Raw genomic sequence first — 60,948 nt, 5'->3', positions numbered from 1 at the left:
GCAGCAGTTACTAAACGTGCTTAGGCAGCATGAAGTTGATGTTGGTGCAGTGCAAGAGGCAAAGATATCGTCTGCTGGTGATGTCAACCTTGCGTTGCAAACTTTTCAACCTGATTACGAGGTGTGTATTAGCCAAGCGTGTGGTGCTTCCGCTGGATGTTAGTCAGAAAGCAGTTAAATCATTCTTCATTGTCGCTACGTGTTGATGGGGAAGGCCGCCTTATATGCTGTGACCTCTCTTTTCATGGCCGTAATTGGCGGTTTATTTGCGTTTATGCTCCCTCAAAAGTGAGTGACAGGAGGGCTTTCTTCCTCTCACTTGCTCCGCTCCTAGATACTGACAAGAGATTTGGTACTGTTGGGAGACTTAACTGTGTTTGTGATTCCAGAGATCACTCATACCTAACTGATCGTTATGATGCAAGTGCTACTTTACTACATAAGTTAACGGAAGATCACAATCTAATAGACGTGGGACCCTACACATCTTCTTGGGTGCGGTTCACGCACTTTCAAGGCGTCTCCCATGCTCGACTTGATCGTGTGTATGTTTCGACGAATCTCTGGTCTCACATTCACAACTACGCCGTGAAGCCTGTATTTTTCACATACCACTGTTTAGTAGCTGTTTCATGGGGTCCCCGAAAATTTCGCAAGTTTGCTCCAGACTGGGAACTGTGGAAACTTAATACAAAACTTTTACGAGAGGAAAGTTTCGTAAAGAAAGTGAAAGAATTATGGCCAAAAATAACACAATGTCAACAGCTTCCATTGTTTGCTCAATGGGAAATGTTCAAATATAGAGTAAAAAATGAGGCGATTGCCATTTCATGTGAGCTGTCTCAAAGAAAGAAAGCTGAAAAGCATTACCTTCATGATCTACTGCACAAGCTGTGCGCATTCGAAAGCCAGGAACCAGGCTTGTTTAGTGATGAAATAAATACAGTTCGCGCACAAATACAAAAATATGAGACGGAAGTGTACAAGGGGCAATGGTGCGTTCACGCACAACTCGCTTCACAGAAGAGCAGCCCACAAAAATGGCTCTCGGTGATGAAAAGCGATACGCGCTTTCCAAGCAAATATTGAAAATTGAGTCTGGTGGTTCTATGTACACAGAAACGTCCCAAATAATAAGCCTATTTTAAGCTCATTATAAAGATCTCTTCCCTGCAGTTAAGCCTCAGAGTGGATACGAAGAAAACGCTGATCAGTTTATTTCGCTTATGCCACACTTAGAAGAAGACGATCGCCTCAGCATTAATGGGCCAATCACTCGAGAAGAAATTAATTTGGCCGTCGAAACGCTGCAGAAGAACAAGACGCCTCGCCCTAATGGCCTTAGTGCTGAATTTTATATAAAATTTCAGGAATTCCTGTGTCCTTTTCTTGAGCAGCTATTCGAGGAAGCCTATCAATATGGTGAGCTTCCTCCATCTTTCTATCAGGGCCACACAACCTTAATACCAGAGAGCACTGATGATGAAATAATAAAGAGGGTAAACGGATAACGTGGATAATGTAACGTTGATTACAAAATATTTGCAAAAGTACTGACAAATAGATTGCAGACAGTCATTACTAAATTAGTAGGTGATCATCAAACATGCGGAATTCGAGGCCGCTCTATACAGACAAATGTTCATATCGCACGTTCAGTCCTTGAGTGCATAGAGGGTAGTACGGATCAAGTAGCTCTTCTCCAGATTGACCTCGCCAAAGCTTTTGATAAGGTTCAACACAAATTTTTGTTCCAACTACTGCGACATCTTCAGTTAGGGGATGTATTATACAATGGTATAAAAGTTTGTTATAAACATTGCACTACAAAGTTAATTGTGAACCATACCCTCTCAGACATAATACAGGTACAGTCATCCGTTCGTCAGGGTTGTCCGCTCTCGCCTTTATTCTTCACCATATACTTAGAACCGCTTTGCTTAAGCGTGCTTTGCGACTCGAGCATACAGGTATGCCGATGAGGAAATTAAAGTGCTAGCTTATGCAGATGACATTGCCTTCTTTTCCGTCGATAAGCCAAGCATTGCCAAGGCAATAAACGCTACCCTGCTTTTCTGTGAGACTGCAGGAGCTACTGTAAATTTTGACAAAAGTACAGGCTTTTGGCTAGGCATGTGGGCGCTCACTCCCTCTGTATTCGCTAATATTCATTGGAATCAGTCTCCGTTGCGATATCTTAGAGTACCTCTCGATAACTTCCGTAATAGCGGACCCCATTGGACGTCCACGATAACCACTATCCGCCGAAAGGTGACAACCTGGCAGGGACGTGATCTCTCCATTTTTGCGAGAGCTAAGACATGCAATACATTTCTCGCTTCTAAGCTTCTTTATGTTCTGCAGGTCTTGCACTGCTCACGTGTCCATGTCCAGGCATTTCATAGAATATTTGCATGTTTTATTTGGCATTCATCATGAGAAGCCATCAGAAGGGACAACCTTTTTCTCCCGCTTGAAAAGGGAGGCCTGGGTCTTGTGCATTTGTTTGTGCGACAGTTGGTCATGCACTTATTTTACCTTAAAAATGTCCGTCATCCATTTCTTCTCGCAGTTAATCGAGCACATCTTGCGTCACACCTCCCTTTTCTTTTTGTCACGACAAACTTTGCTCAAAAACTACCGTTATGGGGCTTCCTAAATGAACTTGTCGGCACTATTTCATTCTTAAAAGCCAGATTCGCCCTTGAATATTTGTTTGCCGTTAATTGCACGTCGCTAAATGTAGCACTTATAGATAACCTTTTCCCTGAACCTCTGTACCGAAAGCCTTATCTGTCTCTATTTGGTCAAGATGTGTTCTTTGCCGTGTCCGTAGAATGTGCATTGCGCCAGCAGCGAAAACGTTTTTCTTTAAGCTGCATACCTCCACACTGCCAGTTAAAACGTGGCTTCAGGAAAAAGGACTGTATGTACCCTGGAATACAAATTGTAGACTTTGCAATCAACCCGAGACAACAGAACATTGCTTCATACTTTGTCGTGACGCATTTCATTTTTGGGCCATTTTACATTTAAGTCTCAAAAAAGACTTTCCTCTCACATAGTAGGGTATCCGGTTCCTTCCTTTCAAAAAGACAGCCAGTAATACACCATACGATTTGTTTATGTTATTAGGACTTTATTCATTATGGAGAAGTCGAATGATCGACAGACATGCCGAGCCACCTCGCTCGACAAGGTCTATCTTCCGAGAAGAGACTGCTCAAGTCCGTAGTGTGGTGGCTACATATGATCCCGTACCTGAATGGACTTCGCTTTTGGACGCTTGTGTTTGTTTGCCAGAATTTTGAACTGTCATTGGACTGCATACTGTGTGTGAACTTGCTTCTCATGTATGTTCATATGTAATGTAACTGCATTGGTTTGACACTACCGATATTTCCATGTAATAAAGAAAAAAAAAACACATGGCTAAGTGGCAGCGTCCCCGTCTCACACTCTGGAGACACTGGTTCGATTCCCACCCAGCCCATCTTCCAATTTGTTTTTATTTATGAATTGCCTTCCAGGAATTTTTCCTCATAGCCAATGCCGCCGACACCGACTTTTCTGCGACACGAGGTCCTTAACGCTCTCGCGTTAAAATGTGATATTTGCGACATGTACTGAAAAGAAGCCAATCATTAAAAAGTTTTCATGCACAGAAAAAAGTGAATGTATTATCATATATAGCAGTCCCCAAATTGCCTTATCGCAAGTAAAATATTTATTAAAGGTAAAGAAATATTTTGTGTGCAATTTTTGATCGGGGATCCGAAAGCGCACTGAAGTGCCGTGCGAATTCCGCGGCCGCTCACGTGCTTCTCCCAACCTATTTTGCCCCCTGCAGTATTGCTGCAAGTGGCTTTACTCGTTTCCTTAGGCGACCGCAGCGGCTGCCACTCCAGAAGTATTCGCATTATAAGCTCCTTGCGCGCAACTCTGCTCCCGTACGGAGCATGTACAGTAACTCTAGAGCGCGGGGCAAAGTAACGCCACCTAGAGGAAATTGAAGACAACGGTGAGCGAAGGGGAAGGACAAACGAGGCGAAACGTTGCGGAGTACGAAGGAGGCGCGCCGGCATAGAGTTAGTATAACCAACTCTAGAGGAAAAGCTGGTCCGAAAAGGTGGGAACCGCTAGGGCGCCGCCCTGTTGCTACTGGTCAATGTGGCTAGCGCAGTTACTATTGAAAGAGCTGAAAACAAGTACAGGTCGCCTTATGCTTTCTCATTTAAAACGCATGCCTGATGGCTTTATGAAGGTGATGCGTTCATCTTAAGTTTACAGAAAGCGCTTGCTATGTGTGTGACTTATGTAAATCACGATGTACGCATTCATGAAATAAAGGATGACGCAAATTTCGGTTCGGGAACTGTTTTTTGGATGCGTAGTTGTTTCGTACAGATTAGGTTCGACATGCGATCGCGCGTCAACATCGGACGCTATGGCACATTCGTGCCTTTTGTGCCACCCAAGCCCCGAAATGTTCTGCATATAGCTTCACATGTAAGTAAACGAACGTATCTTGTTCAGAACATCACGCGAGTAGACAGCTCTTGTGATGCATCACCATCGTTTGAGAAACGTCACAGTAGAGTATTTTTTTTACATGTGGAGCGGTGTCTTTATTTGCAGGTTTCCCTCCAGTAGGAAATTGCTTGACAGGCGGACCAGCGTACCGAAATTGTACTGGTGAATCCACAAGCAATTCATAGAATATGTTTAGTTGTTGCACTTTGAACAGTCATGCTATTACAAAGGCCACAGTAGAAAAACAGCCTGATGCCGAATTTCTCCGCCATGAAGCAATCAAAAGGCGAGTGCCTAACACGCATGAAATCGAGTGCATGATCCCACATATTAGTACCGTAGGCGTTTTATTAACCGTGCAGTATTTTCAACACTTTCTTGCATGCCATTTTATTGTGGCATATCGTTTCTCGTCACAAATGTGTGCAGCGAATCTATTTGCATGATCGACTCCGGGCCTGTGGGACCGTTCACTTTCACTTGATGCTGAGTCTTTTACATTATCCATAAACTGCAGATATGCATATCAGATCCCTACGAGCACTTTCAAAATTCAGTAATTTCAGACAACACACACACACACATATGCAATACTTTGCAGGGCCAGATATTTGTTCAGTATACTCGCAGGTAAAATAAGCAGATCATGTGGACAGCTCCAGCTTATTTTCCTTAAATCAGTGTGTGCAAGAGGTACGCAAAAATAATTTTTTTCTTGCGCACCAGTTATTTTGCTCTATAAGCAAGGGAACCCACGACGTTACTGTAAGATATGTTGTACATCACACTAGTATGTGCGTTAATTTACCAAGTGAGATGAATTAATCGGTAGTTCAGTCAAATCACACTGCAAGCTCCATTCATCAATATTCTATTGGATTTTGCAAATGTTCAATGAAACATGTTTCCGTCTTATGCAAACATACAATGGCAAGCATTTGTGTGTTCTAAATGTAAATTTTAAGCTCTATATTAATGAAGACATTTCTAGTGAGAAACAACAAGCAGAAATGGTGAATGCAGAATATCAGAAGCCCAAGGTGCAAAAATTATGAGAAGTGTCGAATGATTTTAAGGAAAGAATGGTATTTGAAAATGCAAGACTCTTTAGTGGAGGTCAAGCAAGTCAAGATAGGTAGAATACTCTGCAACATTATGCGAGTAATGGGATAGCAAACAATGGGTCAGGAAATGCGTTGTTTTTCTGCTAAACAAAAGCTGATGATTGTCATTGCATGAGTCACTTTAGCATCATGAGACTGCTGCTTGGTCAATTCAGAAACAAACCAAGAAACAAGCCACGCAGAAATAAAAAAAATTAATCATGCTCTCTCCATACTGGGATAAATAATATAAACGGATCACATCTAATGTGGACATAGCAGATACCTTTGTGAAACACTAAAGGAAAAATTCAGTTTCGAGCTACGGCACTTGCCGCATAGATGTGGGGGGCCTTGCACCAATAGTAATATTTACCACTGCATTTAGAAATTGAAAACATTCATGCAGATAAGGATAATTGTTTATAATTTTGGCTACCACTTCAAATGTCTCCACCAAGTGTTAGAATGCTGCACGCAGCCATACTAAGGATCTCACAGCAACACCTGCAGGTAAAAAGCAAAAGCAGTCAAAGTGCTGGTGTATTCTGGACACTATCTTTGAAAACTTTTAGCCAAGAACAGTGCAAGAAGCAGACATAAGAACTGCATTTATTTCCATATTTCCCCATTTGAATGGCCTTTTCTTTTTGCTTAGACAATGCCTACGCCTAGCCACAGCAGCTCCCTCATGCAGACTCCGCAAGCCAAGAGGCCATGGAGGCAAGTGCAGGTAAGAGGCAAGAATCAATAGCATTGTTATTGAAATTCATCTACTTTCTTTCTTTTTCTTACGTTTAGGCAGCCAGCACACCTCGAACAGCCACCTTGAGTGCGGGTGTGTCACCCTAGTCGCCAAGGAAGCATTTGAGGGAAAGCGACAGGCAATATAACCAGCCACTTCTCCGTGTAAAGAATACTCTTTCTCTTAGAGGACTCCTACGCCTCACCATGCCAGCTCACCTGTGCAGACTCCACCAACAGAGATGCTGTGGAGGCACGTGCAGGTCAGAGGCAAGAAGCAGTGGCACTGGTGTTGACATTCACCCAATTTCTTTCTTTTTCTTACGCTGGGGCAGCCAGCACACCTCGAACAGCCACTTTGACTGAGGGTGTGTCAGCAGATTCCTGTTGTACATATGCTCATAATAAACTTCAGTAAACTTGAACTTGACAATAAACTTGAAGGCAAATGGGACATTGATGCATTGCTTTTTTGAATGTTTAGTGTACACATACAATATATGTTATACTTTGCAGTAGTACAGAGCGTATTTTGAAGTTCCCCTCTATATCTTTCACCTTTAATTACGCATGCGTTGCGTGGCCCTCAATGCAGTTCATGCTGTAGCAGCTGCTTTGTCTGTGCATTGCACCCTGGATTAAGCTTATGATATCCACATGTGCAAAGCGCCTATACTTCTCTCACATATACAAAATAAGGGTCTATGTAGTTTTCAGTGTAACAATAAAAATAAACGTAAACACTTCCATCGTGGAATTCTGTTTATTGCAGCAATTTCTATGACAGTTATCGACAAGTTGACAACTTGAACTGGTCAATCAGTCATGGGAAGGAATTGTATGTATACATATATAAAAAAAAGAGGTATGTGTGTGTGTTTGTAGGGGGGGTATAGGATTAGGGCGGCACGAAAAAAACGTACCAACACCGTCCTCTAGACCCATTCCTTTAAGGTATCGTAACAAAGCGTATTATGCATAAAGTTCATACAACTAACTATGATATTACTACGTGCGCCCGGTGACGCGAGCTACTTATGGCACGACTCGCATTCGCGACTGCACCGGATGCCCTCCATGTTATTCTGGTTAATCCTGCTCAGTTCATCGAGGCAAAAGAAAGATCATGGGCGCAGGTGCCTTTAAAGTATCTCGACCTTGCGAGGCACTGCACTGCCAGGGGAGCTGTCCATGCGAACACTCCCTGGCACACACCTGCCTCGGCGGCCCCAACCTACGTACCGTTCTGCTTCGAGCTTTGATCCCTCTTACTGTCCCTAGGGTGCACTGGAGTTCTTGCGCCGCCTAATTTATTATAATCTCAGGTGCTTTCCTGAGACTTCCGTTGGTCGGTTATATGTGCCGTACAGCTGAATCAGTATTTGTAAAAAAAAATCCCGATCTATGGTCGCGACGAGAAGACCACCCCCAAACGAAAGAAAGCGCCGAGTGGCTTCTGCAACATACCGCGCCTATGCGAAGAGAATTACGGAGCGCCAACGAGGAATCTGACCACAGCTTCGAGCTCTTAACTCATAACCTCGTCGAGTGACACTCCTGCAACAGGCGTGACCGCTGAAAACCACTTAACGCCGGAAACTTCAACAGGATCATCCTTCGGTTGCATAACGGCCAACATCGACCACGCGTACACCATCCAGCAATATACTATAAAGAACCAACTTATAAAGGCCAAACACACTGCTTCACGCACACCACATCGCAACACAAGCGAGACGCCATGCTGCTACGCTGCTACGGTTGCCAGATTAAAACTGACTACTGCAACCAAGTCTAGCAAGCGTCCCAGGAGCTGGCAACCTCAGCGCGTAGCAACATGGCGGCGCTCTTGCGGTTACAGATTTCAATGCATGGGCCCTATGGGTAGCTTGTCCTCTAGAGTCAGTATAGTAACTCTATGCGTGCTGGGTTGCGTTTTTACAATTGCTAATACGTACAGTAGGGCGTGGCGTTTCTCACGGCGCTCGACGTTTCTGCGCAGGCGCGAGTAAGAGCGGGTGCGAGAGAGAAAATCTGGGGGCCTTTGCTCCTTGAATATGTGAGTCTGCCTAGGCCCAACGGAGGAGGTTTCTTAACGCGTGTTGTATGCGTTTGTCCCCTACGCATGCCGGCGTGGCGGAGTGCGGTCCAGTTTGTTTAGGCTCCGCCGCTGGCTGCCCGCGCGGTGAGGCAATGGGCACGGACGCTCCATTTGGTGATCGTTGTGTCTGAAGGAGCAAGGTTCTGATTGGTGTTGCATAAGTCGCGGGTCGCTTTTTTAGTCGCGATGGCAGATTGCATTTTTTACAAGCACTGCTCTAGGGGTGCACATGTAACCGGCAAATAGAGGCCTCAAGAGAGCACCTCAGGTTATATTAGAGCAGGCGGTGCAGGATGCCGTTGCCACTTTGGTGTCCTGGGGCCGTATTCTGTAGCGGTTCCTTTGGGCTGTTGCCATTGGTCGGCGTTTCGTTGTCGTCATCCTTGGTGGGCGGGACGACAAATTTTGATGACGTCACACAGGTTGCCAATCTTCTGGAAAGGAACCGGTTCCCTGCTAGGAGAGGAACGGCGGAGAAGTGGTTCTCTCGAGGGTCGCGCGCGGGGGCGAGCATGATGTCGAGGGTTGCTAGGGCAACCGTGGCTGCCGGCTAACCTCGCGCCAGCTGACGAGCCGGCACCTAGACGAGACGAGACAGAGACGGCAATGGCGGCTCCTTTGGTTGTGTTGCTGGCGAGTGCCGAAAGACAACGACGCGACGAGAGGCAACGACGCGACGCGTTCGGCATGGCCGAAGAAGAGTTTCGGAGGCATTTTAGGCTCTCCAAAGACATAGTGCGACGTCTTTGCGATGAGCTAGAAGGACATCTCGGACCTCAAAGATTTCGTGGTGTCGACACTACAATGAAAGTGTTGTGCGCGCTGCGGTTTTTTGCCACCGGGAGCTTTCAGCAGTGCGTCGGGAATGAAGAAGCGATTGCACTGTCGCAGCCTTCGGTCAGCCGGATCATCACAGCCGTCGCCAAGGCCATTACGGTTGTGGGCAAGGAAAAAGGATGGGTTAGATTCCCATCCACGGCGCAACAGAAAGCCGCCGTCAAGGAAGGCTTTCTTAGCCGTGGAAAAATTCCAGGAGTTCTAGGATGTGTGGACGGGAGTCTGATAGCCATCGTTCGCCCTACGAAGCTCGGCCCCGGCGAAACGGAATCCTACTGGAGCCGTAAAGGGTATTACGCCCTCAACTGCATGGTCGTGAGTATTGTTCATTGACAAATATTTTCGATATGTGTTTGCTCGAGTGCACGTTGTAAAAAACTTCGTTTCGTTATTTTTCATCAATTGCCGGTAATACTTGCGTTCCTATTAGAGAAAGTAGCGTTTGTGTTGTATGTGTAATGACGGCTTTGATCTTTGCATAGAATACGGCCGCACGTTTTCAGTGCTCTCCAATCGCAGTTGAATAGCCTTTTCGATGCTACAATGTAAACACATTACGCGCGACTTAAACCGGAATAGACGCCCCTAGCAGTGAAGGGAGTCTTCGTCTGTGAGCGATCCTAACAGAAGACGAGCCCTTGTGATTCTTATTCGACGTAAAACTAAAGCATTGTGGCCAACAGACTGTGAACGTGAAAAGGAGCATCCCATCAATGAAAATGGTGTGAGGGAGAATGAGAATGTGTGGACACCCATTTGCTCTAGCTGTTAATACGGCACATGCTGTTTCCGCGTTCTTTCGCTTGTAATAGGCACTTTGTCTGAAAAAAAAAAACACAGGTGGCACTCTTTAGCAGAATCTTATACAATATGGAAGGAAGAAACCAAAGGAATTATTTTGCACATTATGTTGTGACCGCACGCCATACATGAGCATGTGTACACATGCCAACATTGCATTTGTAGGTTAAGATGACATTGTTATCGTGCTGATCATTAGTTCAACTGCCTACTGCGTATGTTGATATCTCCTTTTCTGTAATTATGTTCGCTGACTGAACAGTAACTGATTGGCAAGTAGTGTTGTAAGCAAAAGGTTGTGCCACATATTTGTTGCAGTGGCACTGACACCTTCTCTTTGCTTTCCCTTATGAGGTGTGCGACGCGAAGCTGAAAATCCTGGCAATTGACCCACGGTTTCCGGGATCGTGCCACGATTCTTTCGTCTGGAGGCATTCAGCATTTCGCCGCCGCCTCACTCGTGGCCTGTTACTTCATGGAGAAGTCTTGCTTGGTAAGTGCACCTAAAGTAGCAGTGCTTCTTCCACACGTAAAACATGCACAGTCAAATAGTTTTGCATCCTAGCAAGCTTTAAGAAAGCGTGATTTGCTAGAAATGTGTTGTGAATGCAGCAGTACCTAATGAACCTGCTGCGACTATCGAGAGAAACAAGTCTCTCCTAAAAGGCAGATATTTGTACCAGCACGTATACAACAGCTGACATGTTATGCTGTTTATTTATTAATTTCAATACACTGAATGCCATGTGGAGCGCTACAGGCAGGGGTGGAATTCTACAGAACACGTCGAAATGGCAGTTTTCAAGTATGGTGGAAAAGGGTTGGTGACAATGGACTCAGGGACCTGGTCCCTGTCCTTGGAACAAAGGAATAAGCGTGTGCGTGAAACTTTCGGCATCGACGTTAGTGATCGGTGTAGTATATATTGTAGAATGGTGCAAGTTGCGCTATTTTTCTTTGTGTTGCAATGTGTGCGATTTTTTTTTGTTGCAGCGACATGTGGTGCTGGAGTGATTAGAAAGGATCAAATGGGTAGCTCAATTTTGGGTACCTTCATGAGAAGAGGTACGAAAGGTAGAGCAAGGATCCCAGATACTGGCAGCATATTCGAGAGTAGACCTTAGAAGTGTTTTGTAAAATAACACTTCTGAAGAGAGAAGAGCTAATAAGCTTTAGTGGAGGATGTACATTTAGGGAGGGGCAAATGGGATGAACGGAGCAGAAAACCACGAGTATAAAATAAATATTACATGTCCAACTTAACCTGAGAATGAGATTTGCAGCCAAGACAACAGGTGAAATTGGGCTTTTCTTTAAAATGAGTCGAACTTTCTTTACAACTTTCAGGGAAGGTCAATGTTTGATAGATATCGCAACAATAAATCTAAGACCTGCTCCTGTTGTAAAAGGGCCCTGGCGTAGACTGTGTTCTTGCATTGTGCCTTAATGTATCTATTTCGTTCACTGACATGCAACACTTTACAGGGGACTCTGGGTACCCGCTAGAGCCATGGCTCATGACTCCTGTGCCTGGTCACCCAAATCGCCTCACGGCAGAGGGGCGCTATAATGAGGCACACGCATCAATTCGAAATGTCGTTGAGCGGTGCATTGGAGTCCTCAAGAGCCGCTTCCGATGCCTGCAGAGGTATCGGGTGCTCCACTACTCGCCTCAGAAAGCAGCCACTATTGTTGCAGCTTGTGCAGCGCTGCATAACCTCTGCCTTGCAGCAGGCGTGCCTCTGCCAGACGACCCAGATGACGACGGTGCACATGACGACAGCGCACAGGGGCCAGCCCAGGCACAAGTGCCGCTTCAAGTACAGGTGCCACCGCAGGCGCACCCTGTACAGCCTTCTCGAGTTTTGTTTCAAGGAGGCCGTGCGGTGCGCGAATCCATAGTTGGTGTGTTTCGGCTGCCCAGAAATTTGCGCATTGCCTACCTGCAAAGTGTGCGCCGGCGCATTCGCTGGCAAATGAGGCGGAGACATGTGCTGTTGTAACATGTTTTATTTTTCTTTTCATGAAGTAAATAGGCCGTGCACTTCAACATAACACATTGCGTGTGCTCACATGTGGCTAATCGTAGTATGCCGGATAGAAAGAGGGATAGTATCGTAGTATCGGATAGAAAGAGGGGGTGGAGTGGCAATAATGGTCAAAAGCGGTATAGTATTTTCTGTTTTAGATGGTCCAAGTAACATTGAATCAGTATGGATAAAAGTTAGGTTAAATAACCGCTCGGTGATAGTAGGTGGTGTGTACAGAGCCCCAAACTCCCCTGTAGACATGCTTGTTAGCTTAAGAAATTTCATGGACAGGAATTTAAAACAGGATGACTCAATCCTACTTTTAGGTGATTTTAACTTGCCCGGAATTGACTGGAATACGCTCTCCTTTAGTCAAACAGATACGCCTAGCTGTGAAGAACTAATTGAGCTTGCATTTTGTTATAACCTAACTCAAGTTGTAGAAGGTTACACCAGAGTATGCGAAGCAACGTCATCACTTCTAGACCCAGTCTTTATATCCTCAGAACTGCTACCACATCTTTGTGATTGCGAACCCTGCGAAGGTATATCAGATCACAAAATTGTAATAATGGTTTTAGATATGGTGCCAGATCGTTCGCATAGTAAACGTAAGACATTTCTAAACTTTGCTGCCGCTGACGACGTTGGCGTGTTGGAATGCCTCGAGGGTTCATTTGATGATTTTATGCATCTTGCCGATAATGGTGCTACCGTAGACAAATTATGGGCCTACTTTTCAAACATTGTGGAACATTGTATTACACACTTTATTCCCAAGCTTTCAGAATGTACAAGGAAGGAGAATCCCTGGATAACAAGAGAAATCATACACATGAAGCGGAAATTAAAAAGAAAACGGAGGGCAAACAGGATTAAGTCTGTTCCTGGCAATAGCAGTGCCATTAGCCAAATGAGTAAGCAACTCAAGCATCTTGTCAAGGTGGCTAAGGACAAGTTCTACAATGTAACACTAAAAAATTTTTTAATAGAAGCGCCTACCAAATTTTGGCACTATGTTATTCCTTCGAAGCCTCGAAAAAATGGAGACAAAAATAATGCAGAAAGAGCTGAAAACCTCAACTCGTTTTTCCATCCGTCTTCGCTTCTGACGACGGCTTGTCACCAAAAGTAGCAGACGCGCCTGGCTGCCCTCCAGTTCAAGACTTAGAAGTCACAGAGCAAGGAGTGCTTAACTTGCTGCTTCAATTGTCTGTAAAGAAAAGCCCAGGCCCTGATGGAATCCCCAATGAATTCCTGCTTAGATATGCAGAGTGGGTTGCCAAATACCTCACAAAAATTTTTCAAATATCCATTACCTCGAGTTCTTTCCCGTCCACTTGGAAATATGCCTAAGTTATTCCGGTCCATAAGAGTGGTTCTACATCGGTTGTCAATAATTTCCGACCAATTGCTCTCCTTTGTACATGTTCTAAGTTGCTTGAGCATATTGTATTTAAATGCCTTATGGAATATCTTGAACACAATAACGTACTTCATCCTTCTCAACATGGGTTCCGAAAAGGCCTTTCTACAATTACCCAGCACATAGAAACCGTTCACGATCTTTCTGAGGGAATAAACAGCCGTGGCCAAACTGACATATTATTCTTGGACTTTTCAAAAGCATTTGATAAGGTATCCCATCCAAATTGCTGCTAAAGATTAATGCTATATTCAGGAATTCCAAAATAACACACTGGTTTTCTTCCTATCTCTCCTCCCGTGAACAGTTTGTACACCTCGAAGGTTTTCAATCGTCGTCTTCCCCCGTGGTTTCAGGTGTTCCACAGGGAAGTGTCTTGGGCCCCCTTTTATTTTTGGTTTTCATAAATGACCTCCCAAAAGCTACCTCGGTCCCAATCAGACTTTTTGCTCACAACTGAGTCGTATACAAAACAATTAGGACACCAACTGATCAAGAAGAACTGAACGCTAATTGGTGCGCTAAGTGGCAAATGGTGCTTAACTCTGACAAATCCGTAATTATGTCTGTTACTAGAAAGAAAAATATAATGATATACCCTTATTCCATTGCAGGTAAACCACTTAATAGAGTACATCAGCATAAGTATCTAGGCTTAGCCTTCACTTCTGACCTATACTGGAATACACACTTAGACAATGTATGCTCCAAGGCACGCAAAGCAATTTGGGCACTAAGACGCAAAATCCGTAATGCAACTCCCGATGTAAAAACACTCACTAATAGCACCCTTGTAAAACCTGTAATTGAATATGGCAAAATTGTTTGGGATCCTTACACTGCGTCTAACAAATTAAAAATTGAGAAAGTTCAGAAACTTGCTTCCCGTTTTATTTTCAATAAATATCGCGGAACTGATTCACCAACCGAATTATGTAAATTAGCAAACCTTAAAAGTTTAGAATACTGCACTAAGGTAGATAGGCTGAAGTTTCTTTGCCTTTTAATTCATGGCCACTTGAATATGAACACATCACCATATTTTACAATACACCCTAATGAGACATCAAGACATCGCCATTCCATGTACATTCCTGTGCCGCATTCTTATAACGATTGTTGCAAGTACAGTTTTTTTCCTCATGTTATTGAAGAATGGAACATGCTGCCTGATTCCATTGTAAATATTAACTCCCTCGATGCCTTTCTAGAATGTCTGAAATCTTACCTGGACCGTAGTACACCAATGTAATAGTTGTGCCTCAGCACTTGCATGCGTTTTCTTATCTACTGTTTGATTTTTCCTTTGTCTTTTGTGTCAATATCGTAGTTGTGAAATGTACCTTGTTTAGAATGTGAATTTATTAGATTTTCCACTCCTGTAATAGCCTGAGAAAGGCTGACAGCATCAATAAATGAATGAATGAATGCTGCATACTGCAGTAATGAAAAGCACATGATTTGTCTATGTTGAGCATGACAGATGCAGTGACAAATAACCGTGTGCCATTATGTTACTCATTTGCTTTGTTCACTGTGCTTTTGAATATTGTCTCGCCAGAGAATTTTCTTTAAATAAAGGTTATTTCCAAGGTGAATGGCAACCAATTTTGCATTGTTGAATATTGCTTTGCGATGCCTATTTTACTGTGCAGTATGCATTGTTCCAAAGCTGAAGATGTCCGTTCATGTGTGACACGCAAGCACAGCACGAGTTACACAGCAACTGAAATGTCGTTCAGAGCAATCTGTATAGCACATATTGAAACGTATAGCAACAAACGAGACATGCCAAGCACTTTTTGGAGCAGGATTTCTTTAAATAGCAGACACTCATGCTTACTACTGCTTCGTTTAAACTCAAGAGTTGCTTCAACATTGCATTTCTTGCACGCATGATTTCACATAATGCTCACAATTGCTGCTTAACAAGGTGCAACTACGCTATAACACAATATAACCAAAATCATGACAATGAAACATTTCTTTATTTTATTCATTGGGTACCTGCTTCGCCATTCAGGCATTACAGCAGGGAGGGTACAACTCATATAAATGAACACTCAGAATTACATTCATAAAGCATGGAAGAAATCATCATTTGAACAAATACAGACAGTGTCAGGTGGTAGAGTATTTCAATCTCTTATAGTACGAACATAGAAAGAGTAGCGGAAAGCGTCGCTTTTAACCCTCTATTGCATGGCGTCCCATATTTGGCACATACTGGTTACCATTCTTTTTCGCGTGTGTGAGATTCCCAGTTGAGAATGTGATACCGTCAGAGTAAATCTTAGTTATGTGCACTTATTATGGGCAAGTGCTGCCATCTTTTGAGCGATACGCAAAACAGAAGTGAAGTAGATTTTGGGATGCGACGTGAAACTCGGAGGGGGCAAACACGAGCAATTGGTTTTTTTTTCTCTGAAAATTTAGACCGCAGAAACATAGAAAACTTATTTTGGCATATTTTTTGGTCTCATCAATTCAAGGCAGTTACTAGTTTTCTCAATTTTGCCTGCAACTACAGCGGAGAAACCGAAATCGGTGTGTGCCATATTTGGCACAGTATGAACTTGAAATACAAAATATGGTAACGTGCTGCCATCTGTTCAATAGCCCGAAGTTGCAGGTCACTATCACAAGATGGAATTTTGACGATCGGTACGGTAAGGGCGAATTGTCTACCAAACAGCTGCCTGAAAAGCGAAAAGGAACTGAAATGTAAAGGACGTGGTGCTTCAGAGGCACTCACAAGTGCGATAGATGATGTGGAGTTATCGTGTGTGCGTTGATACGATAACCGCGCCGTGACATTTCTGTCGAGCTTTGTTGGGAGAGATCCAGTCCAAAAGACTTAAGCGCTGGTTTACCTCCGCCAAGGTGTTTCGCGAAATTGATTGCCCCAGCGTAGTAAAGGTTCATAACAGGCACATGGGTGGTGTCTACCTGCTGCACTCACTGTTTGGACTTTACTGCATACATATCAGAGGTCGAAGAAATGGCACTTTCGAATTTTTACGCCTATGCTAGACTTATTGGTAGTAACACCATGGGTATTGTACAGGAGGGTGCAGGAGCAGCTTAGGAGGCGACAAGTACTACCGCTGGCTCATTTAAAAGCAGAAATTGCAGAATGCCTTACCTCACATAACAAGTGCCTACCCAACTAGCGACCAGGAAGGACTTCTAGTCAGGACATCAAATTCCAGGTTCAAGTCAAAAAAGCACAGGGACCAGCGGCCGCAATGCCACCCAAAGACGACCGATCTGACCAAGGCGGCCACTGGCCAGAATTTGACGAGAAGAAACAAAGATGTAAGCGGCCACCTTGCACAAACAAGTCGTTGGTAAGATAGAGGAAGTGCAACATTCATCTGTGCCTGAACGCAGCAAACAACTGTTTCATTTCATTCCCCACATTGCACTAGAAAGACCACCGTTCGTGAAGCATTGTTTTCCGCCCATGGCAGCAAGAGCGCTCAGCCATCTTCATGGTGTGCCATATTTGGCACAAAGTTTTATCTTTATTATTACAGTCGTGTTTGTTCATTCAATCAATAATGAAAGCTGAAAAAATGACTTTTCATAATTCATGCAATGGAGGGTCAAAAGGAATCTCACATTTTTAATTTGTGATCTCGCCTTTTAGAAACATATGTGGGCAGCTGAAGAAAAATTACGTGGCTATCCCCGTATTAGAGTGGTATATGTTATGAAGAAATTTTTTTAGAAGATGCCAATTTAATGCTTTTTTGCTTTCTGTCATGCTAAGCATCCGGTCATAATTGCCGAGTTCAAACCGAACTGGCCTGTTCTGCACTTTTTGTAGTTTATCTACAAGTTCTGTAGTATATGGATCCCAGCAAACACACGCATACTCCAGTGTACTGCGCACATGTGTGAAATACAGTTGCTCCGTAAGTTTCTGTGGCAAGCTACTAAAGTTACGTTTCAAGAAACCTAATGCTCCGACAGCCTTGTTCCTAACATGAGTAACGTGTCTGTTCCACCTTAGATCAGCAGAAAAAAATACACCTAAGTATCTATATTCTGACACTTGTTCAAGAGTAGCACTATTTATAGTGTTACGATTGCTGTCGTATGAGCGCTTCCCGGTAAAGGTGACGTGGACACTCTTTTCCTCATTCAGTGACATTTTCCATTTTTCACACCATGTGGCAATCAAATCCAAATCATGTTGTAGTGCTTGTTGGTCAGATTCGCTGTTGATGACCCTATATACTATACAGTCATCTGCAAACATTCTAAATATTTATTTATTTATTTACATGTACCTTACAGGCCTTCAAGAAGGCATAGTGTAAGGGGGAAATACGGTAACATATTAGTATGGAATCGGGAAAGAAATAAACATCAGCATAATGAAAGGAGTGCACACAGAACATGGAAAATTAATACATTAGCAAATACAATATGTAGAGCAATAACAATAAATTGTAAACAACAAGATAACAGCATAATAACATTGTGAACGCTTTTACATGTTATACAGTAGTAAGTATTGTAAAAAAATTGGGAGTGTTGAAATTCTTTAACTTGTAGAAAAAATGCAAGCAAGTTACAAAAGACATGACGTGTTTAGACGGTTGAAACGGCATATTGATCGTTTAGCAGATTGCGAAATGCAGTGCGTTTAGATTGGCATGCAATGGTATCTGGTAGTGCGTTCCATAAACGGACCGCACGGGGCAAAGTTGAAGAATTAAAAGCGTGTGTGTTGCTATAAATTCGGGTGTAGCTGAACTGATTGTTCAGTCGTTGTGACGTCGAGGATGCTTCTTTCAGGCTTGATAAGGTTAGGCCAACTGTGTGAACAAATCTGTGAAATAATCATCGTACAGAAGATGATATATTGTTCGGCAAGTCATTCATGTAAATTACAAAGAGATGAGGCCCAAGTACACTGCCTTGAGGTACACCAGAGGTGACGTCAGAGAGGCCAGAGGAAAAGTTAGCAACAACAGTGAACTGTTCGCGATTAGTAAAAAAATTACGAATCCATGATAAAGTTAGTGAGTCGAGTTTAATTGTCGAGAGCTTTGATATCGGGCGACTATAGGCTACACGATCGAATGCTTTCGAGAAATCCAAAAAGATGCAGTCAATTTGTTTATTACTGTTCATATGAAAGTGCAAGTCTGACGTGAATTCTAGTAGTTGGGTTTCGCAAGAAAATCCTTTTCCGAAACCATGCTGTAAATGATGATGTAATGCCCGAAGTGGTGCCATTAATGAACAACAAGAATGCGACTTCTGGGGTACCCCAGAAGTCACAGGTACGTATTCAGAGGAACATCCGTTGAGAGCCACAGACATCTGTCTTGAGCGAAGATGCTCGGCAAGCCATGCGATAACCTTCTCATCCAATTTGTAAAGTCGAAGTTTAGCGATCGGGACTATGCGTAACGACGTCAAAAGCTTTTTTGAAATCCAGAAACATACAATCAACAATTTGTTTCTTGTCGACTGCTGAGACTAGCTCATGAGTGAATGCAACCAATTGTGTCGTACACGAAAAACCCTGCCGAAACTCATGCTGACTAGGATGAAGAAGGTTATTGTTATCAAGATGAGACATCATGGAGGTATACACATGTGCCATAACCTTACATACATACAATGCTAGTTAAGGATACTGGTCCATAATTCTCAACTCTGTCCCTCTGTCCACTCTTATGAATTGGCACCACTCGCGCTAGTTTCCAATCACCAGGAACAACGCTGTTATTTAAAGAATTTTGAAATAAGCGACAGAAGTACAAGGATGCCCGAGCAATTTATAAAGAATGATGTAGGGATATCATCCGGACCACACACTTTTGTTCGTTTCAAACTCTGTAATAATCGCTCGATGCTCGTCACACTAAATACAAACTCAGACATTTCGCCGGCTCCGACCGGAAAATCAACTCTATTAACCCCACTAATGTTTGAATGAGTAGACTGAAATATTGATGAAAAGTATTTAACAAAAATGTCGACCTTACTTGAGTCGTCATTAACAATTCTGTCGGACCAGTGCAAGTGTGGAACAGAAGTGTCATCCTTACCGTTTCCCTTAACATATTTCCAAAATTCCTTAGGATCGTCCACTAATCTCTGCCCCAAGTTCGCAAAATATGTGCGTTTAGCAGATCCAGTGAGCTCTCTAAAGCTACGTTTTAACTCAACTGTATGTGACGACTATTCGATTTCTTAGTTTTAATCTGCCGATAGATTCTTCTAATTTTTCGTAATAAGGAACGGAGTCAACGGTGAAACCATGGCTTATCTTTTGCACGTTTGGAAGACAGAGTTCGAAGGGGAACTGTGATAGCGCCGACAGGCGTCGTCAGTGCTTGTTATCAGAAGCGGATAAGCAACCGCCAGCGGGTATAAGAAGCACGCGCTGTTCCGAATAAAGCATTCTCTGTTCCGGAGCCCGCTGGTCTTCTTGCTCGTCACGCTGCGCGCCTGGGCGCGTGCCCGCCCGCACGTAGTACATAACAAATGGCGACGAGGACGGGATCGACGCAAGTGGCTTCCCGGGACCGTGGAGGATGCTGACAACAAGCGCAGCAGGCAACCAGGCCAGGGCGGCGGAACCTCAAGGAAACGGCAACATGTCAAAGGTGGGAAGAATCGATTGCTTTGACGAGAAGGCCGAAAGTTTTGAGTTGTATGTGGAAGCAAATGAGGTAGCCGCCAGCAAGAAATTAGCCGTATTCTTGACGGTCGTAGGACCGAAATCATACGAAATACTGAAAAACCTGCTCGTACCCGATGCGCCGTCCAGTAAAACGTACGAGGAAGCTAAAGCGGTTCTGAAGAATCGTGACAGCCCCCGGAAAGCCATCGTAGCGGAACGGTGCAGATTCAACCACCGCGTACAGGTTGAACATGAAAGCGTGACAGACTTCATACTCCAGCTGAAGAATTTAGCCAGAAGTTGCGCATTCGGTGACTTTCTTGACCAAGCCTTGAGGGACAGGCTCGTAGCGGGGCTGCGATGCGCGGACACCCAGCGGGAGCTGTTTGCGGCTGACGCCGGGGTTTTGACCTTTGAAGGGGCGTGCAAAATTGCTTTGAACCGCGAAATGGCATCGAAGCAGTCGCAACTACTTAAGTCTGAGGAAGCAGCTCGTCAGACGGACCTGACAGTGGAAAGCAGGCAAATAGGCAAGCTCTCAGGCCAACAACGCCCCGTCAGAACCGCAGGCGAGGAGTCGCGACAGAACCAATAGAATGTTTCTGATGTGGAAACAACCACTCGGAAAGAACATGTCGATACCGCAGGTACAAATGCCACAACTGTGGCACGCAAGGTCATCTCAGGACGATGTGCAGGCGGGGAACCGAACCACGCAAGCAACTAAATTGGGTGGACGACTCCACGGAAGAATCGGATAATGATTTGCAGATTTGCAGTATCACCAGCAACAAGTCCGCGTATTATGTTACCGTTGAGGTAGAGGGCCACAACGTGACCATGCAAATAGACACGGGCGCCTCAGTGACGGTGATGCCAAAGGCAATCTATCAGCAGAACTGGGCGCACCTGCCCCTGGAGGTGGTGGCTGATCCGTTAAGAACGTACACGGGTGAGCTTGTCCCAGTCCTCGGTTCGGTCGACGTGCAAGTAAAATACAACAAGCAGACTTGCGTCCTTCCCCTGATAATAGTCGATGATGCAGGAAAGCAGTGGTCATGCCTATTAGGAAGAAACTGGCTGAGTCGACTAAAGGTAAATTGGAACGAAGTCGCTGCCATAAGGTCAGCAGACATTGTCACTGAGCTGAAACAGAAATATGCGCCTGTTTTTTCGAAGCAGTTAGGACCAATTTCCGGGTTCAAAGCGCAAATACTAATAAAACCGGACAGCAAACCCGTGTTCTGCAGAGCACGTAAGGTACCTTTTGCTCTTGTTGAACCAGTGGGAAATAAGCTGGATACTTGGGAGGAAGCCGGCGTCGTGAAGCGGGTAACACGGAGCGATTGGGCAACACCCTTGGTCGCTGTGCCAAAGGACGGAGGGGCAGACGTCCGGGTGTGTGGTGACTATAAGCTCACTGTGAACCCCGTGCTGAAAACAGAGCATTACCCGCTTCCACTACCAGAAGGCTTGTTCGCAGCTTTAGAGGGCTTGAGTGTTTTTTGCGTTTTGGATCTAGCCTCTGCATATCAGCAAGTAGAGCTATGTGAAGACTCCAAGTCACTCTTGACGATAAACACTCATAAAGGACTCTTCCAATACCAGCGTCTGCCCTTTGGCATTGCAAGCGCTCCAGCAGTATTCCAGTCGCTTATGGACAGAATTCTCAGTGGTATTCCTCACGTAGGATGGTACATTGATGATGTAATCATTGGGGGTACCACCACGTCGGACTGTCGCGAGCGGCTAGAACAAGTACTCCAGCGGTTTCAGGCCCACAATGTAACTCTTCAAGAGGAAAAATGCAAGTTTTTTCAAAGCGAAGTTCGGTACCTGGGCCACCGGATATCTGCAGCCGGAATCCAGCCTTTGGGATCAAAAGTTAAAGCAATTACGGCTGCGCCAGAACCCTCAAACGCAACGGAATTGAAATCATTCTTGGGCATGGTCACCTTTTATTCCAAGTTCCTGTCCAACTTGGCGACCGTGGCAGCACCGCTGTACGCTCTTTTAAAGAAAGGCCTGCGGTGGCACTGGTCCAAAGAATGCGCTGCTGCTTTCCAGAAAACAAAGAAGCTGCTCACGTCGAGCCCAGTACTCTGCTACTACAACCCAAAGCGACCGCTTGTACTCAGTTGCGATGCATCCCAATACGGACTGGGCGCAGTGATTTCGCATGTGCAATCAAACGGGGACGAAAGGCCCATTGCGTTTGCCTCTCGAACATTATCGGCAGCGGAACGCGTGTACTCGCAAATTGAAAGAGAAGCGTTGGCCATAATATATGGGTTGCAAAAGTTTCATCGCTATCTGTACGGCCGTCATTTTACGCTTTTCACGGACCATCAGCCATTACTCGGCATTCTAGGTGCCTGCAAGCCGATACCAACTTTGGCCGCTGCGCGCATGCAATGATGGGCGCTTATCCTGGCGGGATATCGTTACGAGCTTAAGTATCGGAAAGGGTCCCAAATGGAAGTGCCCGATGCGTTATCGAGATTGCCACTTCCAAGTCAAGCAAAGGATGAAGAGGCCGATTGTTTGGCAGTTTTCGAAATGACGCCGCTGTTAGCCAGAGATGTCGCCAAGGCTACCAGGCAGGACAAAGTGCTGTGCAAGGTTGCTGAACTTACGCGTAGTGGATGGCCACTGCAAGTAGAAGCCGAGCTGCGACCATACCACACCAGACGAATGGAACTATCGCTAGAGCAAGGATGCGTGACATGGGGTAGCAGGGTCGTGGTTCCTCCCAAACTGCAAGAATATGATTTGACATTACTGCATGCTGAGCACCCTGGAATAGTCCGAATGAAGATGTTAGCTCGCGGCCTAGTGTGGTGGCCTGAGCTTGACGCAGCCATCGAAACCGTCGTGAAAAGTTGCAAAATATGCCAAGCAACACAGAGTAGCGCTCCCCGCGCCCCTTTGGAGCCCTGGCCATTTCCCGCTCGCTGCTGGCAAAGAGTACACGTTGATTTTTTCGAGTGCGAAGGCGCTTCATTCTTGCTGCGTGTTGACTCTTATTCGAAGTGGATTGATGTCTTTCACATGAAGTCGACAACGGCCTTGAACACCACTGAACGGCTTCGTACCCTCTTTGCTGCATACGGGTTGCCGGAACAGCTAGTGTCCGATAATGGCCCCCAGTTTACGGCACGAGAGTTCAATGATTTTCTCGAGTCATGGGGAGTGCGTCACACGTACAGCCCACCTTATCACCCGCAGTCTCATGGAGCAGCTGAGAGGTGTGTGCAAACAGTAAAGAAAACGTTGCGTAAGCAACTACTCCATGATAGCGCTTCCGGCAGCCACAGGACGCTACGAGAACGCTACGAGAAACGGTCAGAGGGGAGAAAACAGCGTGGACTGAAGGCCGAATAGTGAAGGTCATTAGCCCTGTCACATACTTGGTGGACATGATGAGCAAAGTACATTTCGTTCATGTTGATCATCTGCGTTTGGCCAATCATTCTCAGCACGCAGATACGTCTACCCCAAGCCAGTCATCCCAGCCAGCCATTCCAGAGCACCTGCCGTACGCAGGCCCCCAGACAGTCCCGGCGGGTGTGCCCGGGAGCACGACGGGTGTGCACGAGCGGGACCAGCCCATGGAGGGAGACCGTCAGCCAATGGGTCAACGAGAGCATCTTCAAACAAATCCAGAGGATGAGGCAACCGTTCAGCCCACGACCCCCACACCAGCACGGCCCCTATGCCAGGCACCCGTCCAGCCCACGCCACCCGAGCCCCCTGCCGTACCACGTAGAAGTTCCCGACAGCGGCACCAACCTGTTCGTTACGAGTCGGAGGACTTTCGCAAAGGAACTTAATTGTGGGGGAAGGAATGTGATAGCGCCGACAGGCGTTGTCAGTGCTTGTTATCAGAAGCGGATAAGCAACCGCCAGCGGGTATAAGAAGCATGCGCTGTTCCGAATAAAGCTTTCTCTGTTCCGGAGCCCGCTGGTCTTCTTGCTCGTCACGCTGCGCGCCTGGGCGCGTCCACGCCCGCACGTAGTACATAACAGGAACAAAGTCATCTCGCACTTCCAAAAGCTTGTTTTTAAGTACCCCCCATAACTCTGCCACGTTTAATTCATCAGCCAATGTGTCAAAAGTAGGAAAATAAGATTCAAGTGCCGATTTTAGTGCAGCGTAGTTAGCCCTGTTATATGCATACACAGTTCTAGGAGGTTTTTTTGATACACACACATTTCGAAAGATAGTGCCGGCTACAATAACATTATGATCGCTTATACCAGGCAAAACACGTACATTTGATACAATGCTTGGTGCATCACAAAGCAACAGATCAAGCACATTACCAGTGCTATCATTACGCAAAGGGTCTCTTACGAACTGATGGAGCATATCTTCGTGCACAACCTCAAGGAAATCTGTATATTGACTGCCCGTTCTGTTCAGATGCAAAACCAGCAAATATATTGTTACGGAGTTAAAAACAGTCAGATGTGTATTTACAGAATATTTACAATGATTATAGCAGCTGACAAGATGGTAGACAGCGCGCGAAGACCAGAACATCGTCGTCTTCCGACGATGATTAAAACATCTTCTTCGTCAGCGTGTCACATGACCCCCGCCGGCTGAAGCACCAGCTCGGTGCTGGTTAGGAGGCGGGCGAGTGTGATACTAAAGACGGGCGATGTGGACCACGTCGGAGCGATGGTGAGCCACGGTTGGCTCGAGAGGGGCGATTTCGTGTGCGACGTCAGTTACTTGACGCAAGACACAGTAAGGGCTGGAGTAGCATGAAAGTAACTTATCCGAGAGGCCAACGCGTCGCGATGGCGACCAAAGGAGAACCAGGGCGCCCGGTGTGCAATGGACGTAACGATGGCGGCCGTCATATAAGCGCCGCTGATTGTCCTGCGACTCCACAAGTCGACGTCGAACAATATGGCGTGCTTCTTGCGCTTTGAGGATGGCTTCACGGACGCATTTGGGTGTGGAATTCAGACTAGCAGGCAGAATGGTGTCGAAAGGCAACGTAGGGTCACGGCCAAACAAGAGGAAGAATGGAGAGAAGCCTGCGGTATCATGGCGAGATGAATTATAGACAAAATAACGAACGGCAGCGCAACGTCCCAGTCGCGATGGTCATCGGAGACATACATGGACAGCATGTCAGTAAGGGTGCGGTTAAGGCGCTCGGTTAGACTGTTCGTTTGTGGATGGTAAGCAGTAGCAAGTTTGTGTTTAGTCCCGCACGAGTGTAGAATGTCATTGACAACTTTAGAAAGAAAGTAGCGACCTCGGTCGGTGAGAAGCTGTCGAGGGGCGCCGTAGTGAAGGATGACGTTTTCTAGAAGGAAGTCGGCGACATCGGTTGCACAGCTCGTCGGAAGAGCCCGTGTGATTGCATTCGGGTGGCGTAGTTTGTTGCTACAGACATCCACTTGTTTCCCAAAGCAGACGTAGGAAAAGGGCCTACAAGATCAACACCTACATGGAACAATGGTTCTGATGGTACGTCAAGTGGTTGAAGGCGACCAGCAGAGAGTGTGGTCGGCTTTTTGCGTCGTTGACAAAGATCACACACAGTGACATAACGGCAGACGTCACGGTATAGACCAGGCCAAAAGAAGCGCCGACGAACGCGGTCATAAGTCCGTGACACGCCAAGGTGACCTGCAGTCCGTACACCATGAAGCTGGGCGAGAACAGTCTGACGCAGATGCTCAGGCACAACGAAGAGTCGGGCAGGGCCGTCCGGGTGCATGTTAGAGCGGTGCAATACACTATCTTGAAGTTCAAACATGCGAAGGGAAGGATCGGGCGTCGTTGAAGTGAGCCGTTGAATAAGGTGTTGCAAGGAGGTGTCCCGACGTTGTTTGACTCCAATGTCGCAAAACGCAGCCAGAGAGAGAACGTTGACAGGTATGCCGGCCGCAGAAACGTCAGGAGGGTCGACAGGATGGCGCGACAAGTCCGCATCTTGATGTAACCGGCCGGTCTTGTATACAACTGAATAGTTGTATTCTTGGAGGCTCAAAGCCCAGCGGCCAAGGCGCCCTGAAGGATCTTTGAGGGACGAAAACCAACACAGAGCATGGTCAGCGATGACTGTGAATTGGCGGCCGTACAAATAGGGGCGGAATTTACCCACTGCCCAAACGAGAGCCAGACACTCGCATTCGGTGACAGAATAATTGCTCTCCGCAGAGGAGAGAAGGCAGCTGGCGCAGGCAATAACACATTCCCGTCCTTGTTGTTTCTGTGCCAAGATAGCTCCAATACCATGGCCACTGGCATCGGTACGGACTTCTGTTGGAGCTGATGCATCAAAGTGAGCGAGAATGGGAGGGGACGTAAGCAGCCCAATCAGCTCGGTGAAAGCACCAGCTTGCTCAGGGCCCCAAAGGAATGCAGTGTCTTTCTTGAGGAGCTGATTGAGAGGGCGTGCAACGTTCGCAAAATTTCGGACAAACTGACGGAAGTAGAAGCAAAGGCCCAAGAAGCTGCGAACATTCTTGGCACATGTTGGCACGGGAAAGTCTTTGACTGCCCATATTTTATCGTGATCAGCGCGTACACCAGAAGAATCGACGAGATGCCCGAGCACAGAAATTTCACGACGACCGAAGTGGCATTTGGACGAATTTAGTTGTAGCCCCGCCTGCCGAAAAACAGATAGGATCATCAACAGGCACTCGAGGTGTGTCGCAAAAGTCGGAGAAAAAACGATCATGTCGTCCAGGTAACAGAGGCAGATGGACCACTTGAAACCGTGTAGGAGGGCTTCCATCATTCATTCAAATGTGGCCGGGGCATTACATAAACCGAAAGGCATCACTTTGAACTGATACAGGCCATCGGGAGTAATAAAAGCTGTCTCCTCGCGGTCCGTGTCATCGACGGCAATTTGCCAGTAGCCGGAGCGAAGGTCGATGGACGAAAAATATTGTGCTCCATGCAGGCAATCCAGGGCATCATCAACGCGTGGTAGCGGATAGACGTCTTTCTTCGTTACCTTGTTGAGGTGCCGATAATCGACACAAAATCGCCAACTATTGTCCTTTTCAACTAGTACAACAGGGGATGCCCATGGGCTGCAAGAAGGTTTGACGATGTCTCGAGAAAGCAGCTTGTCAACTTCTTGTTGGATGATATGTCGCTCAGTAGGAGAGACGCCGTAGGGTCGCCGATGGATCGGGCTCGCATCACCAGTGTTTATTCGATGTTTTACGACAGATGTTTGTCCTAGAGGGCGTTCTCCAAAGTCGAATATGTCCCAGTATGAGGCAAGGAGGCAATGTAGTTCTTGAGCACGCTGGGGAGGAAGGTCAGGAGCAATCATTTTTGTTAGGGCATTCAGGTCTGAAGGGATAGGGGGCGAAGCAGGAGTTGTCACAAGTGGTAGTCTCTGGCTGGCATTTTTGCGCCAGGGATATTCCGCGCGGGAGTACTTGTGTACAGAATCAAAAGTTCACAAGCGGAAGGCATGAAGTGTTGCCCGAAATGGTAACGGCGTTATGCGAGAGCAGGACATCCGGATGATGAGATACGATGCAGTCACCGTCTGGTACAGGTGGAACGGGGGAGACACCTATGTAGGTAACGGCATGGTGAGGGAGGCGAATATGCTCTGTGGAACATAGCCGTATCGGAGCAATATTGGGAGGGTCAATAGCAGCAGGTAGAGCGAGTTGCACAACACCAGCAGAACAGTCTATCAAAGCGGAATGTGTAGGCAGAAAGTCAAGGACCAGCATGAGGTCGCGAGGGCAGTGCTCTAGTGCATAAAACAAAACAGAAGTATGATGGCCGGCGACACTCGCGCGGGCCGGACACATGCCAATAATGGCTGGTGTTCCACCATCGGCGACCTGGACCACAGGCGAAGGGGCAGGAGTGCGGACTTTCTTGAGATGATTCCGAAGCTGAGCATTAATCACAGATACGTGCGCACCAGTGTCAATCAGAGCCGTAACAGGTACACCATCTACACACACTGAATTAATCCACATACAAGGTTCTCACATATGAAATTTACAGAAGTGCAATATCTGTTTTCTGACAAGAACCGGCCGTGGTTGCTTAGTGGCTATGGTGTTAGGCTGCTGAGCACGAGGGAGCGGGATCGAATCCCGTCCACGGCGGCCGCATTTCAATGGGGGCGAAATGCGAAAACACCCGTGTACTTAGATTTAGGTGCACGTTAAAGAACCCCAGGTGGTCGAAATTCCCGGAGTCCCCCACTACGAATGCTCGCCGTAGTGGGGGACTCCGGAAGCTTCCTCTTGAGAGGAATCTTTAACTCGGGTGCTCCTATCCAAATACATGTAAAATGAGACTTCGTGTTTCTCGGCAAACACTGCACCAAATTTCACAAGGTTTGTTGCATTGAAAATAAAAACTTAAAATCTAGTGACTGTTGGTTTCGAATTTTTGAGTCAAGTCGTCAAATTGTTATTCAAAATTCGCAAAATTCGAAAATCTTCAAGAAACGAAACTGTCAAGCTTACAACTCTAACTCAACAACAAAAAATGATAAAACAATTCTGTGAATTGAATCTAACAGTACATCTAAAGCGGACAAAATTTATATGTTACACATGAAAATAAAAAACTTTGTAATACGGAAATAAAGCTCTTGCAGAACCCTTGTAACCAACGTAACAAATTCATGTAAGATGTAAAATGACATATCAAATTTGTCCGCTTTGAATGATCTAATGGATGCAATTTACAGAACCACGATATCTATTCTTGATGCAGAGCTATGAATTTGTAAACTTCATGCTTCTATATTTTTCAAATGGTCGAATATTTGAAAATTCTTTTGAGACAAATCAGAACATAAATCGAAATTCCGCTTCGAACAGTCGCTACAATTTGACTTTCTCTCTGAAATGCAACAAATTTCATGAAAATCGGCCCAAGGGTTATCTCAGAAAAACGTTTTTGCGTTTTACATGTATTTGAATAGGCCGCGTCGGAGTTGGGCCCCAGCTAAAGCTTCCTCTTAAGAGGGTGGTCCACCTGGTGGGGCTTGTGGTGGCATCCCCATGGCCTGCTGAATGCACAGCAGCAGTGCTGGCGCCATCCGTGTCAGGCTCCGCAGCTCCTGCAGCAGCTGAGTATTCTGCTGCACTTGTTGCTCAGCAGCAGAAGCAAGACGCTCAGTGGCTACTGCTTGGCGCAACGTCGCCGCGCCTTGACTTTCCACTGCCGTTCTTAGCTGCTCCGCCGACCGGAGGAGGTCCTGTATTTGCTGTATAGGGACAGGTTACAACCATACAATTATTAAGAACGTCTTAACCCTTTATTGTGCAGTGTACCTTCTATGCAATAGTGAGGTTCAATCTTCAACACACTCACTTAAGATTTGAACTCAACCACAATGAACAAGATGGCACAAGTCCTTAAGAAATTTCCTCTGAAGAAGCACTTTAAGCGGCATATGCATGCACTTTTAGACGCAGTGCACAAGAAAAATCCACACTTTGAACAGTGAAGACTGGTAAGCAAAAGATTCTCTCTAGATTGCGCGAACTTTTACAGGGACCTTACAGTTGCCCTTTTTGGCTGCTTCAAGTACTGCACCGAAAAACTTCGTCAAAGGTAATAACCCCCCCCCCCCCCCCCCCATATACAGCATCTTACAAAGCCACAAGCAGATGGTGCGAGAGGCACCCCAATTTTCTTGCAATGTTGTGTAACGCCATTATACAATACAATGGCCAAATCGGCAGGTATGCAGAGGTTCTACGACGTATGTCACCTGCTAATATCACGTGAGCATAGGTAATCTAACGAGTAATATTTATGGAACAGAACTATCAGAAGTAGTGCAGTAACATAAATCAGCTAAGTGCTGTAAAAAATACTAAGCATTTTCATTCACTCAGGAATGCCTTTCGTGTATAGAGTGAAATCATGAAAATGATAACCTAGTTGGAATGCTTACGTTGTTGTGCTGTTGCGAGAGTGCAACAGACTCAGCATATTTCGCAACGACAGAGGACAGCAGGTCGTCCGCTCCCGGCTCTGGCCTCCGGCCCCGCCCTGTCTGCCGTGGCTCTAAAAGTAGGGCAAAAGGGGCACCATTACTAATTTCCTCACATGCAACGCAAAACTTGTTTTTGTGCGTTATTGCGAATTGTTTACCACTGCTCATTGCAACTAGTTTGTATCAGAGATCACATATACCAAAATGTTTTCTTTAAGGAAAATCAAGAAAATGCAGTGTTAATGAGTCAGGCATTTCACATGGGGCCACTATTCTTTAAAGCAATCCCAGGCATTATTGTGCCTTTTGGCACCAAACAAAACTACACTGCTTGCAGCATTGCATAATTTCCTTTTTTAAATAGCACCACAAATGTAGTGCCATTTGTTGCCTAGCCATTCTGTTCGTTCTCACAACCCTTCTTGCGTAACGATGAGAAATACTTTTTCCCTCTCTGCAACTTCTTTATTACCAAAGTTACTTGAAGTACGTAACATACGACGGTGAGCCCATTCACTAATCATACAGCAAATACATACACATACACATTCATTGTTCCCCTTGTACAATTACGTCCTCGTGTTGTCCATCAGCAAGCATGATCCAAATTAAGTCCTTGCAGTCAATGCGTAATACAGCTCATTTACATGTTCAACACGACTTGTGTTTGTGCTCCTAAATCTCTCCTTCTTTACTGTTCTGGGGAATTCTGAATGTGTTTGCGTGTTTGTTCTTTAGTTTTGTGAATTTAGTACGCTACTTATGGCTATGATTTTACAATGCACGTTCTGTAATGACAATGTTTCTGAAAAGTATGTGTTCACAATAAGTAAGTAAAAAATTGTGAAGACGTCTGTTGTACACTTACGTGTCTGACTACTAGGGCCACCTGCATCCTCCCGGCCCCTCTCCGCTGTCGCGGGCTGGAGTGGTCTCGCTAAGAATGAATATGACGCATAAGGAAAATAAGTACATGTCATACGTTTGGAAAAATACTGTAGAGATGTGTACAACAAATGAATGAAAGAAATGCCTTCCAACTTACCTCTTATGCCGCTTGTCCCAGGCGCTGTGCCGACAGACACATGGGACTCAGCACTTGCCGCGTCACCAGTGCTTTCCCCCTGCATATAGGCAATTGGCATCATTAATGATAACAGTTTTGTTGTTCTGATACCTGTCATGCACAGGAAATATTGTAGTCATATTTCAATGGCATCCAGACCGTTGCATTTCGAAATGGCTACACTAATAAAAGCCTGTGCTATGTCCTTTTATATGACCATCAATGACAAATGGTTGGTGCACGTCTGCTCAATAAATGAAGCTCTTTTGTTCCTGTTGCAAACCACTCTAAGTGTTTGCTTACCTATTGAGTAAAAAGGTGGCATGCTACTGGTGTTTCTACACTAAGAAGTTATCTATTATGTCACTTTTATAAATCTGCATCGGCTCAACCTCAATTATTTACAAACATATCACTGCATGCGGACATGCATAAGCTAACTATAGAATGATTAAACGGACTACACCAACATGGCTTATATGCCTAATTAAAAAGCAGAGAACATTGCCTTTACATAAAAACACAGGCACTGAGCAAGCATTTGTGTGCATGTTTCAGAGAAAGACGCAAGCGATAGTAAATAGCATGACGATTTCCGCTCAAGCTCGGGCTATCTTCTGAGCAGCAACACTAGCGCGCGACCACACATCAGCCATAACGGCGGTGACTGAGCGAATCGCGACAGCGCGTCGACTTGGCGTTGACCTATTGAAACCCATGCGCTGATGTTCACCTCTTCGTCGGGCTCGAAGAACGGCGGGCACACTCCGATGGCGCTCGCCCTTCCAACTAGGGAGAGGATGCGCCCTCGCTGTCCGGGCAGGCTGCCTCCTCCGGTTGCTCTGTGATTAACACGTTTGTTAGAATATGGTGCGCAAAAGCTCCGTCAACGAGTGTGCTTACCTGCTTTCGGCGTGCAAGGCGGCCGCATCACGGCGGGCCTTATAGACATCCTTTTTCCATACGCCGCGCCATTGGGCTGCAGTTTTCACTGCCGGGCCCTCAGTGTTCAGCAAGGCGGTCACTTGCTGCCAGAGCTCCTCCTTGCGCGCCGCCGTCAGCTGTTGACCCAGCACACACGACGCCTTCGCAAGGTAGGGGTGCTCTTCAACAAATGACACCAGTATCTCGCGCTGCCTCTCTGAAACATGAGGACCCAGCCGCCGAACCTGCTGCGAGGACATCGTTTCGGATTCGGCGCGCAAACTGGCAAGTCCAAAACATAAACAAAGCGAGGCAACTTGTTTGCATAACGTATGGCACACCACCTAGCGACTAAATAAGAAAACAACACAAATAAAATTACAACTCCCAGTAGCGGTCTGCGCCGCAAGCTCACATTTATTACTGAAAATATATTTGCAAGTGTTCTATACAAACCAATGTTTTTTTATCAAACCAGCAACATCCTTCGATTGCTATACCGTCCCCCAAGTACAAACAAAAATGATGACGTGATCTTCCGGCAGGCCGCCGCTCGTTGATTGGTTCCCCTCACGCCGCCCCGTTCCACTCTTTCTCCGAGTGACGTAATCCAGACGTAACAGCCAAAGGGAACCGGTTCCCAAAGGAACCGCTACAGAATACGGCCCCTGGAGGCGCCGCCAATAATGTGAAATAATGACACGTTGTTTTAATTAGTAAAAACACGATTGAATAAGTATAACTACGTCGAGCCGCCAACTTGCGGTGCTAAGTTCAGCACTACCGCGCCCCACGACTTGTCCCGGCACGCCTAGGGAAAAACGCATGCAACAAGCGATTAGAAACTCCTCCGTAGTGCCCAGGCAGAGTCATATACTCAAGGAGCAAAAGTACCTACATTTCCTCTCTCGCACCCACTCTTACTCGCGCATGCGCGCAAACGTCCGTCGTCTCCGCAAGTGCCACTCCCCGCTGTACTTACTAACAATTGTAAATACGCCGTCGGGTGGACTTCCTGTCGCAGCTCTACAGGTTTTGTTTGTAATACAGACGTACTGGGATAATATCGTGCTCGCGCGCCGTACGCTGTGCGTGCGAGTGAAAGCGTGCGACGGTGAGCCGATGATGACGGCTCAATCTCGCCGATATCGCGTGCGCAAGGGTTGGAGCGCGCTGTATTCCGTCGCGCTCATGGCACCGGGGAAGGGGAGAGAAGCAGTACGTTGTACTTCGGCCGCGCACGGGCTTTATTTTGAAAGCGATCTGCTTCGGGCGCACAGTTTAAGTGAGCCGAAGGCTTTGCGTGCGCTGTGTTCTCACCCATCAGTTTGCGTTGAAGAGTCACTTCGCTCACTTTTTCTGCCGCGATTCCTCACGCCGGCGTTTTGACCGCGAGTGTGCGCGGTCTTTGTATGTGAAGTGTTCGTGCTTGCCTGAGCGCGCTGTGTGCGACCTAGACAGGCAGGTCGCTGTAATGCTGCAATCGCTATTTAACACAATCCGCATGATACTGAACAAGCTGCAAACACTAGCAGCTCGACGTGCTCTGCAAATACTGGAGGCACTAAATGCAGTACTTGCTAGCATCGTTTAAGCACCATGGCTCCATGAATAGTCCCCTTCCGCACTGAAGTTAAAAGTGCGTCAATCTTTCAATGGATTGCCAGAGGTCTGAAAGCCGCATAGCAGCCTTTCGCCAATTCATTTTATTGAATCGCTTCCCCTTACTGGTCATTTGCGAACCAAATACGTTAACTCCACTCAGGCTGTCCGAATCGTTCGTCTCGTCCACATGCGGTGCGCGCACGAAAGCGATTGTCTACATCCGCACGGACTTTACATATGCCGATAACGCGGTAGAGCCTCATGACGACAACCAATACGTCTGCCTGCATATCAAAAAGAAGAATGTGTCATTTATACTAATTTGAGCCTACATAACCCCAGCGCAGTATGCAATAGCAGTGCTATTGGAGGAATTAGAGGGCAGTAAATGGGATATAATAAGGCTCAGTGAAGTTAGGAGGACAAAAGAAGCATATACAGTGCTAAAAAGCGGGCATGTCCTGTGCTACCGGGGCTTAGCGGAGAGACGGGAACTAGGAGTCGGATTCCTGATTAATACGGATATAGCTGGTAACATACAGGAATTTTATACCATTACCGAGAGGGTGGCAGGTCTTGTTGTGAAACTTAATAAGAGGTACAAATTGAAGGTCCTACAGGTCTACGCCCTTACATCCAGTCATGATCACCAGGAAGTCGAAAGATTCTATGAAGACGTGGAATCGGCGATGGGTAAAGTCAAAACAAAATACACTATACTGATGGGCGACTTCAATGCCAGGGTAGGCAAGAAGCAGACTGGATATAAGTCAGTGGGGGAATATGGCATAGGCTCTAGAGATAGCAGGAGAGAGTTAATAGCAGAGTTTGCAGAATAGAATATTATGCGTATAATGAATACCTTCTTCCGCCAGCGGGATAGCCGAAAGTGGAAGTGGAGGAGCCCGAATGGCGAGACTAGAAATTAAATAAACCTTATACTCTGCGCTAACCCTGGCATCATACAAGATGGGGACGTGCTCGGAAAGGTGCGCTGCTGTGACCATATGATGGTCATCATCATCATCATCATCATCATCATCATCATCATCATCATCATCATCATCAGCCTGGTTATGCCCACTGCAGGGCAAAGGCCTCTCCCATACTTCTCCAACTACCCTGGTCATGTACTGATTGTGGCCATGTTGTCCCTGCAAACTTCTTAATCTCATCCGCCCACCTAACTTTCTGCCGCCCTCTGCTACGCTTTCCTTCCATTGGAATCCATTCCGTAACTCTTAGTGACCATTGGTTATCTTCCCTCCTCATTACGTGTCCTGCTCATGCCCATTTCTTTTTCTTGATTGGTATGATGGTAAGAACACGAATTAGCCTAGACTTGAGGAGGGAAGGGAAGAAACTGGTACATGAGAAGCCGATCAATGAGTTAGCAGTAAGAGGGAAAATAGAGGAATTCCAGATCAAGCTACAGAACAGGTACTCGGCTTTAACTCAGGAAGGGGACCTTAGTGTTGAAGATATGAACGTCAATCTTATGGGCATCATTAAGGAATGTGCAATAGAAGTCGGTGGTAACTCCGTTAGACAGGATGCCAGTAAGCTATCACAGGAGACGAAAGATCTGATCAAGAAACGCCAATGTATGAAAGCCTCTAACCCTACAGCTAGAATAGAACTGGCAGAACTTTCCAAGTTAATCAACAAGCGTAAGACAGCTTACATAAGGAAGTGTAATATGGATAGAATTGAACATGCTCTCAGGAACGGAGCAAGCCTAAAAGCAGCGAAGAAAGCAGGAATAGGCAAGAATCAGATGTGTGCGTTAAGAGAACAAGCCGGAATAGCATTGCTAATATGGATGAGATAGTTCAAGTGGCTGATGAGTTCTATAGAGATTTACACAGTACTAGTGGTAACCACGACGATAATCAAAGAGAGAATAGTCTAGAGGATTTGAAATCCCACAAGTAACGCCGGAAGAAATAAAGCCTTGGGAGCTATGCAAAGGGGAAGGCAGCTGGGAAGGATCAGGTAACAGCAGATTTGTTGAAGGATGATGGGCAGTTTTTTCGTTGAAAAACTGGTCACCCTGTATACGCAATGCCTCATGACTTCGAGCTTACCGGAATCTTGGAAGAACGCTAACATAATCCTAATCCATAAGAAAGGGGACACCAAAGACTTGAAAAATTATAGACCGATCAGCGCACTGTCCGTTGCCTACAAAGTATTTACTTAGGTAATCGAAAATAGAATCAGGAACACCTTAGACTTCTGTCAACCAAAGGACTAGCCAAGATTCCGTACAAGCTACTCAACAATATACCATATTCACACTATCAATAACGTGATAGAGAAATGTGCGGAATATAACCAACCATTATATAGAGCTTTCATTGATCACGAGAAAGCGTTTGATTCAGTGGAAACCTCAGAAGTCATGGAGGCATTACGGAATGAGTGTTTGGCGAGCCGTATGTAAAAATACTGAAAGACATCTATAGCGGCTCCACAGCCACCGTAGTTCTCCATAAAGAAAGCAACAAAATACGAATAAAGAAAGGCGTCAGGCAGGGAGATACGATCTCTCAAATGCTATTCACAGCGTGTTTACAGGAGGCATTCAGAGACCTGGATTGGGAATAAATTGGGGTAAGAGTTAATGGAGAATACCTTAGTAACATGCGATTCGTTGATGATATTGCCTTGCTTAGTAACTCAGGGGACCAACTGCAATGCATGCTCACTGACCTGGAGAGGCAAAGCCGAAGGATGGGTCTAAAAATTAATCTGCAGAAAACTGAGATAATGTTTAACAGTCTCGGAAGAGAACAGCAGTTTACGATAGGTAGCGAGGCACTGGAAGTGGTAAGGGACTACATCTACTTAGGGCGGGAAGTCACCACGGATCCGGATCATGAGACTGAAATAACCAGAAGAATAAGAATGGGCTGGGGTGCGTTTGGCAAGCATTCTGAAATCACGAACAGCAGGTTGCCACTATCCCTCAAGAGAAAAGTGTATAACCGCTGTGTCTTACAAGTACTCACGTATGGGGCGGAAACCTGGAGGCTGACGAATAGAGTTCTGCTTAAATTGAGGACGACGCAATGAGCTATGGAAAGAAGAATGATGGGTGTAACGTTAAGGGATAAGAACAGATTGGGTGAGGGCACAAACGCGGGTTAATGACATCTTAGTTGAAGAAAAAGAAATGGGCATCGCCAGGACATATAATGAGGAGGGAAGATAACCGATGGTCATTAAGGGTTACGGACTGGATTCCAAGTGAATAAAGCGTAGCAAGGGGCGGCAGCAAGTTAGGTGGGCGGATGAGATTAAGAAGTTTGCAGGGACCACATGGCCACAATTAGCACATATGACCGGGGTGGTTGGCGAAATATGGAAGAGACCTTTGCCCTGCAGTGGGCGTAACCAGGCTGCTGCTGCTGCTGCTGATGATGATGATGATGAAACCCCAGCGGGTCACTTAATACTTAAGAAAATATTACTAATGACCAATGATCCCTGGGTTATCAGAGGTCACTTTAACTGGCATCACCTGCTCTGTGGAAGCACTAAAATTGACTTCAGAGGGAGGAGTCTCGCCTCTTTTGCTGCTGACCATGATATCTGCTGTGTTAATGACGGTAGGCTTACATTTCTGTGAAGTACGACCTACCGTAGCTGCTTGGACATTGATGTCACGGTGCTCTGCCTCGAACGTCCAATTGTTTACGGACATAGAAACACATGGAAGCGATCATACTTCAACGTACATAAATATTAGTGGAGTTGAGCAATGCTCAGATGCAATTGCAGAAGCAATGAAAATATATGCTCGCTTACAAGGTCAGCAAGGTGAACACACTCGGACATAGAAGTGGGTAGGCTGCGTGCACCACGCCATCAGGCGGAGGGAAGGCATCGGCGCACGACGTCCGCTTTGGATCTGAGGGCTTCACGACGCATACAAAAGAAAGTCCCCCATCGTATGGATAAATGGGAAATCAAGCGATGGAAAACTTTATGTCAGTCGCCTGATCCCCGAAAATCATGTCTCGCACATATGGAGAACGGTTAGGGGTCTTCGCTCATCTCCGCATTAAGGGCAGCCTTTTGCTGCTCTGGCCCTCTACCAACGCCGCCCACAGCTTGAAGCGGCTGAAGAGTTCTGTGCACGGGTTGCTGGGTCCGTGGTCATAATTACTGAAGTAGCACTGAATGACATCCCTGAGACACTTGCACCAGAAATGAACGTGCTATTTCCACTCGAAGAGCTGGACTCTGCGTTGGCGACTAGCAGGCGTTCTTCGTCTCCAGGTCCAGATGCCATCACGTACGCTACCCTATGCCACTTTGGACATGACGCACGTGGTCAGCGGCTCAACTACCACAATGAGTCTTGGCCCAGCGGCGTCGTTCCTGAACAGTGGAAATCGAGCCACTTGATCCCCATACTGGAACCTGGGAAGTCTCCGCTTGGCCTATCATCATATCGTCCGATTGCGCTTTCGAGCTGCGTCGGCAAAGCGATGGAAAGAATTATTCTTGCTTGCTTGGAATGGTACCTAGAGCGATTCAACATCTATCCGAATGCCATGGCTGGCTTTCGTCGAGGTCAGTCATCCATCGACGTCATTGACCCCATAACCTAGGTCCAAGAACAAAAAAGCCTCAAGCGCCTATCAGTGGTACTTTTTCTAGATATCAAAGAAGCATATGCCAACGTCGCGCTTGTCGTTGATGGAGCAGAAGCCCGGAAACTGAAGTTGCCAGAAAGAGGTGTGCAGCAATTTGTCGTGATCCGCATGGGCTCAGCTACAGGCGCGTGATATGCAATAACGATATCGGTCGACCACGCTTCTTTCATTCCTTGTCCTTTAATCCGAGCTTTGCTTCCTCCTCGCTCTCATACGATGTCTTAAGTTACCTGCGCTGTCACTTCGGTGGCACTCTTATCTTAGCGTAAGAACATTGTCGCTAAGTACGTAAGACCAGCTCAGCCTAATGAATTACACCTCTGGTTCTGGAACGTGAACCGTTGTTGTAGTTTCGGTAGAATGTGAAAGGACAAATGCACTGCTAACTGCTTCAATTTCTTTTTAATATACGATCTTCGAGCCCTTGTCTAAGTGTTCATATGCATGGCTGAAGTTTGTTACCATGACCCATGAGTTTCCTCGGTACCATTAAAAAATCCTCTTACGATGCCAATTTCTCGGTCAAGCAGTAGGTGTTGCTCGCTCTCGACGGTGGCTTCCCTGTCTCCGGTTACTTATTCACTGACAGAAAGCATGATGCTGCCGCGAGGCGGTATAGTGACGTAATCTTCAAGAACACTCAAGGCGCGGTGTTTCAGAGAGCACCCAGGCAGTATCGCTTGTTCTCCGGAAAGCGTTATCGACTTTGACTTCAGGTCGATGATTGGACCGTGTTGGTTCATGAAGTCCATGCCGAGAATTACGTCTCGTAAGTGCTGTTCCATGGTAAAGGTCGCACGATAGGTCCGGTCATTAACGAATACTCTTGCATGCCTATTCCACTTCGCGTTGTTAGGTGTTCGCCTGCTGTCTGCATTTGAAGGCCTTCCAGTGTAGTCTTAGCTTTGTTCAACTGTGCTGCAAGGGGGCAAGGGTTCCTGACGGAGCAGTCAGAGCCTGTGTCTACTGAAACGGGGATATTGTGACCGTCGAGGTCGGTGATCCTTTGTGTTGCATTGAAGTTAGGTAGCAGTGTCGGATTACGACTGCGTCGGGTTGTCGAAGTGATGTGACGTCGTGGCGTCAGGTCTTCCTTATGCCGCGTTTTGTTGGCTTCCAGGTTTCGTGGAGGTGGCGTCGAGTAGCCGCTACGTCGTCGAGAAGGTCTTTTCGTCGTCTACGTTGGCAGCGAAGGATCTTAGGCATTTCGACGAACAGCAACCGTAGATCTATCGGTTGCTTCCTTTAATTTTCCGGATAAGAGCTATGGGACCAGCCACGGCTTGAGCTAACCTACGGTCCGTGCTGCGGCGACAGCGGCCAGTTGGCGCCTAAAGGGAAGGTCGCCGATGGCTCCCCTGTGTCACGGTGAGATAGTCGGCAATGTCACGAGGCCGTTGATGTCGCAGAGGGCGCGGGGCGTTGACGGCAAACCCCCGTAGTCTCAAGTCGTGACATGGTTATCGGTGGTAGACGCGGCCGGCTTCTCCGAAGTGATATCAGAGCAGGTGGTGTTCTGGAGCGCGCCACACGTCTGCCTTTAAGCAGCTTCACTGGACGATGGCCGCAAGTTCTGGTGGCGCGATAGAGCTTTCCTGTGGCCGTGGAGGGAAGACATGGGGCTGGGCTACGGCCGCATAGCTTACTGTTTGCGGCTGAGCCTGCGGCAGTTTATTAATTCCAAGTGCGCATGACTGCTGGATCTCCTCTCGGACGACGTCAGCAATCGAATGCACTTGGGGCTACCACGCTGGTAACATCTTTCGTACTTCACCGCGCGCAACTGCTCTTATCGTCTCGCTCAAGTCGTTGCAGCAAAGTGCTTGAATGTCTGCGCTGCCGCAGAGGTTCGTGATTGTACTTTCTAGGGCGCATTGACAGCATATTGTCAATCATCGTAGCTTCGATCAGAAATTCTCCTACACTCTTGGGTGGGTAGGCGAATTCACATCAGGCACACCTGGATCCGGTGGCGGAAAAGTCGGGTCATCTCTTCAGTAAGAATGGCGATGTTCTAGTTGGGCAGCTGCTCTCCTGGTTGTAGCATAAGTTCGGAAAGCACGAGTTTCAGTTCTGGTGAGGTTAGTGAATGTCTTTAAGAAATTGTTGTAGAACAGGACCCATTTCACTAACGAGGACTCTCGATGTTCAAACCAAGTTTTGGCAGCTCCTTCCAACAGAAAAAAAAAGGAAAAGAAAACGTGGCATTGCGTTCGCTTCCTTAAGTGGACACCCTTTGGAATGTCTCACGCCAGGTCTTCTGATGGTCCGATGAAGGTCCATGGAAAGCAATGGGCTCTCTAGACTGTTGAAGCACGATCAGTGTAGGCAGCAGTGGAGCTCTCATTGTGGCTACTTCCGTGAGCACACAGTTATAGGTCTTCTCTGGAAGATGTTCGCGCTACGGGGGCAGGCTTTATAGCCTACGACTAGTTGGATGCTCCGGGGGGACGTCGGCGCAGTTTTCGGGGTTTGGGCTTGACGAAGGCGTCCGGTGCATGAACAAGACTGCAAGCGCCCTCCCCCTCCTCCCCCCGCCCTCCTCCGGATGTCATGTAGTGAAGACAGACGTGAAAAATTTGACTCACGATTGTATACTTTTTTGGGCGAACCTGTGCCTTGTAACGCAAGTAGCACTCAACACTCAGGTAGCGGCGAGCACACTCGTCGATCCTCGAGATCTGATTTACGGCTAAAGTATGTCGGCTTTTATACATGAGTCATCGAAGGTTCTAGCTTAACCGCTGGTGCTCTAGTGCCTTCCAGAAAGTAATACGCGCTTAAAGTCGCGCATATACATTGATCTGATTACGTAACGTTCGGTGACAACAAACAACGGATAGAACAAGAAATAATACTCGAGAAACTTGCGATACAGAAAGGTGCGCCTTGCTCTGAGCAAATCCAGACGGATGGTCGACCCCCTCTGGTGCGGCAGATACGCAGAGAACTCGCCAAATTCGCGCAGAGGAGTCACGGTCCGATTGCACTGGATCCCAAGCCACACCGGTGTGCTCGGGAACGAGCGCGCCGACGAGCTTGTGGCAAGCGCCCACTACCTGCCGCCCGTGGAAGTTCCTCTGAAGAGCGAAGTTATGCGTCTCACCATCTGACAACACCTCCTACAACCGAACCCCCACCCACGGATCGCTCGCGCAGAGATGCTGCCTGCGATGACTGCGAGCAATATTTTGCGGTTGCAACAGGTGGCGCAGCTACAGTTGCGCATCGGGTGCGTGCTGATGCAATCGCGCTGGCAACGGCCCTGTCTCGCCGATACGGACCTTTGCAACAACCTTGGTGGAGACCCTCGAACAGCTGCTGCTGTGGTATCATTGGCCGCCACTCCACGTATCGAGCGCGCCTCGAAGGAGGAGAGCGGGCAAAACACCTGCTGCCGCGCTAGCGCCATGTGTAGCGCGAGGGGAGAGGGCTCTCGGAATCCGGCGCGCGGCCCGTATTTCTCTCTCTCGCTCTCCCACTGGGCCTAGCCAACTCCTAGAAGGTGTTGGCTCAGCTGATGCGCGCGTCTGCGGCCCTTGGTGACCGCTGCTGCTTCCTCAGTCTCTCATCTATAATTTTACCAGTGACGTTGACTTCGTGAAGTAATCGTACTTTATTTCTCAGCAATACCGTCCGAATGATTCCAGTCTACAGCCTACGTGCTAACGTAGAATCTGTAAAACAATATGAAACCGCAGCAATTTATTCGCAAAACTCGATAACATACCCCCAGCAGAGCCCGGAAACATCACTCGCAACGCAAAATTTGAAGGATGGCTCAGCGGCGTTCAATTGGAAATTATTGCTTTATCATTCGAAACTCATAAGAAGTGCTTAGGTGTCCTCGGATTTTTTCCGCATTCTCTGGCACACGTCGGCGTAGCAAGGGCGCCAGCGTTGCATTCTTTCCACAGTTGTGTCCCTCTCGCGATAAGAGCGGCACACACGAGAGAACGCCTGCGTGAACTATTTCGCGCTGACCGTCATTGCGACAGTGGAACGATGTGCCCTTGTACTGCCGGCCCTGTACACGCAGAAGGCACTCTGTTTCGTTACTTATAGCTGGCTTTACCATTCATTCATTGGCTGGCTTTCATTGATTACGAGAAAGCGTTTGATTCTGTCGAAACCTCAGCAGTCATGGAGGCATTACGGAATCAGGGTGTAGACGAGCCGTATGTAAAAATACTGAAAGATATCTATAGCGGCTCCACAGCCACCGTTGTCCTCCATAAAGATAGCAACAAAATCCCAATAAAGAAAGGCGTCAGGCAGGGAGATACGATCTCTCCAATGCTATTCACAGCGTGTTTAAAGGAGGTATTCAGAGACCTGGATTGGGAAGAATTGGGGATAAAAGTTAATGGAGATTACCTTAGTAACTTGCGATTTGCTGATGATATTGCCTTGCTTAGTAACTCAGGGGACCAATTGCGATGCATGCTCACTGACCTGGAGAGGCAAAGCAGAAGAGTGGGTCTAAAAATTATTCTGCAGAAAACTAAAGTAATGTTTAACAGTCTCGGAAGAGAACAGCAATTTACAATAGGTAGCGAGGCACTGGAAGTGGTAAGGGAATACATCTACTTAGGGCAGGTAGTCACGGCGGATCCGGATCATGAGACGGAAACAATCAGAAGATTAAGAATGGGCTGGGGGGCGTTTGGCAGGCATTCTCAGATCATGAACAGCAGGTTGCCATAATCCCTCAAGAGAAAAGTGTATTACAGCTGTGTCTTACCAGTACTCACCTACGGGGCAGAAACCTGGAGGCTTACGAAAAGGGTTCTACTTAAATTGAGGACGACGCAACGAGCTATGGAAAGAAGAATGATGGGTCTAACGTTAAGGGATAAGAAAAGAGTAGATTGGGTGAGGGAACAAACGCGAGTTAATGACATCTTAGTTGAAATCAAGAAAAAGAAATGGGCATGGGCAGGACATGTAATGAGGAGTGAAGATAACCGATGGTCATTAAGGTTTACGGACTGGATTCCAAGGGAAGGGAAGCGTAGCAGGGGGTGGCAGAAAGTTAGGTGGGCGGATGAGATTAAGAAGTTTGCAGGACCGACATGGCCACAATTAGTACATGACCGGGGTTGCTGGAGAAGTATGGGAGAGGCCTTTGCTCTGCAGTGGGCGTAACAAGGCTGATGATGATGATAATGATGATGATGATGGCTTTACCATATTGCTTTGGGGTCTTACGATGATATATAATACAAGTTTACCACCGCCCCGAACACGCCAAAATTATTCCAGCTCCCTCTGGGCGCGTACGGTTTAGCATTTAAGAAATGAATCTCGATAATCTGGTGTCATGGTTCCTTTAAATGTGCGCGTCATTTACGAGGGACGATACATGAGCATCACAAGCAGTAAAAAGACAGCTATACCTTTCCTATTTGAACCGAAGGTGTTGACACTGCGAAAATCACGTTGCAGAAAACCAAATTGTGTCCTACTGAAACCTAATTGATAAGCGCGTTAACAAATGGTGAATAAACCACAACGTGTCGCTTGCTTCTGTCCCTCATCGCTACGCTGAGGTGTTATTTTACTGGAGGAAAGTAGCTTTTTGTTTGTTTTAGTTTTGAAAGAAAGTTGTCGTTGCGTTCAATATACATGCAATATGTCAAAACACGCGGGTTAAGGGGATAGCTATGAACTGGGGCAGTTTACTGACGAAACATTTGTGGCAGTTAACTGAGCAGTCGAATCATCGAAGGAGTCAGTTCTGGCACTCGTTTCACCGCTGTGCATAGGGAATTTCATCGGAGGTTTGTGCGTGCTAAATTCTTTTTTAGCAGCGGTGAAATAAGGGACATTTGACCACCGGCAAGGCCGGCTGCAAAGTGACCGGCGTGCTACAAATACCTTTAGTTAAAGACGTACTGTAACAATGTGTGTCGGGCCTGAAGATATGGCGGCAGGGTACACGCAGTGTCTAATTATATAAATTTGCTAGCTTTGCCAAGCGTATCGAGCACGTGAAAGGGAACTTAGGAATGACGCCAGCGTCGAAAATACGTTTACACAGGAATTGGCGTGCTCTCCGAACGATCAGATGTACTTCCTTTTTCTAATAACTTGGCCGACGTAAACGGTTGCCAGATTGTATCCACGCATCCATTCCTCCTCGATTATGCACTTACCCAGCCTCTGCCTGGAGGCGTCGTATGAAAGCGCCGGGCGAAGCAAAAAAAAAAAATAAGAAAAAAAAACTGGCAAGTGAAGACGAGATCCTGCAAGCTGCACAGGATAAGTCGAGAACCAACGGAATGTGTATAAAGCTCGCCCAATTAGTGAAGCAGGAAGCAATTTAACGACTTTCCCTTTGGATCCTTCATGAGCTTGTTTTGTGAATTTTTGGGCGCATTTGGCACGCGCGAGATTGCTTTTATCGCTTCAGTGAGCTCCGTTTGTGGTCGGTGATGGGTACGTGACAGTTATCCCTGGGAAGCTAAATAGGAAATATATTGTTACGTGTGGAAAGACACAGACGAAAGATGCTATTTACACGCTAGTTACAATGGAGCCAGGCAGCCAGGCTGACACTCGCTCGTGCCAAGGGCACCGACCAACTTCGTCGTTCTCGCGGCGGCTCGTCTCTTGAGCATCGCTCGATGGTATCGTAATATTACCCCCCCCCCCCCCCCCCCCCGGCGGCAAAAGCACCGTCACGGTGCTGTTAAATATCCAAGGTGCATGGAGAATTGTAGGGCTTGAGTCGGGCAACGTGGACAATGTCACTGGTTGTCACAGCGGAGGACGTAGTGGGCGCGGCTAGAACGAACTCATAGGTGGCATCGGTCACTTTCCGTATCACGCGATATGGGCCTGTGTAACAGGAAAGCAGTTTTTCACAAAGGCCGACTTTACGCGATGGTGACCAAAGCAACACGAGGGCGCCGGTCACAAAATGGACATCACGATGACGGAGGTCGTAGCGTTGCTTCTGCTTGTCTTGAGACACTTGTAGACGAGCACGCGCAAGTTGGCGAGCATGGTCAGCATGGGCGATTGCATCACGGGCATAATCGCTAGTCGAAGCTGTGGCGGATGGGAAGCAGTGTCCAGTGGTAGCGTCGGTTAGCGGCCATACAAGAGGTCAAACGGGGAAAAGCCAGCAGTTTCGAGACGGGAAGAGTTGTATGCAAAGGTAATGTAATGTAGAGCCAGGTCCCAGTCACGGTGGTCGTCTGAAACGTATTTGGATAGTATGTGTGTAAGGGTGCGGTTCAAACGCTCAGTGAGGCCGTTGGTTTGGGGGTGGTAGGAGGTGGTAAATTTATGCTGTATTGAGCAGGCACGCATGATGTCGTCAATGACTTTGGCCAAAAAGGTGCGGCCGCAGTCTGTAAGCAATTGACGCGGAGCACCATGCATCAAAATGATATCATGTAGGAGGAAGTCCGCAACATCAGTTGCGCAACTGGTCGGAAGAGCACGGGTTACGGCGTAGCGGGTCGAGTAGTCCGCCGCGACTGCAACCCACTTCTTTCCTGATGTGGATTCCGGAAATGGGCCGAGAAGGTCCAAGCCGACACGATGGAAGGGCTCGGCAGGGATGTCGAGCGGCTGCAGGTAACCAGCGGGGAGCTGGGAAAGCTTCTTGCGTCGTTGGCAAAGTTCACAAGCGGCGACGTAACGTCGTACGGAACGGGCAAGGCCCAGCCAGAAAAAACGGCGACGTACACGGTCATAGGTTCGAGATACGCCGAGGTGTCATGCCGTTGGTGCGTTGTGAAGCTCTTCTAGAACGGTGGAGCGGAGGTGTTTAGGTATTACAAGCAGGAACTCAGAGCCGTCCGGATGAAGGTTACGACGGTACAGAGTACTGTCGCGGAGGACGAAGAGGCGTAGAGCAGCATCGGCCGGAGAGTGTTCAAAACGGTCGATGAGTGCTCTGGTGTAGGCGTCATGGTGTTGCTCGTCGGCGAAATGAAGCAGCTGGGATACAGAGAATACGCAAGAAGCACTGGCAGTATTGGAGGAGTCAGGGTCGTCAACCGGGTAACGCGACAAACTGTCAGCGTCTTGGTGCAGACGGCCAGACTTGTACACCACGGAATATGAAATTTCCTGTAGCCTCAAAGCCCATCGACCAAGCCAGCCTGTAGGATCTTTTAGCGATGAGAGCCAGCAGAGAGCATGATGGTCAGCGACTACGGAAAAAGGGCGACCGTAAAGGTAAGGACGGAACTTCGCAACCGCCCAGACAACAGCAAGGCATTCGCGTTCCGTAATGGAATAGTTGCGCTCCGATGGTGCTAGGAGGTGGCTCGCATAAGCAATAACGCGATCCTTGCCACGCTGACGCTGGGCTAAGACGGCACCTACGCCATGACCGCTGGCATCTGTACGTAATTCTGTAGGGGCATCAGGGTCGAAGTGGGCGAGAATGGGTGGTGAGGTTAGAAGAGCGACGAGGCGAGAGAAGGCGGCGGCTTCTGCAGTACCCTACGAGAATTGTACGCCTTTCTTCAGAAGATTAGTTAGGGACCTAGCAATTGTCGCAAAATCTCAACCAAAACGACGAAAGTACGAGCACAGCCCTACAAAACTTCCAACGTCTGCGGCTGTCTTCGGGACCGGAAACTCTCGAACAGCGCGAGTTTTGTCGGGATCAGGCTGTACTCCGGAAGCGTCAACGAGATGGCCCAGAAGAGTAATTTGTCGGTGGCCAAAACGACACTTGGACGAATTAAGTTGCAGCTTCGCCTTTCGAAATACATCAAGTATAGTTGTGAGATGCTCAAGGTGAGTGTCGAACGTTGGCGAGAAGACGATGACGTCGTCGAGGTAGCAGAGGCATGTGGACCATTTGAATCCTTGGAGCAAGGAGTCCATCATACGCTCAAAGGTGGCAGGGGCGTTGCATAATCCAAACGGCATTACTTTAAATTCGCATAGGCCATCAGGTGAGACGAACGCGGTTTTTTCTCTGTCCATATTGTCAACAGCAATCTGCCAGTATCCCTAACGAAGATCAATAGACGAGAAATAGCTGGAACCGTGCAGGCAGTCAAGGGCGTCGTCTATACGTGGGAGTGGGTAGACGTCCTTCTTTGTAATGCTGTTCAGATGATGGTAGTCTACACAGAAGTGCCAGGTGCCGTCCTTCTTAACGAACACCACAAGTGACGCCCAGGGACTCGATGAAGGCTCAATGATCTTTTTATCGATGATTTTGTTCACTTCATCTTGAATTACTCGGCGTTCCGACGCAGACACTCGATACGGTCGTCGGTGAATAGGAGTAGCATCGCCAGTAAGAATCCGATGCTTGACTGCGAGCGTCTGGCCTAAAGGGCGATCGTCGAAGTCGAAAACATCGCGGTAGGACGATAATACTTCGCAAAGGTCTTCAGCCTGCCTAGCGGACAGGTCCATCGCCACCATTTTCTTTATGTTGGGACGCGATGCTGACGCGAGGGGTATGCTAAGCTCGCGAGATTCATCGGTCGATAACGCTGCCACGTATTGGTCGCCGAGACAATCAATGGTGGCAAGGCAAATACCTTGCGGTAGAATTTGCTTTGCCAGTCCAAAGGTACAGACAGGCATGCGAGTGTGGTTCGCTGTAATAGTAAGTATACTGTGAGGCACGATGACGTCATACTGTACTGGGATGTCGGGCACAGGAGTGACGAGGTACTCGCCATCAGGAACTGGTGGGAAAGACAACAATTCAATGTAGGCTATGGACTTTGGCGTCAAGCGAAGAAAGCCGGTGGAGCGTACGCGGCAGTGAGGTGCGTCAGAATGGTCTGCGAGCATTGGCAACTCAAGGCGAAGGGCACTGGAAGAGCAGTCAATAAGAGCAGAATGGGCGGAGAGAAAATCGAGGTCAAGAATGAGGTCGTGGGTGCAATGAGCAATTACGGTGAAGAGGACAGGAGTGTGGCGGCCGGCGATGCTGACACGTGGCGCACACATTCCGATGGTAGGCACAGTACCACCATCCGCAACACGGACGACGCTTGCCGACGCTGGGGTAAGGAGCTTGTTCAGTCGTCGTCAGAAGGCAGCACTCATAATAGAAAGATGTGCTCCTGTACCGATGAGTGCCGTGACAGGGTAGCCGTCAACGTCAACGTCAAGAAGGTTTCGGTTAGTAGGCAACGTGGGCAGAGCATTTGAGGGCAGGGTCGACAACGCAGCTTCCCCTCCAGAAGCTGCAGTGCCTAGTTTTCCGGCTAGGTCCGTGAGGCGATAGGCGGCGAAGAGAAGCGGCGGGGTTGGGGCGAACGAGACTGGTGGCGTCGAGGTCAGGGCGAGCGGATGTAGCGAAGGTTCGGAGCAGGGGCATCAGCGGTAGTGGTTCATGGCAGGTGGCATAGGGTACAGAAGGTCCAAAGGTGCGGGAATAAGTGGCGGCATAAGTCCGAGGAGGTCGTGGCCATCGGTTTCGGCAGCGACGGGCGACGTGGCCGATGCGACAGCAGTGGAAGCAGATCGGCCTGTCATCAGGGGTACGCCATTCGGACGGGTTGCGGCGAGATGTGGCAGAAAAGGAATGCCGGGGACAAGGACGGCCGCTAGATAACTGGGGACTGCTGCGTCAAGACGTGGAACACACGGTGTTCAGACCCATGTTTTCAAATTCCTGTCTGACGACAGCCTGAATAATCGCAATGGTGGTTGCTGGCGGATCGGGAGGCGTCGTGCAGAAGGCTGGCGAACAGGCGGCCTCGAGTTCGCGGCGAACAATGCGGGTGACGTCGTCACAGGTGGTGGTCTGACGCCGTCGACCCTCACATGTCGATGTAGCAGCAGTGTTGGGTAGCCGCGCAATGTGGTGTGAGATACGGCGGCTCTTAGCCTGTTCAAGGTGACGGCATTCTTTTATAATGGCGTGGATAGTCGAGACGTTGCCGAAAACAAGCAAATTGAAAGCGTCGTCGGCGGTGCCTTTTAGCACATGTGCCACTTTATCTGCTTTGGACATATTATCGTCAGCTTTACGGCATAGAGCCAAGACGTCGAGGATGTAGGAAACGTATGGCTCTGTAGATGATTGAGCACGAGACGCAAGAGCCTTTCTCGCGGCAGCCTTGCGCCCGATGGGGTCGCCGAACAGTTCCCGTAGCTTTTCTTTGAAACTGTCCCAACTGGTTATTTCGTCATCATGCGTTTGGTGCCACACGCGTGGGGTGCCACCGAGATAAAGATGACATTGGCGAGCATAATCGTTGGGTCCCACCTGTTATTAGCACTGGCGTGTTCATACAGCTTGATCCAGTCGTCGACATCCTGTCCCTCCAGGCCAGAGAACACACCTGGGTCACAGTGTGGGGCAACCGTGACGATTGGAGCAGTCGGACAAGCCGAAGCCGTTGCAGAGGCGGGCTCGTCACCGGGAGGCATGGTGACAAGCTCGGTGTGCCGGCCACTTCGGAGTTCCGTGGTGAGGACGGGGATCGCTGACCTCCAGCAGAAATGTTACGTGTGGAAAGACACAGACGAAAGATGCTATTTACACGCTATTTACACTGGAGCCAGGCAGCCAGGCTGACACTCGCTCGTGCCATGGGCACCGACCAACTTCTTCGTCGTTCTCGCGGCGGCTCGTCTCTTGAGCATCGCTCGATGGTATCTTAATAATATGATAGTTTCATAAGGGGCAGTAGTCATTCAAGACTCGATATACGTGTATCTGGCAGAAATAGGTGGTACTAAGCGTTGAAGGCGAAGCGCAAAGCTTGCCTTCTTGAATTCTGTGGCTGATCGCCATCGCCAGGAATTTGGTACGACGAACTTGGTTTCAGTGCGGTCATGCTTGTTTGGACCTCACTATTATTAAGAAATATATTTCGGCATTCAATCGGTTGCATCTCTCTGTTCTTTAGAATAATATGTTCTCGTTGTTTATCGATTAGGCATGGACGAGTTCCAAGCACCAGATGGCCCAGCCTTGTAATTGAACGCTATAATTCAAAGCCATTCTTTCGCTTTCAGTCTTTTCTGGCTTACCAAGGCTATAATCACTTAAAGATATGCTTTTCTTGTACTTCGAAAGCGTTGTTCAAAAATTCATCCAAATGCCGCCCCCCCCCCTCCCATTTTTCTTTGTCTAAGTCCATGCGTCTTAAGAAGTATGTTTAAAAGATGTATTTTCGAAGCTATCTTAAGGTCCTGCGGAGAACTCTTACAGATGCGAGGAGTAACAGATTCTACTACAATCTGGCGCAATGTGACCCTGATCGCGATAACCTTTCTAGATCTAGTAATTCAAGATACATTTGTTTTTCCACACCCGGTATGGTAGTGACTACATATTTTTTTTAAAAGAAGACTTTACTGCCTGAAGGGACCCCCCTTCCGACAGGAAGCTCCACCTTTTCGTGTGCGCTAAAACCTCACAGTGTCTTTACGATGGTGGCGCCCACTGTAGTTGGTACAGAGCACGGCTGCTTACTAGCGTGTTAAAATAAACACTCGGGTTTTACGGGTCAAAACCGCGATCTGATTATGGGACGCCGCAATGGAGGAGTCATGATTAGCTTTATCAACCTGGGCTTCTTTTCCTGCACGCAATGCGCGGCACACGAGTGTGTTTGGCTTCCTCCCCAAACAAAATGCAATCGCTCCAGCCGGTATCACACCTGTGACCACGTGTTCAGCAGCGTAGCTTACTAATGGGTAATAATTAGGCTGAAAAAAAATTTCATTTTGATGCAACTTTTCACAGGTAAAATCTCATACATATTCTCGGTACTGAGAGTCAACGCCAGGGAAATGACAATTATTGTCAGGTTAAACACAGAAGCTCATTTGAGAAACATCTAGTCCCGTCGAAGCGTAACCACAACAGTGAAAACAGCTTCTATGAGCTGATAACGTTTACCCTTGGAACATTAGAAGTATACGTATATGTTTCTGTGACACTGCACAAGTTATACTAGAAGAAAAGGTGATCGATGTCATCTGTCAATTACGCTGTCCATTGCCGTGTCTCGCCTTTTCCATGAAAACCGCGCTGTCGAAGAAATTACCCGCTAGAAACCGTATCAATATATCTGCCTCTGCAAGCTTCGCTGCATATCTTGTTTGTCATGAGGCTAAGCTCAAAAGCGCTGGAATGAAATATTGATTGCAAAGCACAGGAAGTGGCACCATCGCTCGGTGCAACTTCGTATTAGAAGACAGCTCGTGGCAAGACAGAAGGACTTCTTATCATTATTATCAGAACCGTCTTATCATTGCCTATTATTTTATGCCGCTGCTTACAAAGCAATGGCGCTCGTCGCCGCCAAGAAAGCGTGTGCTGTGTTTGGCTACCGTGTTTCGGCATGTACGTGGTGTTCTTTTCTTTATATCACGCAGAATTAAAAAAAAATGCCTAGGGAAGATAGCACAGCTGTAGTCATTGTCCAAGATTACTCAAAGAGGCGGACATTACTTGCCCAAGATATCAAAATGCAGTATCGACTATCAATTATCCTTTTCAAATTAATTAGTGTACGGCACATATTACAATTTGCGGCTTCGATTCTATCAGTCACGTTTCATCTAAAAGAAAAATAAATACCCCGCATACCAAAGTACAAGTGCAATCGGTTCTGCACTGCTTACGTGGGAATCTGAAATGAATGCATTGACGTTTGCAAATGTCATGGACCAGTAAGAACTATAGTAAACGTACTCCTTCACAGACTCTATAGGCTGACTTGCGTTCCTGAACTCTTGTTCACTTCCTCGGTTATTCATCATCATCTTTGTCTTCTGCATATTAATCTTCAACCCCACTCTTACACTCTTCCTGTTAATATCCTCAATCATTTGTTCTAACTTGTCTGCATTATTGCTGAATAGAACAATGTCATCGGCCAACCGAAGGTTGCTGAGGTATTCGCTGTCGATGCTTACTCCTAAACGTTCCCAGTTTATTAGCTTGAATACTTCTTCCAAGCACGCAGTGAATAGCATTGGCTAGATTGTGCCTCCTTTCTTTATAGGTATCTTCCTACTTTTCTTGTGTAGAATTAAGGTGGTTGTGGAATCTCTGTCGATATTTTCCAAACGTGTTTTTAAATGTGCCATAGGCAACGCCTATTCCGCACAAGAACTCGTTCCTAAATTCATTATTCTTTTCGTTATTAAATGTTCGTGCAAGCCGCCCTCGATCGAGCGCCAACGCACGCGGGGACCTCTTGACGACAAGGTTTCCGCTCCCGTCAACCAGTCGACCAACCTGAGCATGTCTGCGAGAGCTCGGCTGCCGTGTCCGCTGGCACAGTTCGTCGAGCGACAGCAGCCAAACTGTGAGCGCGCTGCCCTTGTCGCTGTAAACGCTGTCTAGGGACGCTTGGTCTCGTTTGCCCCCACGTCCTGCGACCTTGTACTTGCATTTTGTATTTTTGAATATACGTTTTCGTGCGCCGTTCCTTCCTTGCTGCCCTAGAAGGCATCTCTGACTCACACAATGAAGCCTGCTTCCTGAACCGCATCTTAACAATGGCGTCGTCGACGGAGACTTTCTCTCTGATTTATTAAGCAGGTCGGAGCAGTGTAATGAGAGATTGTAGCTGAGGACTGCACGGAAGGCAGAAATAGAAAAGATTACGCTCACTGAGGCTGCTGAGAAACTTCGCTTGAAAGGCGTGAAATTGAAAGCACGAGCAGAAGACAAAGCAAAGAAAGTGTGGGACGATAAAGCCGAAGTATGTGAAGCCGAAAGCATTAGGCATAGATACGTGAAGTACGTGAAACCGAGAGCCGTATGACCGAATGTTGCGCCTTGAAAAGCTTTGTGCGCAGCGGGGATAGACTAATGCAGATACCCAGGCTGTAACCAAACTGATCGTACTCGAGGCAGAAGTATTGAATTATAGGCTTCGTCTAAACGAAGCGCGACTACATGACTCGCAAGGCTCTAATCACCACCAGGATTTAGTTGCTGTCAGGCCGTGTTGCCGTTCAATGACTGTGCAAGTTCCGCAAAGCTCAACAATGAGCTCGGTAGCAATCTTGTTGCTGATCTGTAAGACAGATGGACAGATGCAAAGGACAACCAGTCTTCACGTGGGCTGTTTCCTCATGAAGTTTTGCATATTTGTAAGCTGCACACTGATCTGGATATAACAGTCCAAAACACTCAACAAGTGATTTCATGCCATAGTTTGCACGAAGCTACGGAAGATGCTAATATTGGTATTACTGGTTACGCCTATAGCAAAATTGTTGGATCTACAGAAACCAGCACGATGCCTCGCAAGTGGATTGGCATCGTTGAAGAAACAGGTAAAGAGCTCCAAAATATTTTATTTGAGGACTCTTATACCTGCAAAAAGGCGTTTAAATTTCAGAGTGTGACATACTCAGGATATTTCGGGCACAAGCGTGAGGACATGAAAGCTTCTGAAGTTCAAGCAATGGCTTGCTCTGAGCAGGCTAAAGGCTTAAAATTTAAAAAGGTGTCAAGCACTCCTGAGTGTTGTCTGACAAGCAAACATGACCGACGTGCTGTCCGAAAGGGCTGCCCGCCACTGAAATCGAGTGCGCTCGCTCTTGCAATGCTATACTTTGCGTGGGAACTTGGACATAGAACGCCTGTTCTTCTGCGCACGCAGCGAAGCAAGTGGTCTGTAGAAAACAGCGTGAAAGAAAGCAAAAAAAAAGTGTGAAATCGGAAAACGCAGGAACGCTTCGCTTTTTTCACACAAATGCCGTCGGAAGGTGTATGCTTGTCAAGCAGGTGAGCACCGATGTCGCTTCTTGCAGTGACAAGCGCTTCAGGGTGAGCCCATATCGTGCGTGAATGCCCACCGAAAATACCTCAGGTGTAAGAGACGTGCTTTTCCTGGGGCGTTGTGCCGTAAAGCTTAAGCTAATTTTAGCAAGTACATTTATGCTGTCGTGTAGGATCCGTGCTTCGCGAAAATCATTTTGTGTCGTCTGGAACATTATGTTCCGTTTTTTTTCTTTTTGCTACTCTTCTGAGAAGCATTCTAAAGCACCGTTTGGGATTCGTAGCTTAAAGACCGTATTATAGATATTTGTGTGCGTGCAAAAGAATATCACTTGGAGCCTTCACGGAAGTGTTTGGTGCCCTAAACACTTCTTGAAATGGGGGCTAATGTGGTGAAGTGCCAAGAGGCGCCTATCTAGAGGACGACGAAGCGGCGTCCAAAACATGCAAGCACGTGCACCGCGGTGCCTGCATCATCCACAAAAAGGACGATACCTCGCTGCACGTGGGCTCGTTGCGTAGAAAAAGAATAATAAATCACGAAGAAACCTACAGATACGCAAGCGCCGCAAACGAGCGCTCAGCGAATCGGAAAGTAACGCGTCGCTCAAGTAGCCTACAGAAGGCGAAGAGAACACGTCGGCAGACGGACGGAGCTGAGAAGCGGAGCGAGGGACACGCGTTGGCTTGGGTCAGACGTCAGTGTTCGGGAGGCGAACAGCTGTCGGAGGGACCTGGTCCAGCGCCAACGCACGAGGAGGCCTCATAACGACACGGCTTCCGCTCCCGTCAACCAGCCGACGAACCAGAGTCTGCGAGAGCTCGCCTGCCGTCCCCGCTCGTGCAGTTCGTCAAGCGACGCAACACCAGCCAAACTGCGGGTGTGCTGTGCAAGTCACTCTGAACGCTGTGTAGGGGCGCTTGTTCTCGCTTGCCCAGATCTCCTGTGCCCTTGTACTCGCATTTTGTGTGTTTGAATAGAAATTTGTGTGTGGTTATTGCTGCCATTCCTTCTTTGCAGCCCTCAGAGGTGTCTCTGAACCGCACAATTAAGCCTGCTTCCCGAACCACATCGTAATTACATCGCAACGCGCCCAGGCTTGATCAGACAAGTTTTACAAACTTTCACTGAGTCAACGCGATCGAAATACAAAAAAAAAGTACTCTCAAATCAGGGACGTCACTCTAACGTGCTAATGCTGGGATTACAGCAAAAAATTTCACGAAAATGGCACTTTAATCTGTATTTTCTCTTCTAGTAATTAACCTAGCTATAATGGAAGAACTAACCATAATAGAGTGTTTAAAGAATACTTTATCTCTTCAAACTGATTGATTTAGTCTTCTATTTAGTTATTTTTATTTAGCTTGTATTTAGTCTGCCATTAAAGGGGCCAGCCGTGGCCAAGAAAGCCCGAAACATGAAGCACTGCTAACAATTGTTGGTGGGTTCGTTGGTTCGGTATCATGACACATCTGCAGCGAAACTGCACGTGGACAGAGAAACACGATAGACAAACACAAAGCCATAATTTTAACTGCCGATGTTTTTTTTTCAAGCACGCCATATATAGACATATTGCATGAACGGAAGTAAACAGAACAATAGCACGCATTTATAGCACACCTCTTTAAAGCCACACACATGTCAAGGTCCTAACTCTGCTCAACGCTACCTCGATAAATGTGAAAAGCATGCTCACGCAGTCGTTCTTTTTATTTGTGCAATTTATTACACCCTGCAGTTTTTCCTTGCAATCCTGATTTGAACTTGATTCGAAATGAAGTTATTTTTCATGAGCAAGCCAGCACAGCACTCTCAGCACTACGCGTCTAAATGGCTTTATACAGCTTTTCTAATCATACAATGATACTCCTTGGTCATTTGCTTTCTACGGCGCCATGTATGATCAGCACGCGAATTTTCGGACGACGATATCACAAGTAAACGTGTCTAATGGAATCCACCAATTGCTGAGCATGGTGTCCAAAGTCATCATTCACCCAAGGTATTCCCCAAAACTTTTGAAGAATGAAAATCATCGGGACGATGCATATGACTGTGCTGGAGGAACACATGGGGCAGTAATTCTGATGGGGCACACGTTTTTATTTTTGCTCCCCGATTTCTGTCCCCATTTTAGGACACATAACTGTTGCCAAAGTTGGTCGTATAAACGTATATAACTGAATACGTCAGAACCGCAGCGTCCGTGTTGACAATCGAGAAGCGCGTCTGCGAGCGCTCAGTAGGAGAAAAACGTCTGCAACGGCATTCTTCGTTATACTTTTGGCTTGGTGGTAAATTACAATCGCAACATTCTTTGGTTCAGTACTGCTACTGCTATTACCCAGTCTGGCCCTGCAGGTTTTACTCAAGCCTTCAGCTACAGAGGTAAACAGTCACTAGAGACAAGCAGAATCATCCAGACACTTGCCCGATCGCGAAAACACTTCCATTCTTGCAATCAGATTCCTTGTCGCCCAATTACTGTGGCAAGATTGGATTATTGAGTGCTGAACGAACTTCGAGTGCTTAGATGGAGAAGGAAGCACACAAGCCTATTGAATCTTGGCTTGTACCTCGAACAAGTGCACCATGTTGCAAAGCTCAAATCCCCAGTCCGAAGATGTGACGCAATTTCCTAAGACATTGCACTGCAGTCAGGTCGAAATAAATGAACATAAAGGTGGTTTGCCCAACCACCGAGTCAGAATTTCAGAAGTCATTATTTAGTATGCATAAAAAATTATGAACCAACCTAGTTAGCCATGACTTCGGTGTTTTTCAAGCGCTCCCCAAAAATTTCGCCATGGTTGCGCAAGTAGAGGTCATTGAAGTAGGGTGCTATTCTGGATTCAATGCAACTGTCATGTTTTTTTGTTTGGCAATATTTCGATCTCGCGCCGTGATAGTTGCATTTAGGTGAAAGGAAAGCACGGCTAGAGATTGTTCAGATGACAACGCCAAAGCATTTTGATCATTTACATTAGAGCAATTAGAGAACGAATCTCAACTTCGGTTGTGAATGCCGTCATTTCTCAAGACATCTACGCCTACGTTCAGCATAAATTGAAACGTGTGCAAGGAATAGCTTATCAGAGCACCTGTTACACTGAATTACCTGCCAACATTATGTGTAATCACCCTGTAGACGGTTTTCATGCATGAAGTGTATATGTTTGAAGTCTGAACAAAGCCAGTGATCCAAACCCAGGCAAACTTTGAAACGCAACAATGCATTTGAGTGGTTTCGTAATTGGCCGCGTTAGAATAAATGCGGCATATGTTAAACATAGTTGAAATCTCCACATAACTGTCCAAGCCCATGGAAGGCTTTGGGGGAACATGACGCCTATTACAACGATGGATTTATCGGAAGTATGACGACAAATATATAGACACTGGTGGCAATCTTAAGGTTCCCACATAGCCTAAATTCCTTTATAATAGACGGCTCTATAATGAGAAATGTCACCAATACTCATTCCTTTTGCATTCATTACTCACTGTTTACTTTATGCGTAAGATGCTATGTGCCGCACAGGCCATATTCAGTTACGCCAAGATGCCCTAGTCCTACTTCCTAGTAGTGCTTATTATAGAATACCAGGACAACTAAATCGCCACCAGCATATGTTACACATCTTACGTGCGTAACGTACAATTCTTAATTTTGGCCATATTATGCTGCTGTTAATAAAACTTCGGTTGGGGCTAGTTGGTACATGGTATTTTGAAGGTGAAAAATTCAGCGGAAAACCCAGGACAACCCACAAAGAAGAGACAAGACAAGCACTGGCGCTGACTAATAACTGATTTATTCTTCTTGCGACAACGCATATAAGTACCCTTCACCCCTCGAACACACATGCGTGCTCAACAAAATACTTTTGTTGCGCAAAAGAATTTTTCACCTCAAAAAAAAAAACAAAAAAAAATAATGCTACTGTGATTTATTACAGGGAAGCACATCTAAAGAAAACATGGGCAGGATGACTATGCATCAGAAACGTGCCATTTTTTTTTATGCGTGCCTCGCGAAAAGCTTCCTCGTTCTTTCTATTTGTCTTATTTAACTGTGGTTGTACATTTTGACTGCCAGATCAGAGCCCCTAAAAAATGACGCCCATTTGATATGCTCCCTTTTTCCTACCCGATATAATTGTCACACGGTTTATGCAAGACTGGACCTCACGCCATCAACTGTATTCTCTGCTATGACGAAGAGGAACATGTATGAATGCACTGGCTGATTTTTAAGCGGATTGAAATTTGAGAATGAGTGATTGCTGCTGTGTTTATTCATTTGTTATATTTTCGTGCTTCTTTCATTTTTGTAACCACAGATCTAGAGACACCTGCTTTGCGTGTTCTGCCGCATTTCTGGCTCCGTTATATTCTTTTTCTCTCTCTCTTTTTCCCGAGAGTACTTTGTGGTTCCGTGTATGAAGTACAGTGCTTTCTTGTTAATTTATGCTATGGGTGCATAGACGTGTAGTTGCTGAATACGTGTTCGAACTTACTTAATGTTAAAGCCTTAGATGGCTCATGAGTCTAAAAATGCGACGATGGTCCGGCGTTATGGCACGAAAATTCAAGCGCATGCGCCAGTAAGTCATCAATTACTTTATCAATTAAAGGGCTCGATTATACCTGTTCGTGTTGAAGGGACATTCTTCTATATAATCAGTGTGGCCACAGAGTGTGGACATTCTTCTATATAATGAGTGTGGTTTTCCTGCTTTTGTTCATATTTGGCGAGCAATGTACATTAGTATGATGACGTTTTGAGGTGCATAAGTAAGCCTGCGAGAAGTTGAAATAAATCTACTGTTGAAAGTTAGAGCTGTATCTTTGCCTAATTTGCCATTTCCGTATCCGTCTAATTTTGCCTGCTCTATGAGCTACCCTTGTCGATTGAAGTGTTAAAATAAAGAAAAAAAATCATTCAGTGGGCCTGCGTATGTGTCTTAAAGTTCTTCATAGACTTGTCACGACAGTTCTAACATGTCATTACTGACGCAGAACTAGTGATGTCTAGGCGACTGAAAAAAAGAACAAGTAAGGAGAAAACAAGCAATAAGAAGTAACACCTCATTAGAATGACGATGTCAAAGTAGCCTCTTGAATGTCTTGTGAGTGTGCAGGCTTTCGCCTTCATCCTCTTTAGCGTATGGCAAAGTGACTGTCGGCAACCTGCCATGAACAGCAGGTTGCCATTATTCCTCAAGAGAAAAGTGTATAATAGCTGTGTCTTACTAGTATTCACCTACGGGGCAGAAACCTGGATGCTTACGAAAAGGGTTCTCCTTAAATTGAGGACGACGCAACGAGCTATGAAAGAAGAATGATGGGTGTAACGTTAAGGGATAAGAAAAGAGCAGATTGGGCGAGGAAACAAACGCAATTTAATGACATCTTAGTTGAAATCAAGAAAAAGAAATGGGCATGGGCAGGACATGTAATGAGGAGGAAAGATAACCGATGGTCATTAAGGGTTACGCACTGGATTCCAAGGGAAGGGAAGCGTAGCAGGGGGCGGCAGAAAGTTAGGTGGGCGGATGAGATTAAGAAGTTTGCAGGGATGACATGGCCACAATTATTACATGACCGGAGTTGTTGGAGAAGTATGGGAGAGGCCTTTGCCCTGCAGTGGGCGTAACCAGGCTGATGATGATGATGATGATGAAAGTGACTGTCAACTTTTTTCCCCTTACCATATAATGGTTCAGTGCTCTAAAACTGTACCTAGGGTGACTGGACGTTGTCAAGGTCCTCCTGAGGAGCTTTTTTCACGGCTTCATTTTTCTGCCCTAAGTATTAAATAAGCATTGATTTGATTTCAGTTGACATATCATTGGAGGAAACAACTACCTACCGTACTTTGTCATGTCATCATGTACTAGTCTTACCAAAGGAATGTATTGGGCAAAGAGAGGATTCATGATGCAGATTATAAGCTCAAGAACTAGCTACACAAGGACTTTGTTTGCGTTTTCACTCCCCTTGTCTAGTTTCCCTGCTGCGAACTCGCTACCGACTGAAGCGCGAAGCTGTAATCTTTTTTTGCGATAGCAATTATATGGACATTTCAGGCGCATTTCGGCCGTCGATGTCTCCATCGGCGCCGCCGTGAGGTTCCGTATGCGTGAAAGCATGTGAGGGTGAGCCGGCGAACGCGGTTCAATCTCGCGCGCACGAGCGAGGAACGCAACCCGGATGCGCGCCATCTCCCGTCGCGCGCGACGTAGGGGGTTCACATGAGGGAGGAGAGGGTTTCTTCTCCGGCGGCTGCTAGGGTGCCTTGTCTTCCTCGCCCGCCGCTTTGTACAGAGTGGAGATAACGGCGGCGTCTACTACGGCGTTGGATACGCGAATCGCAGACGCCGTAGGGACGCTTTGCTGGCGCTCGTGTGTCTTGAAAGCGATCTGTGACGTGACCAAAGTGCGCGCCCGCGCGGGCCTCATCTTCAAAACGATCAGCGATGTTCGCAGAGTGCGCGTAGTGCCGATAACTTCGTATGCGCTGTGGTTTCGACGTTTCGTTCGCGTTGTAGCGAGAGATGCATGAAGGTCAATTCGCTTGCTGCTGCCGTGATTTGTCACTCCAGAATTTGGACAGCGAAATCCCGCGGTCATCGAGCGAGATGTGTCCATGTTTACCTGTGAACGCGTGACACTGTGCTAGTTAATTTAGTTAAAACAAGTTGACGAGATAGTTGGTTTGAACCCATGATAGAGTGCCTAAGCACGACTATCAAGGACGTAGAATGAAGCA

At 46.8% G+C, this 60,948-nt stretch overlaps 1 protein-coding gene and 1 long non-coding RNA gene across 2 annotated transcripts; one reads left to right on the top strand and one right to left on the bottom strand.

Annotated features, from left to right (window-relative positions):
• The first annotated feature begins 8,933 nt into the window (after positions 1–8,933).
• LOC140219800 (putative nuclease HARBI1) lies at positions 8,934–15,173 on the top strand. The gene is made up of 3 exons (XM_072289694.1): positions 8,934–9,633; positions 10,474–10,612; positions 11,605–15,173. The coding sequence occupies exons 1-3, from the start codon at positions 9,088–9,090 to the stop codon at positions 12,120–12,122; spliced, it is 1,203 nt and encodes a 400-aa protein (XP_072145795.1). The 5' UTR covers positions 8,934–9,087; the 3' UTR covers positions 12,123–15,173.
• A 14,205-nt stretch (positions 15,174–29,378) lies between these two features.
• On the bottom strand, positions 29,379–31,328 carry LOC140212868 (uncharacterized). Its single transcript, XR_011889833.1, has 4 exons — positions 31,250–31,328; positions 31,073–31,141; positions 30,163–30,275; positions 29,379–29,466 (listed from the first exon to the last, which is right to left on the bottom strand). It is a non-coding gene; the product is annotated as an uncharacterized lncRNA (long non-coding RNA).
• Between the last annotated feature and the right edge of the window lie 29,620 nt (positions 31,329–60,948).

This window comes from Dermacentor andersoni, chromosome 8, assembly GCF_023375885.2.
Source record: "Dermacentor andersoni chromosome 8, qqDerAnde1_hic_scaffold, whole genome shotgun sequence".
NCBI lineage: Eukaryota > Metazoa > Arthropoda > Arachnida > Ixodida > Ixodidae > Dermacentor > Dermacentor andersoni.
This window is presented reverse-complemented; position numbering and strand designations above follow the sequence as displayed.

What these genes read in the sequence shown, in the direction of transcription:
- LOC140219800 (XM_072289694.1), top strand. Translation starts at nt 9,088, where the DNA reads ATGGCGGCTCCTTTGGTTGTGTTGCTGGCGAGTGCCGAAAGACAACGA. An exon ending in ACGCCCTCAACTGCATGGTC is followed by an intron (nt 9,634 to 10,473) that starts GTGAGTATTGTT and finishes TTCCCTTATGAG; the next exon opens with GTGTGCGACGCGAAGCTGAA. An exon ending in TCATGGAGAAGTCTTGCTTG is followed by an intron (nt 10,613 to 11,604) that starts GTAAGTGCACCT and finishes AACACTTTACAG; the next exon opens with GGGACTCTGGGTACCCGCTA.